Source organism: Biomphalaria glabrata, chromosome 11 (genome assembly GCF_947242115.1).
Source record: "Biomphalaria glabrata chromosome 11, xgBioGlab47.1, whole genome shotgun sequence".
Taxonomy (NCBI): Eukaryota; Metazoa; Mollusca; class Gastropoda; family Planorbidae; genus Biomphalaria; species Biomphalaria glabrata.
The window spans coordinates 41549887-41611280 of NC_074721.1; the positions used below are offsets into that span (position 1 = coordinate 41549887).

A 61394-nucleotide genomic window follows, 5' to 3' on the forward strand; every position below is an offset into this window, starting at 1 on the left:
CAAATTAAAGACAAAATTGTCACAACTGCGTGTGATCATGTGAAGTGCTTTCAAGCAAAATTACGACTGTAGATAAACCAAATATGAATAGAAAATCTTGTTCACTTCTCAACGTGTCAGGAACTAAAAAGATTAAATACGGTTGCGACATTTGGTAAATATGTCTTACACCTGGAATAGTGTAGATGCTTTCAATGACCGTTTTCGTGGCTTCGTTTCATACGAGCAAGAATTTTCGTTGTTTGTATTTGCTTCTGAAAATGCTGCTATAATGTGCAACTAGAGCTGATAGAAAAGCAGTCTGGATCTTTGTTGAAAGCGAAGTAGATAGAAGTGGCTATGTCAAAATTTTAGAGTTCCTGTAAGGACGTTGAATTGCGGAAATTTGCAGCCCGAATTCTAGCTATGTTTGGAAGCACTGATCTCTGTGAGCAGTTCTTTCCCATAATTTTAGCTACAAAAGCACCTCACCGCTCGAGGTTATATTATCAAAATTTGTCATCATTGATGAAAGTGTCAAACAAACTTCCACCCGATATTAATAAACTTGTATCCCAGAAAGAATGTCAAGCATCAGGATATATGATATAATGCGTAATCATAGTAATTTATAATTATTAGTACTACAAAATAAGCTAACTAAGGGACAGGTATGCCATTCATTATTGTATTCTATTGTATTGTTTCTAATTACATAAAACTAGTAGGCCGTTTTGGCGACTGATTTTTGGCTGCGGCCCCTCAGGTCATAGTAAGTTTTTTATGTGGCACATACACCTTAATGAGTTTTACATGCCTGCCCTAGAGAAGTGTAAACAAGAAGCTTTATTATGCATTGTCTTCTCATGGCTTGGAGACACTTGGAGTTTCTAAACACTAGTGTTCATTAATTCAAGGGAAATAATATGTTTACGGTAGAACACTTTTAGTTTGACAAACTTTATATAGAATAGGTGAGCTGATTGTGTGCTCTCAAGCGTGACATTAGACACACAGATGTGACATTTAATATGACATTTATTAATTGTCATATAGACAGATCCAGTGAGTTGGGTGTAATAAACAAAACTGAATAAGACAAAACAATGGAGGTAAATTGAATGCTACAAAAATAAATTAACAATGTCACCAAGATAGGAACTCTAGGTATAATAAAATTCTTTCAAATATAGAGTTTGAGTTTAGGCACATCGGCACAATTTAGGCCATGTCGTGCCCGTAATCCTTTAAGGATCACTCTCCCTTCACATAACAAGGGCTAAATTCTATACAGTTAAATCATTAAAATCAAGGTCTTTTCACAGTTAAAATAGTAAAGGTAGTAAAAATTTAATAATTTAGTAAAAATCTTATGTAAATAGTACATGTTCACAAATTCATAAATCAGATCCTCGTAGACAACCCCACCTCCCGGCTTTCAAATATAATTATATTAATTAAAAACAAGAAGATACAATTCAGGATCATGCGGCTAATGCCACTCAGCACCGCATGTGGATACAAAGGCGGCGTAGAGCAGGGGTGGAGGAACTGCTGTGCGGTCGACACCGTTCCAAGCTCAGCCAGCACCCAGGTCATTCATTTCAATTTTTATGAGATGATCTTTTGTCGCTTTGTGACTAATGGAGGCCGTCTCTGTTAGTACAACACATGGTTGATATGGTTATAGTAGGAGACAGCATTCTTCTAATGCCTACATTGTGTGATTATAATACCACACACTATCTCCATCTTTAGTTGATTCTTTCTTTTTTTAACTTTTCTTTCTTCTCTCTCTAGCTCTTCTCTTTCTCTCCCCCTCTCTCTCCTCTTCTCTAGTTCACTCTTTCTCTCCCTCTTTTTTCTTTCACTCACTGTCTTTACTGTCTCTTTCTCTCCTTCTCTCGCTCTCTCTTTTTCTTCTCTCTCTTCTTCTCCTTCTATCTCGCTCTGTATTTTTATGTCATGCTCTTTTTCCTTTCTCTTTTTCTCTCTTTTTCTTTCTCTCTTTTTCTCTTTCTCATTCTCTTCTACTCACACTAACACTATCTCTCTTCTCTCTATCCCAACTTGAAAAAAGGACCAAGTCTATTCTCTGGAGTTACTTTAACTCTCTAGAAAAGTTGTTGCGCATAAAAATCTTTCGCTGAATTTCTCGATGAAGTTCTCGACAAGCGAGATTCCAGTGTGACGTCATCTTTAGGTTGCGGGTTGCACCTTAACGGCTAAAGACTTCCTTCTGCTAAGCCATCTGAAATAGCGAGAACAGTCTAGGGCTACCAGACCACAGGCTACCGCCGTTAGTACCAAGACGCCAATACTTCCCAAAACCTTAGCAGACGGTCGATGATCCGGAACTGACGACAATTTCCTAATGACGGCAGACAAATTCTGAAACACAAAAGTACATTTTTTAAAAAATATAAATTCCTATTATATATATTAATCTTCCTACCAAATCTTCTTTATTGCCGCTAGTTAGTTGCCCGTTGTTAAATAGGTTTAAATTTATAGGGTGAAGGGTAAACGTCTAATGCTTGCTACATGTTAATTTATCAATTATTTTGTGCCTGAAAATGGATCTTGCAAAATTTGATTCAGCAGTTCTAAAAAATGCGGACGAAAATTACATTCTACCTTTTAAAAAATATGTATGTAAAATGTTTTACATGTTTCGGATGTTCCTTCAAAGTTGAAGATAATTACTTCCTAGTCCAAACCTCCCTCAGGACGACGGGGGATGGGAGCGGGCAGGGTTTGAACCCTGGACCATCGATAAATCTGAACGACAGTCCAGCGCGCAAACCGCACGACCAGGCAGCCATCCATATTGCTTATTAACACTGCTTTTATTTTTTTTGTACGCCGGATAAACCAAAAAGCTTTCTATTTACAGAACTTGCTACGCTACTGATCCCAACCTGTGCCCTTTGGACACACATAACTGCGTAGAGTGTGTGGGGGGGGGGGACTGCTGTGTGGGGAACATCGTTCCGGCTACAAATAGTGTCCAGGCATTCCTTGCTTGTCCTACGAGAGGAGCCATAGTCGTTAAAGAGGGCCAAAAGTCAGTCAACAATAATAACAGTAATAATAATAATAATAATTTCAACTGAAGGGATAATGACAACTGACCTCACAGATACCTTCAGGGTACTTAACATCTCTAAGAACATTTTATTTGCCTGTCAGAGGGCGGTACTTTTGTAGACCTGCCACCTCACCAAAAAAAAATTTTTCTCAGTGGACACTGTAAAAGGGGCTACAATGAATTTTGTTTCTCTCTATCGTACCTCATGGAGGCTGGGTGGCCGGGCGGTAGAGCGCTAGGCTTTCGAACCGGGGGTCGAATCCTGGTGAAAACTGGAATTTAGAAATTCAGGATCTTTGGGCACCTCTGAGTCCACCCAGCTCTAATGGGTACCTGACAAAAGTTGGTCGTTGCGCTGGCCACATGACAGACTCGTTAACCGTCGGCCACAGAAACAGAAAACATTTACATCATCTGTTCTGCTATTTAGATAGCAAGGTGTGAAAGGGGAACTTTACTTAACTAACCAAACTCGACTCTGGCAGCGCCAGAGAATGAGTATTAGGTCGTTTTTAACATAATAATAGTAATTGTTATTATTATTATTATGTTAGAAACGAATGAGTATTCATTCTCTGGCACTGACAGGGTCGAGTTTCGTTAAAAGGAAACAAAATTCATTATTATTATTATTATTATTATTTTATTATTATTATTATATAAAGTGTATTACCTTTTCATTGAGTAGAAGATTGAATTGAATTGAATGTACGAGCTCTTCAGTCTGAGAGTTTGTTAGAGCGTCTTTCGCTCTTGTGTAATTACTACACTGACATGAGCACAGATAAGTGTAACTTTGTTCCGAGGGGTGGTGTGGTGATTTGGGGCTCGTATTGGTGAACGTTGCCACTGGGGCTGTTGTAGACAAAGCTTCCACGTCAGAAGATGGACTAGACAAGGCAGTAGAGTAAGACATTGCTGTGTCTAGTGCTAGTGCTAAACTCGATAACAATTCAGATGGTGCGATTAATGGTGTGGACGTGTAACTGGAGTAAAGGATTGTTGATAGGGTAGCTGGTTCGTTTAGCTGTGTTGCTGGGAGGTCTGAAAGGACTGTTGATCTGGTAGCTGGTTCGTTTAGCTGTGTTGCTGGGAAGTCTGAGAGGACTGTTGATATGGTAGCTGGTTCGTTTAGCTGTGTTGCTGGGAAGTCTGAGAGGACTGTTGATCTGGTAGCTGGTTCGTGTAGCAGTGCTGCTGGGAAATCTGAGAGGACTGTTGATAGGGTAGCTGGTTCGTTTAGCTGTGTTGCTGGGAAGTCTGAGAGGACTGTTGATCTGGTAGCTGGTTCGTGTAGCAGTGCTGCTGGGAAGTCTGAGAGGACTGTTGATATGGTAGCTGGTTCCTTTAGCTGTGTTGCTGTGAAGTCTAAAAGGATTGATGATAGGGTAGCTGGTTCGTGTAGCAGTGTTGCTGGGAAGTCTGAAAGGATTGATGATAGGGTAGCTGGTTCGTGTAGCAGTGCTGCTGGGAAGTCTAAGAGGACTGTTGATATGGTAGCTGGTTCGTGTAGCAGTGCTGCTGGGAAGTCTGAGAGGACTGTTGATATGGTAGCTGGTTCGTGTAGCAGTGCTGCTGGGAAGTCTAAGAGGACTGTTGATTTTGTAGCTGGTTCGTGTAGCAGTGCTGCTGGGAAGTCTGAGAGGACTGTTGATATGGTAGCTGGTTCGTGTAGCAGTGCTGCTGGGAAGTCTAAGAGGACTGTTGATTTTGTAGCTGGTTCGTGTAGCAGTGCTGCTGGGAAATCTGAGAGGACTGTTGATAGGGTAGCTGGTTCGTTTAGCTGTGTTGCTGGGAAGTCTGAGAGGACTGTTGATCTGGTAGCTGGTTCGTGTAGCAGTGCTGCTGGGAAGTCTGAGAGGACTGTTGATATGGTAGCTGGTTCGTTTAGCTGTGTTGCTGTGAAGTCTAAAAGGATTGATGATAGGGTAGCTGGTTCGTGTAGCAGTGTTGCTGGGAAGTCTGAAAGGATTGATGATAGGGTAGCTGGTTCGTGTAGCAGTGCTGCTGGGAAGTCTGAGAGGACTGTTGATATGGTAGCTGGTTCGTGTAGTAGTGCTGCTGGGAAGTCTGAGAGGACTGTTGATATTGTAGCTGGTTCGTGTAGCAGTGCTGATGGGAAGTCTGAGAGGACTGTTGATATGGTAGCTGGTTCGTTTAGCTGTGTTGCTGGGAAGTCTGAGAGGACTGTTAATTTTGTAGCTGGTTCGTGTAGCAGTGCTGCTGGGAAGTCTAAGAGGACTGTTGATTTTGTAGCTGGTTCGTGTAGCAGTGCTGCTGGGAAGTCTGAGAGGACTGTTGATATGGTAGCTGGTTCGTGTAGCAGTGCTGCTGGGAAGTCTAAGAGGACTGTTGATTTTGTAGCTGGTTCGTGTAGCAGTGCTGCTGGGAAGTCTGAGAGGACTGTTGATATGGTAGCTGGTTCGTGTAGCAGTGCTGCTGGGAAGTCTAAGAGGACTGTTGATTTTGTAGCTGGTTCGTGTAGCAGTGCTGCTGGGAAGTCTGAGAGGACTGTTGATATGGTAGCTGGTTCGTGTAGCAGTGCTGCTGGGAAGTCTAAGAGGACTGTTGATATGGTAGCTGGTTCGTGTAGCAGTGCTGCTGGGAAGTCTGAGAGGACTGTTGATTTTGTAGCTGGTTCGTGTAGCAGTGCTGCTGGGAAGTCTGAGAGGACTGTTGATATGGTAGCTGGTTCGTGTAGCAGTGCTGCTGGGAAGTCTGAGAGGACTGTTGATATGGTAGCTGGTTCATGTAGCAGTGCTGCTGGGAAGTCTGAGAGGACTGTTGATTTTGTAGCTGGTTCGTGTAGCAGTGCTGCTTGGAAGTCTGAGAGGATTGATGATAGTGTAGCTGGTTCGTGTAGTAGTGCTGCTGGGAAGTCTAAGAGGACTGTTGATATGGTAGCTGGTTCGTGTAGCAGTGCTGCTGGGAAGTCTGAGTGGATTGATGATAGGGTAGCTGGTTCGTGTAGCAGTGCTGCTGGGAAGTCTAAGAGGACTGTTGATATGGTAGCTGGTTCGTGTAGTAGTGCTGCTGGGAAGTCTGAGAGGACTGTTGATATGGTAGCTGGTTCGTGTAGCAGTGTTGCTGGGAAGTCTGAGAGGACTGTTGATTTTGTAGCTGGTTCGTGTAGTAGTGCTGCTGGGAAGTCTGAGAGGATGGATGATAGAGTAGCAGTAGCGTAGACCGTTGATGATAGGTAACCATAGTAAACAACAGTTGATCCGGTAAAGATTTCCTTTATTGATGATAATGTAAAACTAGAGTAAATAACTGTTGATACGGTAGCAGATTCTTTTATTGGCAACGACGATAAACTAGAATATAAGACTGTTGATATGGTAGCAGGTTCCTTCATTGGCGATGATGGTGGGAAACTAGAATATAAGACTGTTGATATGGTAGCAGGTTCCTTAATTGGCGATGTTGGTGGGAAACTAGAATATAAGACTGTTGATATGGTAGCAGGTTCCTTAATTGGCGATGATGGTGGGAAACTAGAATATAAGACTGTTGATATGGTAGCAGGTTCCTTAATTGGCGATGATGGTGGGAAACTAGAATATAAGACTGTTGGTATGGTAGCAGGTTCCTTCATTGGCGATGACGGTGGAAAACTAGAATATAAAACTGTTGATATTGTAGCAGTTTTCTTAATTGTCGATGATGGTGGGAAACTAGAATATAAGACTGTTGATCTGTCAGATGTTGTGTATATAGATGATGTGTAACTGCTGGACTGTATTAACACTGGAAATTAAGAGAACATCTATTATTTCATTTCTTAAAAGTTAAAAGTTAAAATAAAAACTTACTAACTTCCAGCAGTATTGGATATAAAAAACAAACAAGCGAACTGAAAAAAAAAATTAAAGGGGGAAGATCTCAACATATAATTCTCAATACTATTAGATTTATTTTCTATTTTCGATATAAAAAAAAAATTAGTTTATTACCACTGTTTTATTAATTAATTAGCTTTTTTAAAATTGATTCATGTTTTGTTAGGAACTAGGAACAATGATTCATTGTGCAAAGTTTCAACTTGATCTGGTAATGGAAAGCTAGAGATAAAACGTGTTGAAACTTTTACCAGACAGAGTGAGTTGATATAGGCTTTGTAAAAATCATTAGAAACATATAATGACAAAGTACCTGGTGGTTCTACTTTCTGACAGATATAACCTGAAAAGATATAAACATGGCTCTGTTATATTCATGCTAATTGTAATATATTATTTATTTCATCTCATCTTATCTTATATATTTATAGCTTTTATATAGCGCTACTTTCATGCTTATAGCATGCTCAGAGCGCTTTGGTCCAATCTCATTTGTGGACCAGGCAGGGGAGGAGTTGGTTTTCCGTGCTGCCTTTAGGCGCTCAGTAAACACAACTCTGCCCGAGTCGGGTGTCGAACCTCGAGCCCCCTTCTAGGTAGCCAAGACAAGCTAAGTTCAAGCGCACTTGGCCTCTCGACCACGCTTCTTATCTTATATAATACAGACGTTACTTCAAAAATCTAGTCATGCATGTTAACCAGTGACTTAAATTCTGCCAAATCATTGGTTTTCTTAACTGACTCAGGCAACCCATTCCATGCTGTAATAGCATTTTATCTGTGTAACGTAGGTATGTATATACGTTATACTTGAAATATTTCTAAAGTACCTTGATGATCCTGGATGCTTGAGTATCTTGTAATGTGTATTACTTGTGCGAGTTATAAGACATACTCCGCTACGAGACAGCATAAAAGTAAGGAACAGGATCGAAGCACAATAACTAAGTTCACTCGAGATGAAATTAGAATGACGAACTTTAATACAGAATGGACCACAGTCGAGTCTGTCATTAAATCGATGTTATCCCTTCAAGAGCCTAGCAGTAACTGTGCTAAAAGTCCACAATACTAATCTCTAAACCAATGCCTGTGTCGTCACTAGAAAATGTCGCGTTCAAAGTCAGTCTGCTATAGTGCGTTTCTAAACTAAACTAAGTGTCTTAACACTGACAATGTAAACATCATTCCGTCAAACAAAAGCTTGTTTGGCCCTGCGTTATAACTTGGGTGTTGTCATATACAAAATCTTCTATCAAAATGAATGGCCTCATCTGTTGTTTCATTACAATAACACATTTAGTATTGCGGTTGGACATTTATTCATCCCTCACGGGAGACGATCTCATGCCAAAGGCGATCTTCTTTGGCGAGCTTAAAGAACAACGGCGTAACAGAGGCACCTCCCTTTAAGTGCTATAAAGATTAAAGCAGGCGTCATTTCGCCCTCACTAGAATAGAGGAAAGTAGCTGGCAGCAGAAAGAGAGAGCTAATGAGCTCTCGCAAAGGCTGCAGGACAAACTTCTGAAACTTAAAGAAAAACATTTTTGAAGACACAGGCGCAGAAGACGGAAAGAAAACTGATATAGATCGCCGACGGACAACGGCTTTGTCTGCATGAGATGCAAAAAAACAAGCAGGTCGCAAACTGGATTTGCATAGGCATCTGAAACACTGCATTCATCCTTAATCTTCGGAATCGAAGGCATAGCCATTATTAGTATTATATTTATTTGAGAGAATATTTTAACTCTTTCTCTCCTAACTGACAATAACAGCGTTGATTCCACCAGAATGGGATAAATTATTACGGAGAGAAAGAGTTAATAAGAAAAGTAATAATAAAAATATTTATTGTTCTGGAGGAAATTTGTTTTACATAAAAGAGAATACTACTGTTGACATTGCTTAAAACTTTACAAGAAAACCTAGAATGATTCCCCTTTGCTAAGTGAGTGAATGATCTAATATTTGCGTGTCAATTGTATTCATAAAGTGTGTAAAAAAATTGACTCACCAATCTTGGTTTATAGCGTTGGCGTTGTTTATGGTTATTAAGTGTAGCATTTCTAGTTAACAACTACAATGTAGCAAATGAGAATGTCTATTTATACATTTGGTATTCTCACTGCAACGTTACATGATTGGCTTATATCTGAAAGTTCACTTTATTCTATAGTTGGATAGACAGAATAGAATAACCTCCGGCACATTCATTCTCATTATATAACACACACACATACTGAAGGTCTTCAGATGTTATGTAAACAATATTATTAACCCATTTATAACTAGTGATCCATTCATTATTAGAACACCAACCCTATGGGATTTATTTATATCCTACTGACCAAGGTAACCATGGCTATGTGCTTTTTCTCATGTAAGCTTTCTTGGGATATACCTTATCATGTTGTGCCTGGAGTAAGTGCGTGGAGATTGGTGTATACTCTAAAAATAATGATCATTTTTTGCCCATTTTTGAAGACCCCAACAATAAAAACATTAAGCAATACAATTTTTTGAAAGATAAACCTACTTTATACATCTGGAAATAAAATTAAATTAAAACAAGGTTACAAAGAGAGTTTGTGTGAAAACACAAACTCAACATCGGCCTCCGAAGTGGTCCACCCAGGCATGTAAAAAGGCAGGTTTCAATATTCTCAGAAAGAATATCAGAATGATATTCTAACAAAGGAAAATGACAGAGAAGAATGGAGAAAGAAGGTTGACAGATCTTGTGTGGTGCCAGCACACCAAGGGATAGGTGAAAGAAGTTCAATGTGAACCAGGCTTAACTATTGTCATATAATAGTTATATAATAGATGTAATTGTTATGTAAAGGGTCAATCTCTTATTCAAACCATCAAGAAAAAAAAAACAACACACACACACACAAAACATTCTAAACGGGACGGACGGACGGACACACAGACCACACAAAACTAAACGCGTCTATTCCCCTTTAGGGTGCCGCTAACTGGTAATCGAACCCATAATTTTGTCACATTCAGGTGCACGAAGGATGCTGCCAGTTAGGACAGCGGGCAATGCAAAAATTGTGCAATTCTATATTGGTACTTTCATTACATGGACATCTAGATTCTAGACTAGATCTAGACTAGATCAACTTCATTCAAGTTCTGAAAATAGGCTCCGATAAATATTGCCCCTAATAATGAAATCAAATTTTATAGTTAGACTAAAGTAATAAGAATCAGAGGCGCCCTATAAATCCTGAAAGTAAAAAAACCCAGTCTTCACCAGGATTCAAACCCGAGACCAACGAATGCCAAGCTCTTTGCCCCTCAGCCACCGCGCCTCCAAAGACCTAAAAAAAAAAAATTAATTACTTAATTAGATTTGGCTCTTCCCTCGACGTTCGGCTTGGGAACCTCTCTTCACAGGGACTGGTCATAGGCGACTTCCACAGCCTCTTCTCAGCCCACGAATTTGAGGTCTTCTAAGAAGGTGCTATGCCATGTTTTCGCTTGCGATTTTTTTTTAAAGCCTCCATGGTAAACATGTTTCGTCTTGTCTAAGGATATGTCCCGCGAACAGAGGCGTTGCTAGGGTCGGGGGAGGGAAGGGAAGAATTTGAAAATCCTCCCGGGCCCCTACTAGAGGGGGCCCGCCAAATTAGTTTTTTTTTTACATTAAATATTAAATATTACGGAAAATGCAGGTGGCCCCAAAGAGGTCAACCCCAACCCCCCCGGGCCCCAAATGATGACAAATTCCTACGACGTTCGGTAACAATTTCACTCAGGGGATAATTGCCCGTGATACTAATAACTATTTCTTTGCAACAGTGATTCCCAAACTGTGTTTCAGGGAAACAAGTTACGGAGAGGCCTGAATAGGTTTTCCGCGAACTACTGGAATGACTAACTAGAATGCCACACGTGAATTTTTAACCACTCTAAAAATATACAGAGTGTTCCAGTAAATACTCAAAATAAGGGAAGTGTTCCGTTAGGCAAAAAGTTTGGGAATCACTGGTTTACAGCATTTTATTGACGACAACTTACTCGGAACTCAACTTTAAAAGTGACCATCCCAGTCGATTCAAATCTGGTCTATCAAATGTCTTTTCAATCAATTAACCACCACCTTTTAATTAACACTAATATGGCTATTAAGAGGCGCTAAAAGACAAAAACAAACAGAAAAATATTAGAACATACTATTGTATTGTATTTTTTTTCCCCATCGGTTACTCCTGATGGTTTAATCGCTAGACACATTCTTTATCTGATGTGAATTTAGAGATTCTATTCCTACCTTTTAAATCTGTGCAGGCGTCTGCTTTAAAACTGTAAATAGGTGGAAGTAGTGGTGCTTCGAAACTAACACAGGGGCCTGTTCCACCATTGATTGCGACACTCGTTGTTGTATTCTCCCAAACATAACCTGTAAGATTATTTAAATGAATATTTTGTTATCCTATCGACTTATATTTGGCCCCGTTAAGTCAAGAAACGACTATGGATCATCTCATGGAAACGGGATGAATGCCTGGGCATTAGTTATGGTCTGAATGATGCCACCTGCACAGCAGTTTTCCCTTTTTGACATAATATTACTAGCTTTCTCTCTCTCCTAACTGACGACGCACCAACGTTGATTTGACCCTATTAAATTAAATTAATTATTGGTTTTATAAACTTTAATATGTGTCATATAAAAAGAGCATGTATTCTTCTATATAATTATATTCCTTATATAACATTTTTGGTTGCATACAAAAAAGGTTATTGAAGTTAAATCGTAACAGGGTAAAAAATGAACAAATGATCAAATGAACAAAATGAATAAATGAACAAAATGAACAAAGGAACAAAATGAATAAATGAACAAAATGAATAAATGAACAAAATGAACAAATGAACAAAATGAACAAATGAACAAAGGAACAAAATGAAAAAGGAACAAATGAACAAATAAACAAAATGAACAAATGAACAAAATGAATAGTTCCACCAGAACGTGCAAAATAACTACGGGGAGAAAGAGTTAATATAGCAGTCAAGTATTTTTATAAAGTTCATGTCTCGTGTCACTCCCATCAGCATTAAACAAATGAGATACAACTGTCTTGAAGCTTGCTAATAAATCATATGATTCAGGAACAAATGAACAAAATGAATAAATGAACAAAATGAACAAATGAACAAAATGAACAAATGAGATACAACTGTCTTGAAGTTTGCTAATAAATCATATGATTCAGGGGCAACGTTTTGGAAAGAGGACGTTGTTTCTAAGGACTGAATTTTCCATAAAACTGTCTTTATGTGTACGGAGGGCTTTGATATTACTTGGTGTGTTGTTTATAGACAATAAATGTTGACTTTATGTGCTGTTTATAGGCAATAAATGTTGACTTAATGTGCTGTTTATAGGCAATAAATGTTGACTTTATGTGCTGTTTATAGGCAATAAATGTTGACTTTATGTGCTGTTTATAGGCAATAAATGTTGACTTTATGTGCTGTTTATAGGCAATAAATGTTGACTTTATGTGCTGTTTATAGGCAATAAATGTTGACTTTATGTGCTGTTTATAGGCAATAAATGTTGACTTTATGTGCTGTTTATAGGCAATAAATGTTGACTTTATGTGCTGTTTATAGGCAATAAATGTTGACTTTATGTGCTGTTATAAGTAATAAATGATCATGTGATACGAAATATAAATTGTAAAATTTATATATTCAAAATCACATTCTTCATCTGGGGGAAAATAGAAGCTTACCTAAACCTATGTTAATTTCACCCTTTTTAAAAATAGATCAACATAGTTTACTCACTTACCTGAAACAGAGTCTGACCAAACGAGCCCTATCCAGAAACTGTTTACTAGGTAGACTTCAAGAACTACCTTCCAAAATAAGTATTGCCACTCTAACTTAGGCTGCAAGAGTATACCACCACTTAGGCTGCACGTTGACGCTGCAGTGGCTCTATTAACCTTGTTGGTACATACCTGGTAGGATGCGTTCGCTACCGGGCAAGGTGCTGGGGAAGAAGAATGATAACAGTGACACTATAGAATACAATGTACTGTATAGTGATGTACAAGAATTAGAGTTATTATAATTGATTTGTATTCAGGATATATTTCATTGGATTATAATTTGTAATGGCTGAAGTCGCCAGTATCTTTTGTGAATTATCTCATATATTTTATGTAAATAAAAACCATGTCTGCTGACTTTGTGTCTATTAATGATTCTAAGTGTTGTGGTCGGAGAACTCAGTACGTTAGTGTTCTTACGCGCCAGCAAATCTAGTGCGTGTGTGAAAGTATTTAATTAAGAAGACAAAGAACAGTACAGTAGTACCAGAAGAGGTATCTACAAAACACAGAGGCAGACTAATTCAAGACCGTCCAGGCCTATACCAATATCTAGGCCGTGACAAAACCCTACATAGTTAGTCATATCTCTGAATACTGAAAGATTTATCTTTCTTATTAGTATCAAACTAAATAATTAATTCCTGATTTCCCAGTTATATATATATTTTTTAATTAATTAAGTCTTCTTTTATTTTTTTGCCAATGAATAATTAAGCAAAGTTTATATTTGATTAGAGAATTGTTGTAGCAGAAATAACGTGTACAAACATTTTACCAGACAGAAAGAAGGAGTTTTTTGTTGGCTTTGTAAGCTTTTAATGTTTCATAATAAAGTCGGGCATCCATTAGAGCTGGCTTCCTAAAGATGTCGAAATAAAAAAATCCCAGTCTTCACTAAGATTCGAACTCGTAACCCCTTGGTTTGGAAGCCAAGCACTTAACCACTTAGCCATCTCGTCTTTTAAAAGTTATCGAACTACCACTAAGAACCGAAGGGTCCCGGGCTCGAATCCTAGAGTAGACTGGGATTTTAAATTTCGGGATCCTTAGGGCGCTTCTGAGTCCACCCAGCTTCAATGGGTACATGACATTAGTTGGGAAAAAGTAAAGTTGGACGTTGTTCTGGCCTCACGACACCCTCGTGAACCGTGGGCCACAGAAACAGATTCCCTTTACATCGTTTGCCCTATAGACCACAAGGTCTGAAAAGGCAACAATAACATTTCAGACCACTGTTTACAAATTCAGACCTCTAACTAGACACTGTCTTTAACTACTTTGTTAATGTTTCCACTTACGATCTGGAAAAAAAAACAATCCGTGACATGAAGTACATATTAGAAATAGAATGGACCATAAGAGATACATTCTGTTCATTATGAAGAAGGCATAGAACATCCCAATGATAAGGCCGTGCCAGCTAGCATCCGGCAAACTGAACAGTCATCAACTTCATAAATGTAGATATGTGTATCAGGTCTTAATAATCCTCAGAACGAATGGCATAGATTATATAAGATTTGATATAAAACATATTAATCCTTAAAGATAATTTGCACCCTTTTTGCATCAAATCTGGTCGGCTTTTCTTCAATAATGCCTTTGTTTCACTTTCGATTACATTGTATGCGGGTCATTCGAAGTAAAAAGAGGCCTAATTCATAGAGCGCTGGTCGTATGTGTCTTTGGTATTCCTTGTGTGAATATTATTTGTAATTAGATCTATTGCAATTTCGCACTCACTGGCATAGAACAAAGTAGCTGGCAGCAAATAGCTTCTGAAAGAGACAGTTGTAGAGCTCTCACAAAGGCTGCAGGATGCACATTTGAGACCCGAAGACAAGAACTTATTGAAGACAGGCAGAAGACGAAAAGAAAACTTAAATAGACCGCAGTCGGACAACGGCTTTGTCTGCACTGGATGCGGGAAAACATGTAGGTCGAATCTGAGTTTGCGTAGTTACGTAAAAAAAAACAACACTGCACTTATCCTTCGGAATCGAAGACAATGCCATTATTATATTGAGGAGGACAATTGAAGTTAAACTCAATTTCCATTTGTATTGACCAATAAAATTATCATAGTCTTATATAAGTCAAGATGTTTATGAGTGGATTTACTAAGTGTTCTGACAATGAGTCTTGTAACACAGAGAAATTGAAACAATGTTTTTACAAATTACATCCTTACAACGAACAACGCTCCACCCGTTAAATGAATCAACTATTAAACTCATATACTGGGTCCAAATGAGAAATCAACATCACCAGGCCTGAAGATTATGAAAAGAGCGTAGTAATTGACATGGCTATGCAGACCCAGATGTGGCTTATATAATTTAGCACATATGCCGTAGTCCGCTGTTGCTATTGAAGTTTTATTTACGTCGTCTGCGCATGTCTACAACGTTGTCTTTGGTTTAGAGCAGCGGTTCTCAACCTTTTAAGCTCGGCGACCCCTTTTTACAATATTCCACTCTGCCGCGACCCCCCCCCATACACACACATACAGCAATAGAAGAATGGTCAATAACAATCCTTATTTTTGATGGTCTTAGGCGACCCCTGGCAAATCGTCAATCGATCCCCAAGAGGGTCGCGACCCACAGGTTGAGAACCCCTGGTTTAGAGATTCCAGTTCAAATATTATTTTAATCAATAAACATTTGTTCATTATTTTATAAAGAGAGCTATAAATTAAATGTGTATTCTTTGGCAATGTTGATGTTTACTCACCAGATCTAAGTATTTATTCAAACTAGCCAATGAATGGCGCAGGAAGTAGGTGGAGCAGACGTAGGCTAAGAACATTCGGCTGGAAAGAAAAAACAACATAGACCTGAAGAAGAGAAAAGACATAGAAAAACTTCATACGTTGTAAGAGTTGAAGCGAGGGTGGTCTTCTTTTCTGCTATCAATAAGTATTAGATCAATACAACGGCTATAACGTTTAACTGGCTTTCTTTACCTATACGTAACTGCAAGGTGAAAAATATGCTTTGCAGTTTTAGGATCCCCCCCCCCCAACAAATAAAAATGCTAACCTTGAAGAAGAATCGTAGATCGGAACCCTAGAAAGGTCCCTCACAGACCCTCCGCCGCTACATTTCGATAACTTTGTATTTGCATTTGAACGATTTGGCATGTTGCAAATCCCTGTCACAGATCCTGTCACAAATTCCTGTCACAGATCCTGTCACAAAATTCCTGTCACAGATCCTGTCACAAATTCCTGTCACAGATCCTGTCACAAAATTCCTGTCACAGATCCTGTCACAAATTCCTGTCACAGATCCTGTCACAAATTCTTGTCACAGATCCTGTCACAAAATTCCTGTCACAGATCCTGTCACAAATTCCTGTCACAGATCCTGTCACAAAATTCCTGTCACAGACCCTGTCACAAATTCCTGTCACAGATCCTGTCACAAAATTCCTGTCACAGATCCTGTCACAAAATTCCTGTCACAGATCCTGTCACAAATTCATGTCACAGATCCTGCCACAAATTCCTGTCACAGATCCTGTCACAAAATCCTGTCACAGATTCCTGTCACTAATTCCTGTCACAGATTCCTGTCACAAAATCCTGTCACAAATTCCTGTCACAGATCCTGCCACAAATTCCTGTCACAGATTCCTGTCACAAATTCCTGTCACAGATCCTGTCACAAATTCCTGTCACAGATCCTGTCACAAAATTTCTGTCACAGATCCTGTCACAAAATTCCTGTTACAAATTCCTGTCACAAATTCCTGTCACAAATTCTTGTCACAGATCCTTCCACAAATTCCGGTCACAGATCCTGTCACAAAATTCCTGTCATAGATCCTGCCACAATTCCTCTCACAGATCCTGTCACAAATTCCTGTCACAAACTCCTGTCACAGATGCCTGTTACAGAATCAACACTCCATCAGAGTTCCCGTCACTCCACCTTCCCCAAGCCTCCCTCTCCCCCTTAACCCATAACCCCATCATTGACATTGTTCCCTCCAGAAGACACTTGGTTCCCATCAATCTTTTTTCATGTCATAATGGTTCCTTACATTATTCGTAGTTGAAGTTAAAATTCTATTCATTATTTCCTACAGGCAGGGGCGTAACTAGGGATTTGGTGGCCCGGGGGGATTGACCTCTTTGGGGGCCCCTTGCATTTTGACATTCGACATATGACATGAGATAATGTACGCAAAAATATATAAGCCCCAAATCAAATTGGTCCAGTATATCAGTAAATTTAACAGAAAATAATCATTAAGACTCTTTTAATGAATAAATACCGTTGTTTATTAGTTAAATAATGCACAAGTGACAAATCTCAATTGATATCGCTTCACGTAGTGCATTCTGTGCAGCAAAGACATCTATAACATTATCTACATCGATACTTTCTAGTATTTGTGACTTCACTGACATTAAAGCCATGATAAGCCTTTCTTGTGTCATTGTGCTCCTCAGATAGTTTTTTGATGAACTAGAGCTTTAAGAATGATCTCTCACATGACGTAATGGAAGTGGCCTGAGTTAGCGGTATTCGGAGGAGGTTGCAAAGTCTGAGCACACGTAATTACCATCTGAAGCCTGTTTTCTCAATATGCCTATTGGTGATTGTATTACTGGTTTGTTGATGAAAAATGCTCGTGCATCAATGACATCATTGAAAAAGCGATTTGCCATTTATATCATCATACAAACAGGAAAAGTAGCACAGTTTGTCATAAGCGTGTCTTCATCTAACAGGTGTCTTGGTTCAAGAAGAAACCCAAAGGTATCCATTTTCTTTCTAGCCTTTGGAATCTGCCCTTCATCTCCATATGAAATCTGTCCAGCACTTCTGTCGCAACACGTTTGAATTGCAGTTCTATGACAGTCCTACATTAGAACTCAACTTCCCATCAAGTCTTTTCTTTCTTCTGGTTGTTTTGATTACAGGGAATCCATAGTATTCACTACCTTCTTTTGCTTTTTTGATGGATTGGGTTTTTGTCAGTTTCTCATCATTTTGCAGAAAGCATGAAAGGGTACTAATTTCTTCAGCAGCTTCCAGTATATGCAGTCCAGACTTTTGTAGTTTCTTCTGAACTATAATAATTGGGCGCAGGAGCTTTGACCAGAATTCCAGATAGGCAAAACATTCTTAATTTTCCACTGCATGAAGAAGATTCTGTGCTAATATTATATGATATTACGTCATTGTTCGTTGTTTATGTTTTTGTGCGAAAGCAAAAGTATTCAAAGCATACAAAAGTGGGAAAGATCCATATCTCGTTATGCTCGAGTATAAAAATACTCCGATAAGCGGACTGCCGTATTCACCATCACAGCTGCTGACGAGTAGAAGTTTCAGGGAATCATTCCAACTGATCCCAAACTATTGAAACCATCGGTAGCTGAAAATGCAGAGACATTACTCAACGAACGACAGATGAAAAGCAAAGTGAAATACGATGCAAAAGCAAGACTACGTAAAGATTATTCTGTCGGAGAGTTCGTCTAGGTCAAACATGGCAGAAAGCAGTTGTCATAAAAAAAAAACATTCAGCACCCAGATCTTGCATCATAAAGACAAACGATGTAAAAACATACAGAAGAAATCAACGCTTTTTGAATAAGAGTTTCCATGAAGACATCTCTGGGTACTATGATACCGATGAAGACGATGAACTGCAAACTGGAACAAACGAAACAGACAGTTATAGACCAACGTCTAGAGAACTTGTTGTGCCAGTCAAGACAACCGGAAGTGGACTAATTGTTAAAGTTTCTAGTAGACATCACTCTTAAGAACTTTAAAAGGAAGGGTGTGATAATAACTTCAAAAGGAAGGATATGCTAATATTGTATGATAATAGGTCATTGTTTGTTGTTTATGTTTTGTGCGAAAGCAAAAGGATTAGATGGAAATAAAAAGAGAGTTTCCGTTGGATTGAGAAAAGATGAATAAAGGAGTAATAACTCGAGTGTGAAGTTTAATTCTGAAATTATAGACGCCAAACCCGAATAATGGTATATTCTAGCATTATTAAGAATAACTTTTGGATCTGTTATACTCTTAGGTACGCCACTGCCTACAGGTAACTAATTTGTAGGCCAACAAAGAGAAGAGACTGTTAGCATACGATTATTGATCATCCTTTTCTTCCTACGCTGAAGTATTTATTCCGCGTACCTTTGATACAGGTTTTAAAAGTTGAACTCCTGCCAAATATCAATATTGAACTGTGTGACGAACTAATTAACAGCTAAACGCAATTCTGTACAACTAAATAGTTTAGCCAATAATCTTGGCGTGGGGCAGGGAAAATAAAATAAACATACGCAAAATTGCATGTATCGCCCTTCCCACATGGAACAACTCTTTTTCATTTTATATTTACTAATTATAAAATTTGAGATTAGAGCGTGATGCGACATATTATACATACAGGTGAAAACATCAACATATACCTTATATGATATAGATATTCAACTAATTTTGTTCCGAAACTATGATTTCTCCATAAAAATAGGACCGCCCCCAAACTCAGAGGGCTAGAGTGAAGAGGGCAGTAGAAGCAATCGCCCCCCCCCCCCACCTCACCAAATCGGCTAAGATACCAGATTTGTAGCGATATAATATGAAAATTATATAGTAATTCAACTAATTTTGTTCACAAACTATGATTTCTAATTAAAAGTAGGACCGCCCTTCCCACTCAAGGGGTTTAGGTGCGAAGGGCAGTAGATGTATTCGCCCCCCCCCCCACCCAACCGAAATCGGCCAACAGGAGAACGACATAATAAATAGATCGGTTAAAATATAAATAACAAGTTTTAATTATACAGATATTTAATTGATCTATTAACAAGTTGTGATTTCTATAAATAAATTGGACCTCCCCCCACTCGATAGTTTATGGTGGGGGGGGGGGGCGGCCGAGGAGGGGCGATCCACCTAAAGCCCCCCCCCCCCTCCAGATCCGCTAGTGCGTAGATTTCTGCTACCTCCCTGGCACTTACGGATCGTGATGGGAAAACTATAAGGGCAATCCTTCCCCAACACCTCATTCTTCCCCTTAGGAGGGGGATGGGAGAAGGAAGACATTTTGTTATAACCATATTGGCGGCGCGATAGGGTTAACTGTAGTTTCAGCTGACACAAGCGAACTCTGGCAAATCACTCAGGTGATGGACAAGAACATTTCTGCTATTACACGCAAGTATGACCCGTGCTAGGGTCATGTGATCGAAAGCCTTCACGTACGAGAGACTGTTAGAAAGGACAGTTGAGTCCAGGACAGCCGGGCAGTAAGGACGGTGCGGTACAAAGTGAGTCGTTGAAAATGTAGCTGTACGAGTCTAGAAGTAGACAGAGAAAGACTTGTAGTGTTTTAGTAGACAGTTCTATTGTGTTAAAGCATTTGAAGTCAGTGTAGCCAATTGTGTTTAATTGGCTGTTGGATGTATTTGTCATTAAACCGCCACATTGTTATTTGAAACTTGTGTTGTCAAGTTCTTGTATTTGGTGTGCTGTGTGCTGAGCAGTTGTTTACAGAACGCCTGGTTAGGAGAGAATCGTAACAATATGTACATACTTAGTTAACGAGTTTAATAATTAATGTTATTTATTTGTATCTTATATAATACAGACGTTACTTAAAAAAAAGAAGATGATTACGTCTTACGCGTCATGCATGTTAACCAATGACTTAAATTCTGCCAAGTCACTGGTTTTCCTGGCTAGCTCAGGCAACCCATTCCATGCTCTAATAGCACTAGGGAAGAAGGTGTATTTGTACAAATTTGTCTTAGCATAGGGGACGAGGAATGGTACGATCCCTTTTCATGTTATATTTACTAATGATTTAATTTAAGATTATAGAATGGTGTGACAGTATCATGGGCGTAGCCAGGATTTTTTTTCGGGAGGGGTTTTGGGGGGGGGGGGATTCTCCTCCCCCCGCGGAAAAAAATTATATGTGTGTGTGTGTGTACATAATTAATCTTTATTACATTCTGACTCTTTCGGAAGACGTTTATTGTTTATTGTAGACTCCCCTCCCTTGCTAGCAAAGGGTTCTGGGGGAGCTCGCAGCGCTCCCCCAGCGCGGGGCGAAGCCCCGCCGCCGAGTACTATTTCTGGTATTGAAAGCCAACAAAATGCATATTCTGAGGTATCTACAGTGCATTATCTTGCTATTAAAAAGTTTTATTTTAAAAAGCTAATGTGCTATTCTTACTGACTTAGACCCTCTCGCGGCGTTCGGCGCATTTTCCGGAAAGAGTAATTCATTTTGTCGGAGAACATGTCCCGCAAAACCTCATGCGACGCTCTGTCACAACCTTACTAAGGATTCGACTCCCAGTTCGGCATATGATTTCTTTGATTTAGACCAGATCTCTATGACTGACTCCTAGAATCTGTCTTAGCCATCTTTGTTGAGCCACATTTAATGTTTTTCAATTTCGGCAGAAGACTATTCACACTTTATTAATGGAGCCCAAGCCACTGGTAGAAATTTGTAACCTTTCTTGACTACGCTTTTGGAATTACATGCCTGTATTTCGTTTTAGATTTTATATCGAAAAGTAGTTGTTGTTTTTTTTAATTCAAAACCCCATTTAGCTACGATCATAGAATTTGGTGACTGTAGTTTGCTTTAAAATAATATTGAAGAGAGAGGTTTTCAACTCTAAACGCTCTGTAGGGGAATTTTAAACTCAAAACCATCTGGAGGGGTTTTTAACTTTAAAGAAAAAGCCATCTGGAGGAGGGGATTTAAACACAAAACCCCTTTGACTACGCTCATAGATTTTATAGTGTGTAATTTGCTTTTTTTTTTTTTATATTGAAGAGGTACTTTTTAGCTTCAAACCCCAACTGGAGGGGGGGGGGGGTTAAACTCAAAACCCCTTTGGCTACGCTCATAAAATTTTGAATGTGTAATTTGCTTTTTTATATTGAAGAGGGGTTTATCGTAAATTTTGGATGGGGTTTTAAAATCAAAATCTTCCTTAACTGTGCTGTTGGAATTTGGGGATTGTTGTTTGCATTTTTTTTTTGTTTTGTTTTATAGAAGAGGGGGATTTAACTGCAAAAACCTCTGGTAGGGGTTTAAAAACTCAAAACCCCCTGTAGGGGGTTTTAAACTCAAAGCCCCTGGTAGGGGGTTTTAAACTCAAAACCCCCCTGGTAGAGGGATTTGTATCTCAAAACCCCCTGATAGGGTTTTTTAAATCTCAAAACCCCCTGGCAGGGGGGTTTAAACTCAAAACCCCCTGGTACAGGGTTTTTAACACAAAACTCCATCGGCTGTGCTGTGGTAAGTGATGATTTAGTATTAAAATCTCACCTAAAATAAACAAAATGAAAGCAAAAATCAGTCACTTAATTCCGTTCCCCCCCCCCTGGGGATTTCATTTCGGGGGGGGGGGGGGGGTTGAACCCCAAGAACCCCCCCCCCCCCCGGCTACGCCCATGGACAGTATAAAAATGTGTTCCAATAGCAAAATAAGTCTTGTCTTCGAGTCCGAAGATTAATAAGGAATGCAGTATTTCCCTTGACTGCGCAGCCCCAGCTGAGACCTACATATTTTGCCACATCCAGGGCAAGCATAACCTTTGTCCGCCGGTGGTCGATTAAGAATGGATTGCCTGAGCTAGCCAGGAAAACCAGTGACTTGGCAGAATTTAAGTCATTGACTAAATGCATGACGCGTAGGACGTAATCATCTTTTTTTGATGTAACGTCTGTATTATATAAGATAAGTACCAGGTTGGTTAGTCCTCCTAAAATCCGAGTCTTGTTTTTACTAGTCGCGTCAGTGTCTCTAAGTCCAAACTTTCCTTTTCTATAAAACAAATGACGTGCCATAATAATAAATTGATGCAAATGAACAGTGACAGGAAGAGGTCACTAGGTCTGACCTCGGCGAGATGCCACAGCAGCCAGTGTTCTATGGAATGTACATGTATAAACAAAGACAGGAAGTGACGTATCGTCAAGCGATGTTCCAGAAGGGGTGATTCTGCAACACTCGATTTTTTATAAACCATAGAGTCATCGGTAGAGTCGTCGTTACTGTTGTTTACTGTGCGAGGCAGTAGAAGAGAGAGCAAGGGAAGCTCCCCTTTCAGACCTTCTGGTCAATAGAGCAGATGAGGTGAAGGTCATCTGTTTCTGTGGCCTACGGTTATAGAGGCAGTCATGTGAATATATAAAAATATAGTCTAATCATTTCATTATTTAATAAGATTAACCTTCAAATTAGTGTTATATACAATATACAATAAGGCTTGTCTTCGAGTCCGAAGATTAGTGAGGAATGCAGTATTTCCCGTGGCTGCGCAGCCCCAGCTGTGACCTACACACACATTTATATATATATATATATATATTGTTATGACTCTACATTGCGCACTGTCATTTGGCGCGACATTGTGTACCAGAGGACATGATAGAGAACAGAGGAAGGAAAAATGGCCGATGATTAGAGATGTAAACAAGAAGGCCTGAGATGTGACTCTGGGTTTGGCTCTAGATCCAGTGTATAATTGATTATTAAACGTTCTGTTTTATATCACTTTCGTTGAGGTTAATTGGCTAAGTTATAGCAATATATATATATATATCGAAAACGGCTCTAACGATTTTCTTTAAAATTTAAAGGTATATGTAATATGTAAATAAATGGGAAAAAGAAATCTCAACCTATTGGCCACAAGGGGAAAACTCGAGGTCGACTTTATATCGATTTGAAAATGTTTCACTATCGAAAATTAATTTTGGCTAGAATGTGGGACCATTTTCCATATGACGTCAAAGGGGAAAAAAAAGTTTACGTCACGACGTCACTAGCCTTACCTCAGTATACTAAAGCATTTCTTTTAAAACATGAACAAGTTTTGATGAATCAATGGACCTAATTGAACATTACCGCACCCGCATATTGTAGATTGATTTATTATCTTTTTAAAAAGATGATGATTATATCCTACGCGTATTCTGTATGGGTACTTTCTTTTCTAATCGCCATGTACATTGAAATTTAGAACAAATTATTCATGCGAGCCTCGGTCACCTAGTGCTCTCCCTTACGTGGCTATTACGAGTTTCTAAATATAGATGTCTAAACCAAATTTTTTTTTTTTTAAACCCTTTAGCTCCTTCTGCAGTTGGAAACATTTTCCTGTTTTTGTCCTAAACCGTTGTAGAACGTTTCTAAAACCCCCTATTCAATAGACTTGATTTAAACTTTTTAAAAAGATTTCTTCTAGTCTCGTTGCAAGCGTGATTACAAATAATTTTGGAGATTACCGATTCTATTTTTAATAAAATCGGGAAGGTTTTTATTTTTTAAATAATTTTTCAAACGAACCGGCCCATAGCCCTAGTGTATAAGCCCCCACGTGGGAAAATGAGTATTTTTGAAGTTTTTTATATTCTAGTGGTATTAAACGTATATATTTTTTAAAACTAGACATATAGTTCTATTTTTCACAGTTATTTGTTTGTTTATATGTATTAGATCTTCAATTTGATTATTTTTTTGCAAAATACATATTTTTTAGGATTTTTAAAATACGGAGTTATCCCTCCTTGCTTAGGACTTGGAAGTGGGTTTTCTGAACCGGAAATATGAGCTATTGGGTTAAAATGAATGGCCAGTTACTAAGAGCTAATTGTATGACGGTTGGAAAATACTTGCGCCAGAGTTTGTTCGCATTGTAGCGGATAGAAAAGGTTTATTTTATTTTGTTGTTATATCTCTATGCTGGCACTGCTTGTAAGCTATAGATTATACTATTTTTCACTTTTCAATTTTTGATGCTTGATTATTATTAAGATGTTGATGAATTTAGGTCGTGCAGTAATTATATTATTATTCAATTAGATTATTAGAAGCCCTGCCATACGCCGTGGAACTGCATGTACCCGGCATTGCATTTTTTTTTTTAAACTTTGGCACAGTAGCGTTCTCGATCTTTTTCTTATCTGATCAAATACGGACGATACTTCATAAAAGAATATAATTAAAACAAAACTAAAATGTATTTTAACCTTGGTTTGGCCAATAATAGAATATGCATCCTCTGTTAAGTCTGTTTGGGACACCCTCAACTCAAGTAAACATTAAGAAACTGGAACAGACACAAAACAGAGCAGTGAGATTCATATTAAACGAATATTCACATTTAACTAGAGTAACACCTTTAGTAAAAACCATTAAATTTAGAAAGCCTTCAGGATGAAAGACTTAAAAGTAAAGTAACAATCATTAAAACCCTGAACCAGAATCTTCAAATACAAAAACAAAATTTAATAAAATACTCAGAAAGACACAAAGATAAAGGCACATTCCTCGTTCCATTTTATAGGACCAATTTGTACAAATACTCCTTCTTCCCTAGTGCTATTAGAGCATGGAATGGGTTGCCTGAGCTAGCCAGGAAAACCAGTGACTTGGCTGAATTTAAGTCATTAATTAACAGGCATGACGCATAGGACATAGTCATCTTCTTGTTTGAAGTGACGTCTGTATTATATAAGGTAAGAAGATAAGATGTGGACGTCTATCTAATCATGTTGTTAAAATCAGTCGGGCACAGTCTATTTACTTTATAGACAATGCGCTCGCAAGGGGATGCACTTGCACCCCCCCCCCCCCTGGATTCTAAGTAACCAAATTCTAGCCATTTTTTCGCAACACCAAATCAATTAACTTCTAAGTAGCAACTGAACAAGTAGTGCTTCCACTGGTTAGTGTAGTAGTAGACTAGCCTAGGCATATCATGAATTGATGACCAACCATGTACGTGTACGCCTCTGAATTTTGAGCAGCCACATTTTAGCCAATTTTTTTATTTTATAATGAAACACATCTTCCAGATCTGTTTTGTTTTTATTACGTAGATGTAGATTTAGTCAGAATCCAGGGGGGTGCAAGTGCATTACCATGTACCCCCCCCCCCCCCCTGCGGGCGCCCATGCATTATTGATTCAAGAGTTTAATTAATTACTGTTCAAAAAATTTTTGCGCATCGCCTTCTAAGACTAAATCTAAAGGCCTGTCATTGGAATATTATAAAGTGTAGTAACTTGACAAGTAGTGCTTCCACTGACGTATAGATGTAAAGATATGCTATTATTGTAACTGGAATAGGCAAATCAGTAGTTCATGTCCGACCATGTACGATTTATTTTATTATCATATTATAGGTGCCGGTACTCAGCGATTAGGTGCTGGTACACAGTGATGGATTGCCTAACTTGTAAATACTAATAAATTAATAATAAACGTTAAAATACAAAAAAAAAGTTATATTTTTTCCCCACATTCAAAAAGGTGCCGGTACGCCTTACCGGTGCATACCGTCTCAAAAAAAAAAAAGCACTGGATTTAGTTATTATGAATTCCACTAGGTCGACTTTCAAAAGACATTCTGTATGGTCATTTAACAGAAGGCAGGAGATCCGCAGGTCGCTCACTGCTAATGTATACTGATGTATGCAAATGACTCCAAATGATTGGTTGAAATTCTGTTAATTAAAACGATCAAAACAAGGCTTAAATATTCCATGGGTGATTTCAACTGGGGCCGGCTCTGAGATTGTGTAATAACACAACCTCTCTTTGCAATCTTTTTTTTTTATTTTGTCACCTTTCATTTCCTTCATTTTTTTTTTATTTTCCATATATTGCTTCTCATTTTACCTCATTATCAAAAAATACAGTTACGATCTTCTCTATCAGGCCTTCTGCAAACACTGCTAAACAGCACAAAAGCACATCTAACACAAGAACTTGACAACAAGAGTTTCAATAAACAATGTGGCGGTTTATTGACAAATACATCGACAGCCAATTCAACAAATTGACTACATCAAATTCAAATGCTTTCTTGAACTTAACAGAACTGCCTAACTCAACATTATTAATCTCTCTAGCTCGTAGAGCTACATTTTCGAGGACTCAAAGATACCACAAGTCCTTACTGCCTTGCTGTCCTGGACTAAACTGTCCTTTTTAACACACTGTCTCTCGACCGTGAAGGCTCTTGATCACATGACCACAACACAGATCATACTTGCGGTTATTAGCAGTACTGTCCCTTGTCTATCGACAGCCGTTGACCCGTTGACCTGCGTGATTGGCCTGAGTGGTGTGTATCAGTAGGCCGCACACACATTAACCTTTTCAGTCCGCCACTGGAGTTACAACAATACATTATGATACTGTTGTTAATTAGTTAGCTCACAATGAACATGATCTCCAGAACGCTAAAAAACGAATTTTCATACGCTGCCGAATCTTTCGGTATATCTATAAACCTCTGGAAAACAGAAGCCATGCCTTGTAGTTAAACCCAACCATGGCAAGGGCTTCGGGAGTCAAGCCTGAGGAAAAATCAGGAGCTGGCGACCCTAAGGCAGTTTGCGACACCCAATGCTACACCCTGGCAGAGCCTGCGACGCCGCTGACCACAAACTGTATCGGCATTGCCATTCCTTTGGATACATCAGCTGCTAGAAGGGGAGAACTGATGTGTGGGCGACATCTCCTTCCGACCACAGCTAATGCCCAGGCATTCATCTCATTTCCATGAGATGATCCATAGTCGCTGCGCGATTGAAGGAGACCATAGCAGTACAGCCAAAATACAATTTTTAAAAATGTATAAGACTTATTTCTTTTTCTTTAAAAAAATTATCAAGTAGTTGTAACTGAATAATCAATACCATTTATGTTTATTTTGTAGAATTTGTTTTCATCAATAGAAGTCTTCACTTGGCTCTATGGCATCAAAAAATGCAAGAAGGAAAAAATGGGTTAGTGTTCTATTTTTTTTTTCAATTTTACGTTTTACAAGGCACCCAATCCAAAATGTCTGTCTATAAATTGTTTATGTATATTTTACATTTACTTGTAAAATGCCTGTCTACGAAATTTAATCATGGAGGCAAATCTATTTAAAGAAAGTTCTTATGTGTACAATAAATGGACCACGATAACAATTAACATTTATATTCTTGTTTGATTTGTAAACATTTGTTGTAATAAAATTAATACGCTGTTTGATTGATTAACTATATACTACGTTAGTATGTTATTCTATGATATCTATAATTTATTATTACACCTGAGTGTTTCAGACCTGACAACCGTTACGCAAAATGTGTATATGCTATGCAAAATCTCTAAAACAAAATCTCTGTACATAATCTCCAGCACTAAAATAAGAATTCAACTTATCTCTTTATGCCGTTCCTAAGCTAGCTTATGAATGGTCATTTACTATCATACCTAGGTATTATGTGGTTGATTATTAATAAATTGAAACACAGAGTTTATACAAACAAGTATAACAAATATGATAGATTTTTACCTGTGGCAGATAACTTTAAAAAAAAATAAATAGAAAAATGGAAATATTAAGATGTTGTGAATTTTTACAATTTCAAACATTTATCTCTGAAACTTTTAACATTGATTATTGATACGTACCCGAATAATAAATAGGACTTCTGTTTATCTTTTGTAGATTTTTAAAATATTTTAATTAATAGAATTCAGATCTTGGAAAGATTGCATCAAAATCGGCAATACTTCAGAAGAAATCAGGAATAATAAAAAAGGTATGTACTTGTATTTTCTTCGATGAAAAATCTAGTATTTCAATAAAATGACAACGATTTGCTCATTATTTTCATCAATTAGTCCCATTAATTGATACAAGCCTTGACCTACAACTTGTTGGTATGGAGTAAGAACATTATTTTTTTTCATCAATTAGTCCCATTAGTTGATACAAGCCTTGACCTACAACTTGTTGGTATGGAGTAAGAACATTATTTTTTTTCATCAATTAGTCCCATTAATTGATACAAGCCTTGACCTACAACTTTTTGATATGGAGTAAGAACATTATTCTTTTTCATCAATTAGTCCCATTAGTTGATACAGGCCTTGACCTACAACTTGTTGGTATGGAGTAAGAACATTATTCTTTTTCATCAATTAGTCCCATTAGTTGATACAGGCCTTGACCTACAAGTTGTTGGTATGGAGTAAGAACATTATTATTTTTTCATCAATTAGTCCCATTAGTTGATACAGGCCTTGACCTACAACTTGTTGGTATGGAGTAAGAACATTATTTTTTTTCATCAATTAGTCCCATTAGTTGATACAGGCCTTGACCTACAAGTTGTTGGTATGGAGTAAGAACATTATTATTTTTTCATCAATTAGTCCCATTAGTTGATACAGGCCTTGACCTACAACTTGTTGGTATGGAGTAAGAACATTATTTTTTTTCATCAATTAGTCCCATTAGTTGATACAGGCCTTGACCTACAACTTGTTGGTATGGAGTAAGAACATTATTCTTTTTCATCAATTAGTCCCATTAGTAGATACAAGCCTTGACCTACAACTTGTTGGTATGGAGTAAGAACATTATTTTTTTTCATCAATTAGTCCCATTAGTTGATACAAGCCTTGACCTACAACTTGTTGGTATGGAGTAAAAACATTATTTTTTTTTCATCAATTAGTCCCATTAGTTGATACAGGCCTTGACCTACAACTTGTTGGTATGGAGTAAGAACATTATTTTTTTTTCATCAATTAGTCCCATTAGTAGATACAAGCCTTGACCTACAACTTGTTGGTATGGAGTAAGAACATTATTTTTTTTCATCAATTAGTCCCATTAGTTGATACAGGTCTTGACCTACAACTTGTTGGTATGGAGTAAGAACATTATTTTTTTTCATCAATTAGTCCCATTAGTTGATACAAGCCTTGACCTACAACTTTTTGATATGGAGTAAGAACATTATTTTTTTTTCATCAATTAGTCCCATTAGTTGATACTGGCCTTGACCTACAACTTGTTGGTATGGAGTAAGAACATTATTTTTTTCCATCAATTAGTCCCATTAGTTGATACAGGCCTTGACCTACAACTTGTTGGTATAGAGTAAGAACATTATTTTTTTTCATCAATTAGTCCCATTAGTTGATACAGGCCTTGACCTAGAACTTGTTGGTATGGAGTAAGAACATTATTTTTTTTTCATCAATTATTCCCGTTAGTTGATACAAGCCTTGACCTACAACTTGTTGGTATGGAGTAAGAACATTATTTTTTTTCATCAATTAGTCCCATTAGTTGATAAAAGCCTTGACCTACAACTTGTTGATATGGAGTAAGAACATTATTTTTTTTTCATCAATTAGTCCCGTTAGTTGATACAAGCCTTGACCTACAACTTGTTGGTATAGAGTAAGAACATTATTTTTTTTTCATCAATTAGTCCCATTAGTTGATACAGGCCTTGACCTACAACTTGTTGGTATGGAGTAAGAACATTATTTTTTTTCATCAATTAGTCCCGTTAGTTGATACATGCCTTGACCTACAACTTGTTGGTATGGAGTAAAAACATTATTTTTTTTCATCAATTAGTCCCATTAGTTGATACAAGCCTTGACCTACAACTTGTAGGTATGGAGTAAGAACATTATTTTTTCCATCAATTAGTCCCATTAGTAGATACAAGCCTTGACCTACAACTTGTTGGTATGGAGTAAGAACATTATTTTTTTTTCATCAATTAGTCCCATTAGTTGATACTGGCCTTGACCTACAACTTGTTGGTATGGAGTAAGAACATTATTCTTTTTCATCAATTATTCCCGTTAGTTGATACAAGCCTTGACCTACAACTTGTTGGTATGGAGTAAGAACATTATTTTTTTTTCATCAATTATTCCCGTTAGTTGATACAAGCCTTGACCTACAACTTGTTGGTATGGAGTAAGAACATTATTTTTTTTCATCAATTAGTCCCATTAGTTGATACAAGCCTTGACCTACAACTTGTTGGTATGGAGTAAGAACATTATTCTTTTTCATCAATTAGTCCCATTAGTTGATACAAGCCTTGACCTACAAGTTGTTGGTATGGAGTAAGAACATTATTCTTTTTCATCAATTAGTCCCATTAGTTGATACAGGCCTTGACCTACAACTTGTTGGTATGGAGTAAGAACATTATTTTTTTTCATCAATTAGTCCCGTTAGTTGATACATGCCTTGACCTACAACTTGTTGGTATGGAGTAAAAACATTATTTTTTTTCATCAATTAGTCCCATTAGTTGATACAAGCCTTGACCTACAACTTGTAGGTATGGAGTAAGAACATTATTTTTTCCATCAATTAGTCCCATTAGTAGATACAAGCCTTGACCTACAACTTGTTGGTATGGAGTAAGAACATTATTCTTTTTCATCAATTAGTCCCATTAGTTGATACAAGCCTTGACCTACAACTTGTTGGTATGGAGTAAGAACATTATTCTTTTTCATCAATTATTCCCGTTAGTTGATACAAGCCTTGACCTACAACTTGTTGGTATGGAGTAAGAACATTATTTTTTTTTCATCAATTATTCCCGTTAGTTGATACAAGCCTTGACCTACAACTTGTTGGTATGGAGTAAGAACATTATTTTTTTTCATCAATTAGTCCCATTAGTTGATACAAGCCTTGACCTACAACTTGTTGGTATGGAGTAAGAACATTATTCTTTTTCATCAATTAGTCCCATTAGTTGATACAAGCCTTGACCTACAAGTTGTTGGTATGGAGTAAGAACATTATTCTTTTTCATCAATTAGTCCCATTAGTTGATACAGGCCTTGACCTACAACTTGTTGGTATGGAGTAAGAACATTATTTTTTTTCATCAATTAGTCCCGTTAGTTGATACAAGCCTTGACCTAGAACTTGTTGGTATGGAGTAAGAACATTATTCTTTTTCATCAATTAGTCCCATTAGTTGATACAGGCCTTGACCTACAACTTGTAGGTATGGAGTAAGAACATTATTTTTTCCATCAATTAGTCCCATTAGTAGATACAAGCCTTGACCTAGAACTTGTTGGTATGGAGTAAGAACATTATTTTTTTCCATCAATTAGTCCCATTAGTAGATACAAGCCTTGACCTACAACTTGTTGGTATGGAGTAAGAACATTATTTTTTTTCATCAATTAGTCCCATTAGTTGATACAGGCCTTGACCTAGAACTTGTTGGTATGGAGTAAGAACATTATTTTTTTTTCATCAATTATTCCCGTTAGTTGATACAAGCCTTGACCTACAACTTGTTGGTATGGAGTAAGAACATTATTTTTTTTCATCAATTAGTCCCATTAGTTGATACATGCCTTGACCTACAACTTGTTGGTATGGAGTAAAAACATTATTTTTTTTCATCAATTAGTCCCATTAGTTGATACAAGCCTTGACCTACAACTTGTAGGTATGGAGTAAGAACATTATTTTTTCCATCAATTAGTCCCATTAGTAGATACAAGCCTTGACCTACAACTTGTTGGTATGGAGTAAGAACATTATTTTTTTTTCATCAATTAGTCCCATTAGTTGATACTGGCCTTGACCTACAACTTGTTGGTATGGAGTAAGAACATTATTCTTTTTCATCAATTATTCCCGTTAGTTGATACAAGCCTTGACCTACAACTTGTTGGTATGGAGTAAGAACATTATTTTTTTTTCATCAATTATTCCCGTTAGTTGATACAAGCCTTGACCTACAACTTGTTGGTATGGAGTAAGAACATTATTTTTTTTCATCAATTAGTCCCATTAGTTGATACAAGCCTTGACCTACAACTTGTTGGTATGGAGTAAGAACATTATTCTTTTTCATCAATTAGTCCCATTAGTTGATACAAGCCTTGACCTACAAGTTGTTGGTATGGAGTAAGAACATTATTCTTTTTCATCAATTAGTCCCATTAGTTGATACAGGCCTTGACCTACAACTTGTTGGTATGGAGTAAGAACATTATTTTTTTTCATCAATTAGTCCCGTTAGTTGATACATGCCTTGACCTACAACTTGTTGGTATGGAGTAAAAACATTATTTTTTTTCATCAATTAGTCCCATTAGTTGATACAAGCCTTGACCTACAACTTGTAGGTATGGAGTAAGAACATTATTTTTTCCATCAATTAGTCCCATTAGTAGATACAAGCCTTGACCTACAACTTGTTGGTATGGAGTAAGAACATTATTTTTTTTTCATCAATTAGTCCCATTAGTTGATACAAGCCTTGACCTACAACTTGTTGGTATGGAGTAAGAACATTATTCTTTTTCATCAATTAGTCCCATTAGTTGATACAAGCCTTGACCTACAAGTTGTTGGTATGGAGTAAGAACATTATTCTTTTTCATCAATTAGTCCCATTAGTTGATACAGGCCTTGACCTACAACTTGTTGGTATGGAGTAAGAACATTATTTTTTTTCATCAATTAGTCCCGTTAGTTGATACAAGCCTTGACCTAGAACTTGTTGGTATGGAGTAAGAACATTATTCTTTTTCATCAATTAGTCCCATTAGTTGATACAGGCCTTGACCTACAACTTGTAGGTATGGAGTAAGAACATTATTTTTTCCATCAATTAGTCCCATTAGTAGATACAAGCCTTGACCTAGAACTTGTTGGTATGGAGTAAGAACATTATTTTTTTCCATCAATTAGTCCCATTAGTAGATACAAGCCTTGACCTACAACTTGTTGGTATGGAGTAAGAACATTATTTTTTTTTCATCAATTAGTCCCATTAGTTGATACTGGCCTTGACCTACAACTTGTTGGTATGGAGTAAGAACATTATTCTTTTTCATCAATTATTCCCGTTAGTTGATACAAGCCTTGACCTACAACTTGTTGGTATGGAGTAAGAACATTATTTTTTTTTCATCAATTATTCCCGTTAGTTGATACAAGCCTTGACCTACAACTTGTTGGTATGGAGTAAGAACATTATTTTTTTTCATCAATTAGTCCCATTAGTTGATACAAGCCTTGACCTACAACTTGTTGGTATGGAGTAAGAACATTATTTTTTTTCATCAATTAGTCCCATTAGTTGATACAAGCCTTGACCTACAACTTGTTGGTATGGAGTAAGAACATTATTCTTTTTCATCAATTAGTCCCATTAGTTGATACAAGCCTTGACCTACAAGTTGTTGGTATGGAGTAAGAACATTATTCTTTTTCATCAATTAGTCCCATTAGTTGATACAGGCCTTGACCTACAACTTGTTGGTATGGAGTAAGAACATTATTCTTTTTCATCAATTAGTCCCATTAGTTGATACAAGCCTTGACCTAGAACTTGTTGGTATGGAGTAAGAACATTATTCTTTTTCATCAATTAGTCCCATTAGTTGATACAGGCCTTGACCTACAACTTGTAGGTATGGAGTAAGAACATTATTTTTTCCATCAATTAGTCCCATTAGTAGATACAAGCCTTGACCTAGAACTTGTTGGTATGGAGTAAGAACATTATTTTTTTTCATCAATTAGTCCCATTAGTTGATACAAGCCTTGACCTACAACTTGTAGGTATGGAGTAAGAACATTATTTTTTCCATCAATTAGTCCCATTAGTAGATACAAGCCTTGACCTACAACTTGTTGGTATGGAGTAAGAACATTATTTTTTTTTCATCAATTAGTCCCATTAGTTGATACAGGCCTTGACCTAGAACTTGTTGGTATGGAGTAAGAACATTATTTTTTTTTCATCAATTAGTCCCATTAGTTGATACAGGCCTTGACCTACAACTTGTAGGTATGGAGTAAGAACATTATTTTTTCCATCAATTAGTCCCATTAGTAGATACAAGCCTTGACCTACAACTTGTAGGTATGGAGTAAGAACATTATTTTTTCCATCAATTAGTCCCATTAGTTGATACAAGCCTTGACCTAGAACTTGTAGGTATGGAGTAAGAACATTATTTTTTCCATCAATTAGTCCCATTAGTAGATACAAGCCTTGACCTACAACTTGTAGGTATGGAGTAAGAACATTATTTTTTCCATCAATTAGTCCCATTAGTAGATACAAGCCTTGACCTAGAACTTGTTGGTATGGAGTAAGAACATTATTTTTTTTCATCAATTAGTCCCATTAGTTGATACAAGCCTTGACCTACAACTTGTAGGTATGGAGTAAGAACATTATTTTTTTTCATCAATTAGTCCCGTTAGTTGATACAAGCCTTGACCTACAACTTGTAGGTATGGAGTAAGAACATTATTTTTTCCATCAATTAGTCCCATTAGTAGATACAAGCCTTGACCTACAACTTGTTGGTATGGAGTAAGAACATTATTTTTTTTTCATCAATTAGTCCCATTAGTTGATACAGGCCTTGACCTACAACTTGTTGGTATGGAGTAAGAACATTATTTTTTTTCATCAATTAGTCCCATTAGTTGATACAAGCCTTGACCTACAACTTGTTGGTATGGAGTAAGAACATTATTTTTCTCATCAATTAGTCCCATTAGTTGATACAAGCCTTGACCTACAACTTGTTGGTATGGAGTAAGAACATTATTTTTTTTCATCAATTATTCCCATTAGTTGATACAAGCCTTGACCTACAACTTGTAGGTATGGAGTAAGAACATTATTTTTTCCATCAATTAGTCCCATTAGTTGATACAAGCCTTGACCTAAAACTTGTTGGTATGGAGTAAGAACATTATTCTTTTTCATCAATTAGTCCCATTAGTTGATACAGGCCTTGACCTACAACTTGTAGGTATGGAGTAAGAACATTATTTTTTCCATCAATTAGTCCCATTAGTAGATACAAGCCTTGACCTAGAACTTGTTGGTATGGAGTAAGAACATTATTTTTTTCCATCAATTAGTCCCATTAGTAGATACAAGCCTTGACCTACAACTTGTTGGTATGGAGTAAGAACATTATTTTTTTTTCATCAATTAGTCCCATTAGTTGATACTGGCCTTGACCTACAACTTGTTGGTATGGAGTAAGAACATTATTCTTTTTCATCAATTATTCCCGTTAGTTGATACAAGCCTTGACCTACAACTTGTTGGTATGGAGTAAGAACATTATTTTTTTTTCATCAATTATTCCCGTTAGTTGATACAAGCCTTGACCTACAACTTGTTGGTATGGAGTAAGAACATTATTTTTTTTCATCAATTAGTCCCATTAGTTGATACAAGCCTTGACCTACAACTTGTTGGTATGGAGTAAGAACATTATTTTTTTTCATCAATTAGTCCCATTAGTTGATACAAGCCTTGACCTACAACTTGTTGGTATGGAGTAAGAACATTATTCTTTTTCATCAATTAGTCCCATTAGTTGATACAAGCCTTGACCTACAAGTTGTTGGTATGGAGTAAGAACATTATTCTTTTTCATCAATTAGTCCCATTAGTTGATACAGGCCTTGACCTACAACTTGTTGGTATGGAGTAAGAACATTATTCTTTTTCATCAATTAGTCCCATTAGTTGATACAAGCCTTGACCTAGAACTTGTTGGTATGGAGTAAGAACATTATTCTTTTTCATCAATTAGTCCCATTAGTTGATACAGGCCTTGACCTACAACTTGTAGGTATGGAGTAAGAACATTATTTTTTCCATCAATTAGTCCCATTAGTAGATACAAGCCTTGACCTAGAACTTGTTGGTATGGAGTAAGAACATTATTTTTTTTCATCAATTAGTCCCATTAGTTGATACAAGCCTTGACCTACAACTTGTAGGTATGGAGTAAGAACATTATTTTTTCCATCAATTAGTCCCATTAGTAGATACAAGCCTTGACCTACAACTTGTTGGTATGGAGTAAGAACATTATTTTTTTTTCATCAATTAGTCCCATTAGTTGATACAGGCCTTGACCTAGAACTTGTTGGTATGGAGTAAGAACATTATTTTTTTTTCATCAATTAGTCCCATTAGTTGATACAGGCCTTGACCTACAACTTGTAGGTATGGAGTAAGAACATTATTTTTTCCATCAATTAGTCCCATTAGTAGATACAAGCCTTGACCTACAACTTGTAGGTATGGAGTAAGAACATTATTTTTTCCATCAATTAGTCCCATTAGTTGATACAAGCCTTGACCTAGAACTTGTAGGTATGGAGTAAGAACATTATTTTTTCCATCAATTAGTCCCATTAGTAGATACAAGCCTTGACCTACAACTTGTAGGTATGGAGTAAGAACATTATTTTTTCCATCAATTAGTCCCATTAGTAGATACAAGCCTTGACCTAGAACTTGTTGGTATGGAGTAAGAACATTATTTTTTTTCATCAATTAGTCCCATTAGTTGATACAAGCCTTGACCTACAACTTGTAGGTATGGAGTAAGAACATTATTTTTTTTCATCAATTAGTCCCGTTAGTTGATACAAGCCTTGACCTACAACTTGTAGGTATGGAGTAAGAACATTATTTTTTCCATCAATTAGTCCCATTAGTAGATACAAGCCTTGACCTACAACTTGTTGGTATGGAGTAAGAACATTATTTTTTTTTCATCAATTAGTCCCATTAGTTGATACAGGCCTTGACCTACAACTTGTTGGTATGGAGTAAGAACATTATTTTTTTTCATCAATTAGTCCCATTAGTTGATACAAGCCTTGACCTACAACTTTTTGATATGGAGTAAGAACATTATTTTTCTCATCAATTAGTCCCATTAGTTGATACAAGCCTTGACCTACAACTTGTTGGTATGGAGTAAGAACATTATTTTTTTTCATCAATTATTCCCATTAGTTGATACAAGCCTTGACCTACAACTTGTAGGTATGGAGTAAGAACATTATTTTTTCCATCAATTAGTCCCATTAGTTGATACAAGCCTTGACCTAAAACTTGTTGGTATGGAGTAAAAACATTATTTTTTTTATCAAAGCTACTACATATTATTGTTCTACTATTTTACAGCGCTGGTCAGTTATTCTGTCCTACAGCTATTTCTTGGATCAGAGAATACCTTATTTAAATAGGGGAGTGGCATTTTTTTCGTACTTTCAATGTAACTGTATAAAAAAGAAAAATTAATAAAATAGTCTCATATATTAAATTTCTACCTATTGTTCTTCATTAACATTACTTTTTGTCGAAGGAAGCTACTTTGCAATAATGGTTAACACAGTAATAGTATATTTTGTTTATTATTTAAAAATTTATTCATTTTTAATTACAAAGCTTAGATAAACTTACTCAGTCTGTTTCTTTATTTGTACAAGATGTTTAGACCCAAGTCCCACTTGATCTCTGAGTTAACCCGTTTTTAGAGGCCCCCTAAAGGGGAAAAGACGCTAATAGTTTTGTGTGGCCTGTCTGTCCGTCCGCTCGTTCGTCCCGTTTAGATATCAGAAACTAGAAGAGAAAATGAAAATCGGACATCATGATAGTTTAGAATATTAGATCAAAGTACTGATGCAACGGATACTTTTTTCTTTTCCGATAGTGAACCAACTAATTTTTAAAACTATATATGCAAGCAGATTTTTCAAAAAATTACACCACTTTTAAGTAAAAAACCTAATCTAGACTAGATCTAGAAATCTAGAAATAGAAGAATTTAAGAAGTAGGTATCTTGGAACAGTGGCGTTATTGGGGGGGGGGGGGGGGGCGAGGGGGCGGTCCGCACCGGTCGACACCATTTTGGGGGGTGGCAACCAAGTTGGAAAAATTATAACTTGGCAAAAGCAGACACATTGCAAAAGATATTAATAAAATATCGAGATATATCATGGAGCAGTGGCGTCACTAGGGAAGGGGGTGCGAGGGGTGCGGTCTGCACCGGTCGACACCACTTTGGGTGTGGCAACCATGTTGGAAAAATTATAACTTGGCAAAAGCAGACACATAGGAATAGATAATTATAAAATCTCTAGATATATGCCTTCACACATCTTGATGGTAGTGTAAGTGTAAATGATTTAGCACAACGTTATACCATTTGAAGTATAACAAAAGAAACCTGTTCATATGATGTTAGGTCTGTATGTAATTTAAATTAAATATTATTGTAAAATTTGCAATATCATTTGAGTAAATACATTTGAGTAAAAATAAATAAAAAAGTAGATAATCAGCTCACTGTATTGGTTCAACAACAACAACAACAAAAAAAAAACTAGCGATAGTGTTCATTGGAACATATTTCAAGAAAGTTGATGGGGAGGGGTGACACCCTGAGCTACAGCACTAGGTGCCACCAACACTATATCGGAAGGTTTCCATGCTGATCTTAGGTGTCACTTAACGCTACTCTACTTATTCCAGAAGAGTTAGAAGAGTCTTATCAAAGACGACGTGTTGCACTGTTTGCTTTTATGTGAAAAATAACGCCAAATTTTAAAAATTTCTTTAAAAGATAAAAACAAGAATATGGTCTAAATATATTTCTCTTCCATTGGTGAATTTGATGGGGGCCGCCTCTGACTCTCTTTGTAATCTTGTTTTATATGCGTTTAGTTTTAAATATAATATTACTGTGTTGTTGTTTTTTTTTCAGAAATATTATAAATTCTTTCTTCATAAAAGCAGAGTTGTAAATAGTTCTTACAATATCATAGGTATGTATATTTCTTATTATACAACTTAGCAAAGACGATATATAAATGTTGTCTATATTATATATGTCAAGATTATATGTGTTTACTATAGGATTGTGCTGACAGCTCAGCATTTAGTTTCTCACAGGCTGAATATTTGGTCACTTGCAGTGTGGTAGTAGGGTATACCATCACTCGTTTAAATGTAAATCTAGTAGGTTCTAAGATCAGCAACACTGCGACAGTCAATAAAAAACAAGGTGAATCCAACGGTCAGCTTGTAAATATGTAGCTGTGGCTTTCCGTACTTATAGCTGCCAAACTGAAGTATCTTGAGGTATATAGAGGTATATTTATAAAATGACGATGGACTGCCCTGAAATAAAGATACCTTTTCACTAAAGATACATTTTCACCGCTTCGGACGAAAAAAGAATAATCCTTAGATCTAAGTGTTGTAGATCTAGACAGTAGAAGAGTAGACAAATACAATATGGATGACACTGGTAACGGTTTTGAAGTCTAGATCCACTGGATAAATATTTATAACAAATAACGCTAAGATCCAGCTGCAGCCCAGATCATTAACAGGAATGAAGACTAGACCCAGCAAACAAAAAATAATAAAGAATTTTAGTAGTCATCCAGCAGTCCTCCAGTAGTATTAGTATTCAGATCTAGATCTAGCAAAAGACGAAGATGACCTACTTTTAGATTGGGGTCGCCATTTCTGTTGAGGGGCTGTTAGTTGTTAGATCTAACTCTGGTTATTTGAGAGGTTACCATCAAAATCGACACTGGCAACTGGGAAGAGGTGGCACTGGACAGATCCACATGGAGAGAGAGCATAAAGGAAGGGTCACGGATTGCAGATGTCATACACAACAGAAGCAGAAAGAAGGGTGAAAATGCAACGGCGCCTGGTGATTATATATGGCCAACCAGAGATCGCAGCTGTGTATCAAGGATTGGCCTCTTTAGTCACACAAGAAGTGTTACCATCAAAATCGACACTGGCAACTGGGAAGAGGTGGCACTGGACAGATCCACATGGAGAGAGAGCATAAAGGAAGGGTCACGGATTGCCGATGTCATACACAACAGAAGCAGAAAGAAGGGTGAAAATGCAACGGCGCCTGGTGATTATATATGCCCAACCTGAGATCGCAGCTGTGTATCAAGGATTGGCCTCTTTAGTCACACAAGAAGTGTTACCATCAAAATCGACACTGGCAACTGGGAAGAGGTGGCACTGGACAGATCCACATGGAGAGAGAGCATAATGGAAGGGTCACGAATTGCAGATGTCATACACAACAGAAGCAGAAAGAAGGGTGAAAATGCAACGGCGCCTGGTGATTATATATGCCCAACCTGCGATCGCAGCTGTGTATCAAGGATTGGCCTCTTTAGTCACACAAGAAGTGTTACCATCAAAATCGACACTGGCAACTGGGAAGAGGTGGTACTGGACAGATCCACATGGAGAGAGAGCATAAAGGAAGGGTCACAGATTGCAGATGTCATACACAACAGAAGCAGAAAGAAGGGTGAAAATGCAACGGCGCCTGGTGATTATATATGCCCAACCTGAGATCGCAGCTGTGTATCAAGGATTGGCCTCTTTAGTCACACAAGAAGTGTTACCATCAAAATCGACACTGGCAACTGGGAAGAGGTGGCACTGGACAGATCCACATGGAGAGAGAGCATAAAGGAAGGGTCACAGATTGCAGATGTCATACACAACAGAAGCAGAAAGAAGGGTGAAAATGCAACGGCGCCTGGTGATTATATATGCCCAACCTGAGATCGCAGCTGTGTATCAAAGATTGGCCTCTTTAGTCACACAAGAAGTTGCAAAGGGAAAAGATCGTCTCTCGAGACGTAAAATGCCACAGACCATCTAGCTCCTCATTGGTTCAGTTAATAACAACTTCCAACACTGAATACAAATAAATCTAGTTAATAATGAGGAGGTACAGTTCTTTACTAAAACAACAGTTTATTACAGAAAAAAGGGCACATTCCACGTCGTATCATATACCGTTTGGGACCCCTCAACTCAAGATAACATTAAGAAATTGTTGTTTTTGCATGTTTCGGATGTTCCTTCAGAATTGAAGATAGTTACTTCCTAGTCCAAACCTCCCGCAGGACGACGGGGGATGGGAGCGGGCAGGGTTTGAACCCTGGACCATCGACAAATCTGAACAACAGTCCAGCGCGCAAACCGCACGACCAGGCAGCCATCCACGTCGTATCTAAACTACAAGCCGGTTTTCTTCGTCGTCGATCGCCCGTTAATCGTTTCTCATTTATTTCCGTTGTAATGAGATATAGATTATTAATATCACGACAACATGGTTGATCCTTGTTAATATTATTATTATTATTATTATAACTAAAGATGAAAATGAAATGGGTGACTTATTTTTGAATTTTGATTAAGCTGAATATATTTTTAGAAGTTCTAGTTTAAAAGGAGCCCATCGGTTAGTTGGGAAACAATAGAGGAATTTTGTGTAAAATGTATTTCCGTCTTTTATAAAAAAAATATTTCACCATTTTAATAATTTTGGTCCAGGCATTGATACATTGATTTTTTACATAATGGTTAGAATTTTAGCGGCCCCTGAAAGGGGGAAAGAAGCTATTAGTTTTGTGTGGCCTGTCTGTTCGTCCGTCCCATATAGGTCTCGTAAACTAGAAAAGATAGTAAAAATCCGACAGCATAATATTTTAGAACATTCAAAGTTATGATGCAACGGCTCCTTTTTTCTTTTCTGAAAGCGAAAAATTTAATTTTTTAAATTACTTATGCAAGCAGTTTTTTTTCATAAAAATACACCACTTTTACAACTATTCACTATTAATAGTAACGAAAACGTGATTCTCTTTATTATAATTGGACACTAATATTTGTATTGTTAAGTTATGTAAGTTCTGTTATACTAAGTACTATATTTACACACAAAAAATGTTTACTATTTTTTTAAGAGAAAAAATCTATTTAGAATGCATATAAGTTGAATATAATTTAAAACAACAATTAATAAGTAGTTTTTCATATTATCACCTGAACCGCTATGCCGCACCATCGCTATAGGACACTTAACCAAAGGAATTTTTTTTTAACGGAAATGTATTTTTTTTCTTGCGGTTCAAGAGATCGACCCTTTACAAAACAACTACATCAATTAGATATTCATTATAAGAAATCATTTAGGCCAGGTTCAAATCTAACTTCACATTCTCTTTCACCTATCTTTTGGTCTGCTGGAATGCTGGGGGCACCACACAAGATCTGTTAACCTTTTTTTCTCCATTCTTCTCAGTCATTTTTATAAATAATTTTACATCCTCATGTTCATTAAGTACTTTTACAGGTGATCATGAAGCACAGGAGGCGGAAGGTGGAGAGGTTGATCTACACCAGTTTTATAATGACTGTAAGAAGAATCCAGGTCATATCCAGTTTATACCTGTTGAAAAATTCACCTTGAAACATTTACCAGAAGGGCTTCAAGACCCTTGCTTGTATAAACTCATTAAAGCTTCAGCGGACATGACAGTTAGAGTCAGTGTTACAATGACCAGTCCAGACAGACCACAGTTTTGGGCAGGGACAACTCAACCGTATCCATTTTGTAATCTAAAGAACGAACCACAGTTAAGGACAGGAAGTGGAAGAATTTGGAATGTAAACAAAATGAAAGATGGAGAAGTACAGGATGGATATTATCATAGTAGCTACACAAAATGTTGGTGCCAAAAATGTCAAGATTCAGACTGCCCCAGCAATGTGTGGTGGGAGTTTTCTGTGCACACAGCCTGTCACGTGGTTTTCGATGTCACTGAGGCGAGTCACACGAAATTGAGATTATTTTTTGATAGCGATGCTAGTCCTTTGGTCATTGTTGATAAATTCGAATTTCTATACTCAAGTAAAGATTATGACATTTGTGCTTTGAACTGTGTGACGTGTGACAAAGCTTTGGGAGAAAAACTAATGAAAATATATAAATGTCATCTTGATATTTGGGAGGAAATCTTATTCAACCCATCTTACTCTAGAGATAAGCACAAGATGGCGTTTATAGTGTCACATCCTCATGGATGTCCCAAGCAGATCAGTATTGGTCAATGGAAGGACAAAATACTGATCCATGATAGAACAAAGTTTACATATTCCACCACTACATGTCCAGGAAGTAGTGGGGCAACTGTCCATTGTGTGGGCTATAGTGGTACGGCGTGGAGATCAGAATTCGTTCACAGTGGAACTAAATCTGGATTAAATTATAGTGGAGTCGGTCAAGTCTTTTCAAAATCTAAGTGATGCTAGGTGATTTGCGCACTAATAACTTAAAGCACACGAAGCGCTGCATTGAAAACAGAGAAGAAACACCCCATATACACATTTGGGCAAACAGGTATATATGGGGGGCACTGGGGAATGGTGGTGGGGGCCGGGCGGTAGGGGCGAATTTAAGTTTCAAATCACAAATGCTATACGAATTATTTACTTATGTTAGTAATATATACTAATTATTTATATTTTAACATATTTTTAGAGTATGTCGTCCCCCCCCCCTTTTTAGTATCTTGGCCGATTTGGTGGGGGGGGGGGAAGGGGCGATTCCATCAATCCCATCCCCCCCCCAAACTTTCGAGTGGGGAATGGTCCAATTTTTGTGTGTGTGGAAATCACAGTTTGTTAACAGAATTACATATCTCTATGATAAAAGCTTCTTATTGATATAAAACATTCTTTATATAATATCGTACCCTTTCTGGTATGTTGGCCGATTGGGTGGGGTGGGGGGGGTAACGATTGTATCTACTGCCATCCCCATCTTAACTCTTTGGGGGTGGGAGGCGGTCCAATTTTTATGGAGAAATCATAGTTTGTGAACAAAATTATGTGAATATCTCTCTCTATATAAGCTACTTACTGATATTTGAACCCGTTTGTATATTATGTAGCACCGCACTCTAATCACAAATTAAATCATTAATAAATATAAAATGAATGAGAGTTGTGCCAGGTGGAACGGGCAATAGATACAATCGCCCCCCCCCCCCCCCTCATTGGACAGACCAATACTTTTTTCTTTTGTATTTTAGTTATGAAGTTACACACTTTTTTTTTTCACAAAAATCTCACAAATATAAGCTATATATGCTTTTAAAATAAATTATGATATGGACTCTCCCGTTATTCTTTAATGTCAAATGCAATAATTAGCAATAATTATAAAAAGGAGAGAGAGAGAGATCTTACATGATTAATCGTTTTTCACTCCATCGCCTCTCCACAAAAACACGCTATTTTAAAACAAAATAGTCAAATATGGTGACAAAGTCTATGTAATTGCATAATAATTTATCATAATTAGTTTAAGAATTACTTTGTTTTGGAAAATGTAGAATTCATTAAGAAATTTTTAAGTATAAGAGTAACAATTGAGATGAGTTTTGAGCCGATATATTTTTTTCAAGTCGCCTTTTCCCAATCTTTACTCAATCTGAGATTTTTCTCATGTATAAATATTTTTTGGACTATAACTTACAATTTATAGTTGAATACTAAAAATAAAAATAAAAAGAGTACAATCTAATTGCTCTATTTAACTTGTTCTCCCTCTTCTGAATTTTTTTGTTCAGAGCTTTGAATTATATTTAGTTCTGTAACTAAACGAAGTTACAAATAGGCGTATTGAATCACTTCCATTAAACTTTTTTTTTTTTTGGTTTTTAAATATTATTTTTCAACAACATTTGTTTTTCGGCGGTGACATTCAAAGCCTTAATCTAAATCTGTTGTGTATCTTATTTTTTTTTCAATGAACAAATCGGTTGTATTTGCAATACAATGTTTATATTGACCAAAAAGAGGCCGACTACAAGCAGTCTCGCTTAGCACAAAGATAATATTACAATAAATACTTACTCCAGTATCGGCAGTTGCCTGACGTTCCTTTATGTTACCTCATTTGGCCTGCCCTTTTATAATAGGATGAATCGTGAGCTGTAGATGTTCGGAGAATGCGTTTCTGCAGTGAAGAGTACAAGAAAACGCTTGGACGTCGGGGGCCAAAACCATGTCTGTCTGGGGTGGGAGGGGGGGCGTTATAAAACTAGCCTTTCCAAATCAATTTAAAAGTCTATGTCTGAGAAAGCGGTAGTTTTTTTTATTTTTTTAAACATTTGATTGGCTGTTCAAGAAAGAGACAGAAGGAAAGTGTAAGAGAATGGGCCGTTAAATTTCATTGTCATATTCACGGGCTTAAAAGTATGTTACTGTGGGTGGGGGGTCGTTAAAATGTGTCCGGTTTACTAAAAATTCATTGGGAATATTCCATGCTGGGAATAAATCAACGGGCGTAACCGGTGTTTAATGCTAGTACATTATTAAAGCAGACTTATTGTGTGGTATCCCCACGAAATATACGATTGTATCACCATTTCTTTTAAACATAATATTTGAAAGTTACATCTTAACTGTGAATTTTATATCACATTGCTCCAGGGCATTAACTCCCATGTTAAGCCAAATGTACTTTGTAATAAAGTGTTGTTTTTTTTAATATTCGGTATGTAATCATCTTTTTTTTTTTGAAGTAACGTCTGTTTTAAAATAAGATAGGAAGATAAGATATAATACTTTGTCTTTTAAAACAATGTACTTTAAAATAACCATGTTTTCCAGAAGAGAAACATTGTTTACTGTTAGTGTACTTATCAGATATCTTTATTTTGACTAGATGACTCAAATTCTGATTAGGTTGAAATGTGTTTATCTTCTTTTCACTTTGTGCAGTAGCAGAAATTTCATAGTAATCTCTTTAAGTTAAGGTTACTCTAGACCAGAGGTTCTCAACTTGTGGATCGCGACCCCCTTGGGGGTAGATTGACGATTTACCAGGAGTCGCCTAAGACCATCGAAAATTATTAATTGTTAAAAATTGTTATTGTCTATTCTTCTATTGCAGTATGTCTGTGGGTGGGGGAGGGGGGGGTCGCTGAAGAGTGGGGGATTTTAAAAAGGGGTCGCCGAGCATAAAATGTTGAGAACCGCTGCTCTAGACAGTGAATTGTTGTACAATGTTAAATTAGTAAGTTAATCATCTTCCGGTTTTATTTTTTTTTGGTGTTGTTTCTTTTCTTCCTGTCAAGACAATACGATGTCAGTTGAATTGTTAACAATTACCTTTTTAAAAATAGTACCACGTTAGATGTTTAGTATTATTATTATTAATCAGCTAATTGTAATCATTTATACATGTTCTTTTTCATGTCAAAAATAATTGTATATATGTCTTCATTCTTGTCTATTTTGATATATGTTTTATTCTCTTCGTGTAGTGTTTTCTTCCGAAATTTGCAATTAGTTTACATTTCATGAAATTCTAATATTGTTTTGTGTGTGCTTATCATGGGGTTGTTCCATAACAGTAAGTTCAGCTTCTGTCAAATTAGATAATAATTGTTTTTGCTAAGTCTAGTTTAGTGCCAACTGTGACGGATCGATACAGCAGTGAACTGTGAACTAGTCTAGAACGTTTGAGGTCCACGGAAAATCATCGCTAGTTCATTAATTACAAACCAATCAGATATTGAGGTGAAGACAGAAGACTCGAGATCGATTTGTAGAATACGTTAGATTAAAAAAAAATATTGAGAAAGAAAATTCTCGTTAGTAGAAGATTTGGTTAGAAAAGTATAAATAGAAGAACATGTGTTTATTTGTGGTCTTTGAAGTTTTGAAATGGTTCCTTGGTAATGAGTAAAGGAAGTTCAATTGTAAAAAGTAAAAGTTTCCCTTTCAGACCTTAAGATCTATAGGTCATCTGTTTCTGTGGCCCACGGTTAACGAGCAGGGTGTCATGTGGCCAGCACAACGACCAACCGCCTTTACCTTGCCCCCAACTAATATCAGGTACCCATTAGAGTTGGGTGGACTCCTGGGCGCCCTAAAAATCCCGGGGGCGCGGTGGCAGAGTGGCTTTCAAACTTGGGGTCATGTGTTTGAATCTCGGTGAAGATTTGGGGGGGGGGAGTTCAGAAGGACCTAAGTAATGTTTTTTGTATTGTGAAAATTTAAAGTAAAAGTTTTAATTAGTGTTATACATTTATGAATGAACGATCAGATGCCAGTGCTGCACTACAGTTGAAACCCCCCAATGTAGAGTATGCACAAACACTTCTTAGGCCCATTAGTTGTAACCATCTCGTCCGCCTGCATTATAATGCCCCCCCCCCCTCACACACGCGTACAAAACCATACACAAACTACTTTTAAACGAAACGCATCTCCCAAAGAAATTATTTTCCTTGTATATTTAGTGGAACAGCCAACATTAGAATAACTTCACATGCTCTTTTTTTTTGGCATTTTTTCTCATTCCTCAATGGACCTTATTCACCAATCATAAATAAACACATTTAGCCACGTCATAATATCGATAAACAAATGAAAAATACGTATAACGTGACAGCCTTTATAGGTTACATAATTTGTATAGAAGAGATAGGGAATCACAGGGCTAAATGTTGTTAGTTTACGATTGGTGAATGAGGTCCATTGAAAGGCCCAGTCAAGCACAGTTTTAAAAAAAAACATTCACTTCTTTTAATTACACTGGATTCCCTTTTTTTTTCACCTTTACCTTTACCTATTCCTTAAGTCTATTGGACCGTGGGGACACCATGCAAGACTCGTCGACCGTCTTTCTCCATTCCTTCCTGTCTTCTGCCTTAGTTAGAACCTCTTTCAATGGCAGGCCAGTCCATTCTTTAATGTTATCCTCCCATCGCTTTCTCTGTCTGCCTCTCCTTCTTTTTCCTGTTACTTTTCCCTGAAGAAAGGTCTTTGCAAGCAATTTTTTACCAGAATTAAAAAAGTAAAGCTCCCATTTCAGACCTTGTGGTCTATAGGGCAGATGATATAAAAAATCATCTGTTTCTGTGGCTTCTGGTTAACAAGGGTGTCACGTGGTCCAACGACCAACCATCTTTACTTTTCCACAAATAATAATAATAAACTTTAATGTCCATAAGAAAATTAGTCTTACATTTTGTGCATTACACCACGTAACCATTAGAGCTGGGTGGACTCAGGGAGCCCAAAGATCTCAAAATTAAAAAAAAATCTCATTCTTCACTAGAATTCGAACCCTGAACCCCCGGTTATGGAGCCAAGCGTTTTACCGCTCAGCCACCGGACCTCTACTATTACAGAATTACTGATGAACCAAAATCATTGAAACTTTGAGCTTACAGTGGAATAGTTTGAAAACGAAACATTAATACTCACAACTTAGTCCATTCTTTACATAATTTTTTACTTCATCTGTCATAGATCTAAAAACGCACTTAATTTAGAACAAACGGTATTAAACTCCCTACCCCACTCTTGACACCCCCCCCCCCCCCCCCCCCGCAGACACAATCATATATTTTTAATAGGATCTTATATTTCCCATGTCCGTAATGGTGTTGACCACTTTTACTACTTAGGCAGCAAAGTGTCCAAAAGATGCGTACCAACCGTCTCGCAATGGCCAATGTTGCTTTTGGTCGCCTCAGGCTGAGAGTATGGCTGAATAGGTCTCGTCACTGAGCAACAAAAATCAATGCTTATAAAGCAGTGGTTCTCATTACACTCTTGTTTGGCTCTGAGACCTGGGGATGATTTATGGAAGGCCTTTAAGGCTCCTGCAATAATTCTTCTTTGAAACGTAATTGGAAAGTTGGCCTTGACGTTAAAACGTTAGGGTTGGGGTTATTTCCGCAGCTTTTAATTTTGCTAATTCTATTTTATGCTGTTTTTGTAAAGTCTTTTTTTGTTTTATTTTTTTTACTGTTATCCCCATGCTCTTTTTCTTTTTTTTTTTTTTTCGTTTTGGGAGCCAAAATTGAAAAGCGCAAATTCTGAGGAGGTTCATTGGTTAGGTAGTATGTCTTTGATATTAAATAATATTTCTATTACTATTATTATATTTTTAAGGTTAATCTCTTTTCAATTGTTTATGATTTAATACTTGTGAATTATGAGAACTTACAAATAAAAACATATTAAAAAAAAAAAAAAGCCCACAAAAGAGGCAAGATGGCCCATAAAAGAGGCACATAAAGCCCCAAAAAAAGAGGCAACGAAAAGAGGCCTAAGGCCCAAGGATTCCTATGATGATAAAGCTAAAACTGAATAGCGCAAATTCTGAGGTTTCCTTTTAAAAAAAAAAGTTTTTCCAAATTGGATCTCTTATTTAAATCCAAAAAGCTTCTGTCTTTACCAGCAAATTTCATCTGATAAGTTATTTGAAATCTACCGTCGTAGTTATATTCAATGCAAGTTATCTGGAAATAACTTAGGATGATTTGCTAATCAGCTCTTTGAATGCTATTATTTTCTAACGCGCTAAGGTTCACATTTCATAACTTCATAACCAGATATTGTTATTGGAGGGAGGTCTCTGAAACTGGCATCAAGGCTATTACATCTTTGTTCTGGAGAAATAAACATAAAATTAAAAAATTTGATAAAAAAAAAAAGTTTCCTTTAACAAAGTAGGCCCAATTATGTCATTACGTTTGATTCAGTTAAGACGCCAACAAGTTATAGTGTCTTTAAAATCATGTTTGCACAATTTCTTAACAATATTAAACGACTTCAAGGTGTTTCGAATGACAGAAGACATGTTTTATGAGTTCTATTTCCCATTATACACATTTACATTCCGAAAACATTTCTATATGTAAATCTATTAAACATTGATAAAAAAAAAAAACTACCTTATCATTCTTATAGTAGTCGTAGTAATTTGGGTTAATTTTTCCTTTTTTTTTTTTAACGATATTCAACTTTTTACTTACATAACTTTATGTATAATTAATTTATGAGTCAATAATTCAATGTGGCTAATGAAGGCATGAGTCAAATATGTATTACCATTACTACAAATCATTTGTAGCTTTAGCACGCCATTTTCTTAATTCGCATGTAGGCTACTATGTTTATAGCAATCTTTTGTTTTGATTTGTATTGCATTATATATATATATATATATATATGACCTCGTGGCATTGATTACGTCTTAGCACTTTGAAAAGTTTGATCTGATGACCCAGTGCTCAAAATTTGACTGAGATCCTAGTATAAATGAAGAAATAATAGATTCACAAAATATTTCACATGAAGCTTAAAACTTATTCACTGAAGCCCCTCGATATCAACTCGTTTCCTCAATGTACAGGTTTTCAGTACATCGTAAAAAAAACTCTAAGAATTTCCACGAGCAAATAAATCAAAGTAAATAGTTTACATTAAAAAAGTGAAAATTTTCAAGCTTCCAAATGTTAAATGTTTGTTGTGTAAAATGTTTTACATGTTTCGGATGTTCCTTCAGAGTTGAAGATAGCTTAGTTCCTAGTCCAAACCTCCCGCAAGACGACGGGGGATGGGAGCGGGCAGGGTTTGAACCCTCGACCGTCGATAAATCCGAACGACAGTCCAGCGCGCAAACCGCACGGCCAGGCAGCCACCCAAAGTTCCAAAGTTTAGGTTTATACTTCTGCTTAGAATAATATTCTAACAATTCTCTGGGATTAGGACACGCATGTTAGCACTGATCATGAAAAGTCGCTTTGATTGAGAATTTTTTTTTATTAGTTCTAGTAATTTCTAGTGCCTTTTTTTTTACATACGTAACTATTTTTGTAACTTTCATGCTTTATTAGGTTTTCGTAAGTGACAGTATTACTGAAGGATATACAGGTGTGTGTAATACTGACCTAAATCCCATGTAGTGGGGCCATACGTGACAGAGTGATTAGTTGTTGACAGCTTAATTTGTGAGTACGTGTGGGTGTTTATAATAACAATAGTTTAGACCAAATTAGCAATATGTCAAAATATGTATACGTGTAGCTTATAAAGGCTTGTAGATTATTTTTAATAAATTTAGTTGCAGTAACAATGAGTTCAGTATCTTCTTTGACTTTCTGTAGTGTGAGTGGATGAAAACATTACTGTTACAGCGTTGTCCTTCTTTGTGTTCACCCAGCGCCTTCGACATACACGGAGGTTACGGTTCACCTATGTGTTTACAAAGTGTCTGGTAACCCTAAAAAATGGCTGGGTGTCTTGTTGCAATGACTGTAAACATGTGACATTAGCATGTTATTAAATATTTTGCTCACAAAGCCAATGAAATAACACTAAGCCTTGTCTTCAAGTCCAAAGATTAATGAGGAATGCAGTATTGGTAGTGACTACGCAGCCCCAGCTGTGACCTACATATTTAGCCACATCCAGGGCAAGCATAACCATCGTCCCCCGGTGGTCGATTAAGATTTTCTTTTCACCGTCCTCGTCTGTCCTTGGTCTCAAATGTGTATCCCGCGGGCTTAGTGATTGACCTCCAGCTATCTCGTTCTGAAGTGAAATAAGTGAATAAATTGTCCTTGAAACACAGCACCAGGCTCTGAGACAACGTTAACTTAGATGAAATTTGATTATAATCAACTCCACCTGTCAAGTTGTCGGGGTTGATTATCAATGCCCTTGCCCCTGACAATCTAATAATGCAAAAGAGCAATTGTTGGAATTTGCTTGAGACGCATTCTTAAAAGAATAGTTAATTAATAGTTTTCTTTAAACATCGCTCTGGCTACAAATGTAGCAGTTCTACCTTTTTTAACAGAGAAAACAAAACGAGCTACATCTGCTCTTTTCAACGTCATAATTATGTGTATGGCAGATCTAACAGAAGGCAGGAGAGCCGCTGCTCGCCCACTTTTACGGTTACAGATGTATGCAAACGCGACATGAAGCTCTTCAAAATCGACACTAGCAGCTGGGAAAAAGTAGCACTGGATAGATCCACATGGAGAGAGAGAGCATAAAGGAAGGGTCACAGATTGCAGATATCATACACAACAGAAGCAGAAAGAAGGGTCAAAATGCAATGCCCAACCTGCGACCGTAGCTGTGTATCAAAGATTGGCCTCTTTAGTCACACAAGAAGTTGCGAAGTGAAAAGGTCTCTCGAGACGTAAAATGCCACAGAATTATGAAAAAAGTTCCCTTTTTTTAGCATTTTTAGACATAAAGACTGTTAGACATAGAAAAGCGCCTTAGATTAATATAAAAAGCCATGGAAACAAATTTTTATGATCTGTCATCTCAACACCAACAATGCCATCCTTCTTTAGGATCCAAAATAAATGTCGTCTGCAATTAAATTTATGTCGGCCTAAACCAGGTTTAGAAAAACTTACGCAGATACCAATAAGAGTGCTGCAACAATCCATTCTCTTATCTTTCCTCTTTAATATTCTCCTAAAACATATACTAAAAGCTTTGAAAGGATTTTCTCCTAGCTTTACCCGAGACGGAAGCCGAAAAAGGTGGATAAATCTTATTAGAAAAAAAAAACCATCTTAAACTAATATTACAGCTAAATCATTTAGCATGGAAATTCACCTTCTCATATCCTTAGTCCTGTGATGGGCAAATTTTTTTAGAAGCGGGCCAAGTCGGCGCCTTCGACATAGGGTCACGGCCAAGTAGGCCTACTCCAAGAAAAAAAAACTTTAGTGATGTTAACTCGATATTCACAGAGTTGAACCCTGCACGCCGTCACAATAGGCTTTCTAGATGTAGGATGTAGATGTTTTTTTAAATTGTAATATTGAGTTGAAAAGAGAGTTTAAAAAACTTATACGCTAAATCAACCCTGATAGGACATCAATTTTAAGGCGCCTAATTATAGACCAATATTCTGCATATGTTTAAATTCCCAGAAATAGTGATCAAAATATTAAAGGCATGTACGTAATGCTATCTTTAGACAAGGTTACAAAGACAGTTTGTGTGGAAACACAAACTCAAAGTCGGCCCCCGAAGTGGTCCACCCATGCAGAAAAAAGGCAGGTTTCAATATTTTTAGAAGAATATTGGTATTAAATTCTATCAGAAGTGGTCCATCCAGGCAGGAAAAAAGGCAGGTTTCACAATTTTCAGAAGAATATCGATATTAAATTCTATCAGAAGTGGTCCACCCAGATAGGTAAAAAGGAAGGTATGAATATTTTCAGAAAGAATATCATAATGAAATTCTATCAAAGCCAGATGACAGAGAAGAATGGCGAAAGAAGGCTGACAGATCCTGCGTGGTGACACAAAGGTCCAGCAGACCAAGGAATAGGTGAAAGTGAATGTGAAGTTAGATGTGAACCTGGCCTATCTGATGTCTTATATTGAGTATCTAATTGATTTGCAGGGTTAGTCTCTTATTCAAAGCCTCAAGAAAAAACATTTTCGTAAATAAAACAAGGTTACAAAAGACAGTTTGTGTGGAAACACAAACTCAAAATCGGCCCCCGAAGTGGTCCACCTAGGCAGGCTTCAATATTTTAAGAAAGAACATCCGAATGAAATTATATCAAAGACAAATGAGAGATAAGAATGGAGAAAGAAGGTTAACAGATCTTGTGTAGTGCCTCAACGGTCCAGCAGATCAAAGGATAGGTGAAAGTGAATGTAAAGTTAGATGTGAACCTGGCCTAACTAGTTCCCCTTTAGACCTTGTGGTCTATAGGGCAGATGATGTAAAGTTCATCTGTTTTTGTGGCCAACGGTTAACGAGGGTGTCATGTAGCCAGCACAACGACCAACCGCCTTTACTTTTCCCTAACTAATGTCAGGTACCCATTAGAGCTGAGTGGACACAGAGGCGCCCAAAGATTCCAAAGTTGAAAATCCCAGTCTCCACCTAGATTCGAATCCGGGACCCCTGGTTCGTAAGCCCAAGCGCTTTACCGCTCAGCCACCGCACCTCCCCTGGCCTAACTAATGTCTTATAATTGATCTAATTGTTTTGAAAAGACTTAATTTCTATCAATTGTCCGATATAAATAAAAATGATAAAGGAAAATAACGTTTACAAGATTACTATTCATTATAAATTAGGTCTAACTTATAATGCATACTAATTAGCTTTTTCTCTTTAAAAAACTGTTTGCATAAGTGATTTAAAAAATTAGATTTTTCGCTTTCAGAAAAAAAAGTAGCCGTTGCATCAGAACTTTGAATGGTCTAAAATATTGAGAAGTCGGATTTTCAATATCTTTTCTAGTTTACGAGATCTAAACGTGACGGACGGACGGACAGACATTTCACACAAAACTAATACCGTCTTTTCACCTTTCGGGGGCCGCTTAAAAATCATACTAATGAAGTTGTGGACCAAATTTACTTGTTTCTTATTTTGACAAACCAAAAGAAATCTTTATTCATACTTGCAATATATATATTGAATTATTATACAGTAAAAACAAGTTTATTCGTAGTGTTCCACATTGGTTGAAACATTTCTCTTTTCACTTGCTTTATACTTCCTTCTTTTGTTTTCAACTCGATCTTTACTTTTAGTCCTCTTACTTAGACTTAGATCTTTCCTCGCCGTTTGGTGCATTGGGCAGCTAGCTATCTCCTCAGATATCTGTTACTGGTAATGTCTGAAGCCTCTTCTCACCTGTTGTCCACTGTTCTGAGGTCCTCCATGAAAGTGTGGCGCCAGGCTATGCGAGGACTTCGGAGGACGTCCCTGTTTGCGCTTCTTTACTCACCCTTTGTTCAATCTTTCGTTGTCTTTGGATTATTTCATATAAATTATATTATATTTTTGCCCAACTACGTTATCCAGAATTCAGTTTTATCATATTACTCCGCTGGTTCTTCTTCTTCACAGGTAGTGCTTGACCTTTAGTAACACACTGAACTAAACGAGATAAGTCTAAGACTATGATACTACCAAAGACTATCACTAAAGCTATCACTGCGAAACTTCCCACAGTCTGGGCAGACTTTCTTTTGTCTTCAGCGCAAGTTAATCTCCTGATAGTTGTTGAAGAGTTCTGAAAAAGATAAAGAAATATATGACAAAAGATCCACAAAATTTATGACTAACACAAGGGCTGCTTTATTGATCCATATTGGAAAAGAGTTGTGATTACAAGGACTTTTTTTCCTCAAATAAAAACAACAACAATCCCTATAAATAGAACAGACACTACTGTTATGCACTAGTTTAGAGAGTATGTTAGTTTTGTTAGACAAATATATTGTGTACTGTTTTTAGCGACGGTAAAAGTAGTGACGTAGTAAGACAGACGAATGACGTAGTAAGACAGACGAATGACGTAGTAGACTAGACGAGCAGGGGAACAACATGGCGATAGTATAGAGGTAGTTTCGTTGTGGATGTTGGTTAGAAATAGCGGCGTTTATGGAGACTAGACGGGGCTAATGTGAAGTAATAATTGAGATAGAGTCAAGAGGTCAGATTATATTAGCCCACAACACTACATACAGAGAGGTCACTCAGATGTCTTAATTTTTTTCACGTTCCCTAGTCAACGAGAAGCAGTATTGTGTATACGGTATGTGCCATACTGGACTACAATAACATTAATGTCTTAAAACAAACAATGCCATTTTTAATAGGGTAATAGTGTGTATGAATAAAAAGGTAATATGTTGTTATTTAGAGAGAGTTTTCGGGCGCTTACTAGACAGGAACAGGAAAAGCTGATAAAGAAAAGACTGTGAATAGCGACAACAAGAAAGGTTTGAGTCAGTTAAAATTAGATAATCCGAGACCACCTTGTATTTTAAATTGTGTTTAGACTAATGATAAACTAATATGGATTCTATAAATATTTGTAAATAAAAGTAAAGTTTGATCACTTACAAGTAGAATTTAAGATCCAATTAAAATATGTTTGTATATCAATATCGTATATACACCAGCGTTTGAGACGATTTCAACGCTAGTTCTACTGTTTGGGTTTCATATATATATATATATGGAGTGTTCCTAAAATTTCCAAGACATTTAAAGATAACTATATCCTATCGCAAACCTCCAGCATAATGACAGGGATGGCAGTGAACAGGTTTAGAACCCGAGACACTGAACGACAGTCCAGGGGCACACACCACACGACCAGACATCAGATCATAATAATGTTTAAATTCAAGTTCAGGGGCGTAACTAGGAATTTTTTCCCGGGTGGCTTGACCTCTTTAGGGGCCCCTGCATTTTGCGTAATATTTAATGTAAAAAAAACAACAACTCATTTTGGGGGCCCACCTCGAGTGGAGGAGGGGGATTTTCAAATTCTCCTACCCCCACCCTAGCTACGCCACTGTTCAAGTTGGCACATTTTAATGATCTTGTGCGAAAATGATATTTAATAAAGGCAAAAGAAGCGGGTATTAAAGGATCTATGTGAGCAATTTATCTACTTTATACCAACAAATGCAGGACATGTATTTTTAAAAAATTCTTACCTTAACATCGACATGAAGCCGGCTTTTAATTTCTATTAGTATTTCTTCCTTTCTCACTAGTGGTAAAGATGTTTGGTAATTTTGGTTAGGTACTTGCGTACTGCATTTGCAGTGACATAGGTACCGTGAAGGTATCACGGTATACGTCGCGGATGTTGGTGTGGAGTAAGAAGACGCTGCCATGGCGTATTTTGTGGCGTACGATGATGTCGCTGAGCAGGGAGTAAGGTTGGCCGATGAGGAGGCGAGAGTAGTGTATGGTGGTAGGGAGTCAAGGATCGAGGCTTGGGCGTAGTCTATGGTATACGTTGGTGTTGACAATGAGGTCGTCAAAATAAGGGAAAAGATTGAGAACAGCTGCTGTAGTGATGGATGTATTGATGCTGCCGCTGTTGTATTTTGACGAAACGAGCTTGGCTCTGTTAAAATTGTTGGCGACTCTTCAATTATTGTGTTAGTATTCTTTGAATCGATGAAGCTCGTTGAAGATGCTCTCAAAGTGTTTTCGTTTGTTATACCCGGTGTTAAAACCGATGTGCTAAGTTCCAATGCTGGAGTGGTGGTCGATGACATCATGTTGGCATTAGATGGTGTCAGTGCCATATCATTGACACTAGATAGTGTCAGTGCCATATCGTTGACACTAGATAGTGTCAGTGCCACATCGTTGACACTAGATAGTGTCAGTGCCATATCGTTGACACTAGATGGTGTCAGTGCCATATCGTTGACACTAGATAGTGTCAGTGCCACATCGTTGACACTAGATAGTGTCAGTGCCACATCATTGACACTAGATGGTGTCAGTGCCATATCATTGACACTAGATGGTGTCAGTGCCAAATCATTGACACTAGATGGTGTCAGTGCCATATCACTGACACTAGATAGTGTCAGTGCCATACTGTTGTCACTAATTCGTGTCACTGACATACTACTAATATTATTTGGCACAACAAATGAAGTATTGGCATCTAAATGTGTCGCTGTATTTTCATTAGATATTGTCACTGAATACACGATGGCGCTGAAATCGTTGAGCTTATAATCTGTCGATGTGGTTGCTTCAAATGTTGTTTTTGACATAATGTTGTCTTGGGAATCGGTCACTGTAGTTTCATCTGGTGTTGCCTCTAGCTCACTGTTGGTACTAATTGTTATGTCCAGCATCATATCATCGTTGGGATCTGACATAGAAAGAAAATACTACATGAAATAATTAGGAGTTAATCTTACATAATTTATATAATAAATATAAATGCATTAATTAAAAAATGTTTCCGAAATAAAGCAACATTTTAGTAGTGATAGATAGATAGTTAGATAAATAGATAGATAGATAGATAGATAGATAGATAGAATGATATATATATATATATATATATATATATATATATATAAATAGATAGATAAATAGATAGATAGATAGATAGATACATACATACATACATACATACATACATACATACATACATACATACATACATACATACATAAATAGATTGATTGATACAGTGCTTTTTTGTGACGGTACGCACCGGTACGGCGTACCGGCACCTTCTTCAATGTGCGGAAAAAATGATTACTTTTTTTTGTATTATTATTAATTTATTAGTAGTTAAAAGTTAGGCAATCTATCATATAGTACCGGTACCTGTTTCTTTACAAGAAAACAGCACTGGATAGATAGATAGATAGATTAGATAGATAGATAGATATATAGATAGATAGATAGATAGATAGATAGATAGATAGATAGATAGATAGATAGATAGATAGATAGATAGTTAGATAGATAGATAGATAGATAGATAGATAGATAGATAGATTAGATAGATAGATAGATAGATAGATAGATAGATAGATTAGATAGATAGATAGATAGATAGATAGATAGATAGATAGATAGATAGATAGATAGATAGATTAGATAGATAGATAGATAGATAGATAGATAGATAGATAGATTACCTAGTGGCTTCTGGCAAACGTAACCTGAAAAACCAAGCAAAAGACAAACGATAATTTAATATGGAAGCATAATTATACGTTTAAATATTACAAAGTCCTATAAGCAGATTTTCCACACAAAAAAGTGTTAGCATATAGGTTAAGATAGTGGCATCTAAATATTGATTCTTATCCTTCAGTCCAATGATGCCTAAAACTACTACCCGCGGGCTACATCTTGCACCCTTAACGTTATGATTTCAGGCCCCACGTAACTCATATCCACAATGAATATCGAAACAGCAGAGCCGTCATGCTTGTCGATGAGTTTTCTTTTGTGTTGATACTAACCTGAGCGCGCATATCAGAAATGTAGGCCTATATTGCTCCCAGGGCCGTACAAGGGTTCAGTACTCACGATTTAGTCTTTAGACCAGCACCATGTTAAGAATAGAATGAATCGAATTTTACTATCCAATGTTGTTATGCATGCGATTATTGAGCAATGTTCAAGAAGTCGTCAACCAATCAATTGCTTTTTGTTTGTTCTAATACACATAATATATATATAACTAGCTCTTATTATAGCTTTTATATAGCGCTACTTTCATGCTTATAGTATGCTCAGAGCGCTTTGGTCCAATCTCATTTGTGGACCGGTGGGGGGGGGGGGAGGGGGTATCTAGGAGTTTGTTTTCCGTGCTGCCTTTGGGCGCTCAGTAAACACAACCCTTCCCGCGTCGGGTGTCGAACCTCGAGCCCCCTTCATAGGTAGCCAATCAAGCCTTGGCCTCTCGGCCACGCTTCCCACTCTTTGTAAAACAATACAACCACTGCGTTGAAAGAAGTGGGCGGGGGGGGGGGTACCGCCTGGATGACAGGGGAGATAATTACGTATGTGAAAACTAATCGTTAATATCAGTAGATGTGAATAAGTTCATGTGAATAAAAATCTTTTAATTTAATCTGCATATTTTCCATATTACTATACTAAGACTGAAAGCCTGTAGCTATTTTTAAGACAAAATAAATAGGATTTTTTTCTGTTCATGTTTTTTTTTTTTTTTGCGTTTATAAAAAAAAAATACACAATAATATACACTTTTTTTTATATATTGGAGTCGAAGGACTAGCTTTTTAGGGTTTTGGTCGGGATGGTGACTGGTATATATATAAAAGAAAGTGAAAATGCTACTAAATTAACTGACCCGAAATCAAAAGTCTATGTCGGAGAAATTACGATGCGCAGGTTAAAAGAAAACAAAATGGGAGTTCCCGAGAGCGAAAAGAGAGAGAGAGAGAAAGAGAGAGCGGGCCATAAAATTTGGTAACAGATACACTAATTCACGGGCTAAAAAAAAATGTTGATCGTTCAAATGCGGCCGGTTTAGCCGGTGTGCACTGCTAGTAAATGTATACTTAAGTACCAAATAATCAATTCTTTTATAGTTAAACACAAGAAACTTACAAAAATATTTTTAATTACCTTTGTTATTTGAACATCTTTCACATTCAAAGGCGTATCCGATGACATCAGTATGTGAAAAGTCCATAAGTCTATACTGAGGCTCAAAGCTGACACACCACCTGAACCACTCGTCGAATATATATTCATTGAAGTAAGTTCGAGGTATTGATATGTTCGTGTTTTCCCAATGGTGAGCTAAAGCATCGTAAATATTCATTAAACTAAAAACCATTTACAAATCAATGAATAAAATTTATATAAATAAGTAACTCTAATTGTCTGAGGGTCTACCACCACTAGCATATCCTGTCTCTGGTGGTTTCAACAGTTAGGCAGTATGTCTTTGCTATTATATAATATTTCAATTACTATTGTTATAATTTTAGGTTAATCACTTTTCAATTGTTTATGATTTAATACTTATGAATTATGAGAACTTACAAATAAAAATAAAAAAAAAAGCCCACAAAAGAGGCAAGAGGGCCCATAAAAGAGGCATATAAAGCCCAAAAAAAGAGGCAAAAAAAAGAGGCCCAATGATTCCTATGATGATAAAGCTAAAATTGAATAGCACATATTCTGAGGTTTCCTAAAAAAAAAACAACCTATAAAAACAAATTATATTATCAATAGATCAACTATGACGAAACAATGGTGGAATCACGTCTGTGATAGTGTTAGCAGCCGACAAGAAAGCAGTAACGTACTTCAAGGAGACATTATAGGCATTCAGCAGGTCAGAGTGCGAAAGTACCACTAGTTCTCCATGTCAAACTAAATTGGTAGCAATGAGGAATTTCGGAAAGTTTTGGTTTCCCTATACGTATAAAGACTTTAAGTTTTCTGGTCAAATATTGATAAACATATAACTAACATTCAAATTGATATAAAAGCATCAAAATAAAAGATTGAAATATTGAGTGAACGGAAAGCACCTTTCAATCGTTGCCATATCTCTCAATATTGAAACGTCTATTCCATATTTGTCTTAATAAAACAACGCAGATTAATTAACACTAACTTATTAACTAAACGATACTATTTTACAGCTCAATTTTATGCAACAACTTACTTAGCGATTATACTTCTCACATAAATCTTATGAATAGTAGGATGCCTTCACTAACAGACGGCTAGTATGCCGGTCACACCCTAAACGTGATGGACTGTTGGGGCACCACACAAAATTTATCTAACGCCTTTCTCCATTCCTCTTTATATTTTGCCCTGGATAGTGCCTCTTTCAATGGCAGGCTCGTCCACTCCTTGATATTGTCTTACCATCGCTTTCTCTGTCTGTCTCTTCTTCTTTTTCCTGGTACTGTTCCCTAAAGGAAGGTCTTAGCGAGCCCCGAA

At 37.0% G+C, this 61394-nt stretch overlaps 2 protein-coding genes across 5 annotated transcripts; one reads left to right on the top strand and one right to left on the bottom strand.

Annotated features, from left to right (window-relative positions):
* Nucleotides 1–1780: 1780 nt before the first annotated feature.
* LOC129928987 (mucin-6-like) lies at nt 1781–7251 on the bottom strand. The gene is made up of 3 exons (XM_056045606.1): nt 7226–7251; nt 3744–6820; nt 1781–2370 (listed from the first exon to the last, which is right to left on the bottom strand). The coding sequence occupies exons 2-3, from the start codon at nt 6666–6668 to the stop codon at nt 2179–2181; spliced, it is 3117 nt and encodes a 1038-aa protein (XP_055901581.1). The 5' UTR covers nt 6669–6820; nt 7226–7251; the 3' UTR covers nt 1781–2178.
* A 16678-nt stretch (nt 7252–23929) lies between these two features.
* On the top strand, nt 23930–51230 carry LOC129921846 (uncharacterized). 4 transcript variants are annotated; one of them, XR_008773831.1, is made up of 5 exons: nt 23930–24507; nt 27525–27594; nt 28333–28401; nt 39216–39276; nt 51001–51230. XR_008773831.1 is itself a non-coding variant. In XM_056005002.1 (5 exons), the coding sequence occupies exons 2-5, from the start codon at nt 27562–27564 to the stop codon at nt 43595–43597; spliced, it is 1116 nt and encodes a 371-aa protein (XP_055860977.1). In that variant the 5' UTR covers nt 23930–24550; nt 27525–27561; the 3' UTR covers nt 43598–43697. The 4 variants fall into 4 exon arrangements, 2 of the variants coding, with proteins under 2 accessions (XP_055860977.1, XP_055860976.1); XM_056005002.1 differs by lacking the exon at nt 51001–51230 and adding an exon at nt 42645–43697 and having other exon boundaries at nt 23930–24550; XM_056005001.1 differs by lacking the exon at nt 51001–51230 and adding an exon at nt 42645–43697.
* The last annotated feature ends 10164 nt before the right edge of the window (nt 51231–61394 follow it).

Excerpts from the sequence above, each read along its gene's own strand:
- LOC129928987 (XM_056045606.1), bottom strand. The coding sequence starts at position 6,668 with ATGAAGGAACCTGCTACCATACCAACAGTCTTATATTCTAGTTTCCCA. Across the intron at positions 2,371-3,743 it reads ATCTTCTACTCAATGAAAAG|AATTTGTCTGCCGTCATTAG; the intron begins GTAATACACTTT and ends TTTGTGTTTCAG.
- LOC129921846 (XM_056005002.1), top strand. The coding sequence starts at position 27,562 with ATGGCATCAAAAAATGCAAGAAGGAAAAAATGG. Across the intron at positions 28,402-39,215 it reads AATCAGGAATAATAAAAAAG|AAATATTATAAATTCTTTCT; the intron begins GTATGTACTTGT and ends TTTTTTTTTCAG. Across the intron at positions 39,277-42,644 it reads TAGTTCTTACAATATCATAG|GTGATCATGAAGCACAGGAG; the intron begins GTATGTATATTT and ends GTACTTTTACAG.